Here is a 71,586-nt window from a genome sequence, read left to right as displayed (position 1 = left end):
ATAATTAGATTGCGACTTAGATGTGTAATGATGACGCGTTAGTTCAAGTAGTTTAATGGCCAAAGAGTCGAAAAAGTTTTCAACACTCTCGCTCAAGGTCATGAGCTTTGTGCTGTCAGTTGTCACCCATTGCATGAACTTTATATTTTCAAAATCTTCTAAAAGGTTCGTTAAATATTCATTTTCAAGTAGACCATTTTTCCCAGGACAGTCCTTGCACACCCTCATCATACAATTCCTGTTTTGAGTGTCACACACGGTGAGCGCCATGAAATCGATATCACATTTTAAAGGACAAGGAGACGGTAGAGCTGATATCATTAGCTTGACATTTTGGTGATATGTGCAGACACACACTGAATGTGTACCTGACGAACCTGCTAATACACACCAAGGTGGTCGTAGATAACAAAATGACGAAAATCCTAACGTCAAATCATGCTCTTCCTTGAATTTGTTATAGAGCTCTCTCAGGTTCAGCAGTACAAGCCTCTTTTGATGATGTTCTTTTTGACCTGTCTCGTGGTTTCTAACTGACACAAACTCCTTTCGTCCAGGTGTCATACGACTGTTATCGTCATTTTCGTAAAATTCAACGACCTTTGATTTAACGTCTTCGGTCAATATTAATCCCTTCGATTGTTTCTCTGGTAGCGAAAGAATTCCTTGACTAGATTTAAGATTCCTGCTTCGTTTGACCATGTATTCTGGTGCTCCAAATTCCTCCATTGTGCGTTGTATTCCAAATGGTGACAAGGTCAGGATCTGAAGCTTTTCGCCGTATGATGTCTTGGAGTTATTGAATTTCTCTCTCAGTTCGTTCAAAATATTCTCATATAATCGATGTTCTTCGAGCTTTCTAAAAACATCGTCCGTAACCATATTATCGTCTGTTTCATCAAGAGAAATTTCCATTGACTCTTCTAATTTGCGTTTCAATGAATTGTTCACAGCGTTTAACTTAGTCCTGCTTAGAATTGTTTTTTGGCGAGATGACAAACCTTCTGTACAAAAGTTAAAAAATATATGTATTTATATATGTATACATATATAAATTCTTTCAAATTGAATATATTTCTTACTTCTTTTAACAGGAGATTCTCCCAAGTTTATTAGAGTTTCGTTAACTGCCACTAAAGCTATAGCTTTGTCGTCTTGCGTCGCATCTCCCGATGAACAAGGTTGACTAAATGAAAAAGAATCGCTTTCTTGTGATTCTTGTGCAGTGTGAACTTCTGAAACGTCCAACTGTATTTGGAGTTCATCCTTTACTTTTTTTCCAGCAGACATAAAACACTGGATGCACAACTTATTTCCGGCAATAACTTCAATTCCTCGTAACTTTAATTTTTAGAACAAATCCAATGAAATAGTTTTTAGTCCACTCTTTCTTTCAGCGTCGTGAGTCCCAAAAGGATTCATACACTTCTTTTGACTCGTTGAATACCTTTTCATAAAAAGTTCTTCATGGTGACGACATATGTTTCTTATTTTGGACATAGGTATAGCTGTTCGGCTGCTAAGAACTAATTTGTCATCCTCGGACAGATGGTTGTTGATACCAACTGTTTTCGAAAGTGTTTGCAAATGACATTTACTACTGTCTCTCCAAAACGAACAATTTCGATCCATTTCAGGGCTTTGTTCGAGAATATACAGTTAAATAAATTCTATTTCGCTACTCAATTATCGCTGTTAATATATTTAACCACTCAATTATAACTATTATATATTAAAAAGATATTAAAACATTTTTACGTTATTAAAAACGTAATCGATATGACTAAGAGCAATATTGGGTTTTCTTGAGATATCTAGCACATTTCCATTTTAGGGTGCAGTAAGATACGCTACAATAATATTGAACGCCAGACTATACTAAGGACAAGCAATTTAGTGATGTCTTCTGTCTACAGATAACATGCAAAACTAAAAATAATATGTAAATAACTCAACTCAATTTAAGAATTAGTGTATTTGATATTCTAAACTCAAAATTACCAAAATAATAATATTTTTAATTTATTTAGTAGGTCAACTAGTTTCGTGTATAAAATAGCATTTTCATTAATTTGAGGGGTAAATTTCAAAAATTAATATCTCGAAAACTACAAATATTACTTTGAGATTTTGAGTGATTATTATGTATTCGATAGTGGGAATTTTAAAAATGCTAAAATCGTTGACCTACGACTGAGGTGTCTGGGCAAGGTCAAAGGTCAAATTATTTAAAGGCCCAGATTTTAATGACATTTACGTCAAATGACAACTCTGATTAAATATTCATATTAGGGTGCGCATTGTCTTTAAAATGAGGTATTAGATGTGATTTTGCGATAATTATGTCTTAAGATATAGTAGAAAACATTTAGGGGGTCAAGGCGTACTTTTGAAAAAACGCGTATGCTGTATCTCGTAAACGGCTGAACCGATCGTTATGAAACTGTCAAAATCGTTTTCCTAGGCCCAAAAAACCCTGTATACAAAATTTGGGCAAAATCGAAAGGGGTCGGGTGTTCTGTGGCAGGCGTTTTGTCATGGAATGAATGCACAGGTTAGACTATCGCTGTAAATAATATTGAATTTAAAAAATAGGCAAATAACACATTTATTCTTTTAACATAATAACATATCTATTTAAACTTATAGCTTTTTACGCGATGTTTTTTTACTTTTACATTCTGGGCAAAACCATTTTTTAACACTAGGGGCTTTTTTAATGCCCAAACATTTGAAATGAAACCATTGATATTTGCAATTTTCATTATCACATGCAACCATCTTCCCTTCTTCTGCAGTAGCAATAACGTTTAACTATATCATTAGATTCATTACTGGATTCGGCATTCAGAATATTTATGGATACATCAGCAATTTTGTCATGGAGACGGTGGTTGGTAAAATATTGACTGACTAGCTCGGGTAAAATGCAGGAATAAAACAATTTTGTGGCTTTAACCAAAAATTCTTGACAAAATTCAATATTTGGAAATATTCGTTCAATTTTGATACCTTGCGGGGTTCATATCACGAAATCTGAGTATTGAGATTTACAGACGAACATTTGCAATTGAATTTGATTATAGTATGCATGATTCTCATCAAGGTTAAATACATTACTGGCTTCGGAAAATTTCAACGGTGAATATTTACACGTCAATATACCATCAGGGGATGCCCCAATAAATGGGTGGTTTTTTGGATCAATTACAAATCCCGATTTTCTCAATGTTAAATCTTCTTGGTTTTTCTTACTTATTTCCATAAACAGGGCAGCGGCCTCATCTTCATGTTTTATCCCCCAATCTGTAGCTTTAGAGAAAAACGTAATTTCTGGGTGGCAAATAGATTTTAGCAAGCTAACAGATGGTTTTGAAGGATCCGTATGGAGTATGGCATACTGACTTTGCATTAGATGAACTAATTCTTCCAACCTTTTGAGCGTACCAAACCTTACTAGATGCCTGGTCTCTCGTTAGAAATTCTACTTTTTCCGATTGTTCTTTCGAGATTTTAACTTGATCTTTTAAAAGGTCGCAATGCTCCATAATTTTAGGCAGGGGCAAATCAGCTGCTTCGCTTTGTCGAAGGCTTGTTAAAGGTGGAGGTAGTTCCGGAGGTAGTTCCAGTGACTTAGGAACAAAGTCTTTGTTGTAGGGACTAACAAGTGATAAGATCACTGGTTTAGAGTAGAGGTCGGGGACGGTTAATCATTATCCATGTTTAAATTGATTTTTTTTCGGGAAAAAAATGTAAACAAAGAAATTTACCGGTTAATATTCCGAAAAATGATTAAAAAACATGTATTATTCGTAAAATTTGAGCTTTTATCGAAAAAAACGTCGTTTTGCCGATTAATTTTACAAATTTATCAAAAAATTAATCGGTTAATACAGAAATATAAATTACTTGATCAAAACGTTTTACGAATAATTTTGAGAGCTTTATCTATTGAATAAAAGTTAACCACCCCCGACCTCTAGTTTAGAGTTTGACGAAGCTAGACAGTTTAAATACTCATTAAATTCTTCATCTGTAACTTTAGGAGTGACCTTTACCTTTTTTTGTACTCGGACTGGCGTTGCATCAGGATCAATAAGCAAACGTTCTAAAGTTTTCTTTCGCTGCCTAGCTGATGAAAAGTTAATTGTCCGAGCCCTTTTGAATGGCACTTGTTTAATATGAGGAACAAGCCATTGGTTTAACTTTTCTGTTGATGACTGGCTTTTCAAAATTGTTACCCCTGTATCGATTAAAATAAAATAGCACCAACATGGGAGCATGACTCTCCGAGGCCAGCCATGCATGAACAATGTGCAGTCACAACCTCACCACTTTCTTTTGCAACAATCCAATTATATAAATAATCGTCATTAGCCTTTTGGGAATGTTTTACCTAGAATATGAATATGCAATAAGTAATTGAAATTAAAACTGTAAGTTAGTCTGTAACTGTTCATACACACCTTTCCCAAAATCAACTTTAAATCTGTATTCAAATTCTTGACTAGAACATTACAGATATTTCCACTTGTAAGAAATGTATGTGACTCCATACTCTTGTGGTTTTTCTTTTCTTGTAATGTTACGGAGTTCGTAGTGTGCAAAAGGTACATGGAAATATCTGGAAATTGTACCTGTGGCCATTCTGAAGGGTCACATTTAAAATCTGATAAATTTTGTTCATATGGGTCGAATCCGATATACTTAAGATATTTTTTTGGTAGATAGGTTTATCACTATCAAGAAGGGAATCAAAATACCCTTTGAAAAAATTTTAGAAGCTATTAAACTCATTTTAAATTAATCATAACGTTAAGCCTTGGTAACTCTATGTGAAAAGCAATGCTATTGGTAAAAGACGTCTGTTAGAGCTTACCCCAGCAAGTGCCCGGTAGTCCTGCACTGGGGTGGGCATAGGGGATGAATAATGGGTAAAAATGTGCTTACCCCCTTTGGCGAAAAGTATGTATATGTTCCTTTCTGGCTATAGAATTGAATGTCAACTAATTAAAAACCACGAAAAAAGTCTAATTTTAATGTTATAAAGAAATTATAATTTTAATGTTATAAAGAAATTATAATTTTAATGTTATTTAAAATTCTTACCTTTTTAATTTTTAAATCCGTTTAAATATTCGTTTTCTTGTAATATACTCCACATGACAAATTTGTGGCTAGCGCGATATCACGTCATATTAGGCTTACTAAAAGCACTGACTTAAGTTACATGAGTATCTATTTTAAAAAAGTCGAATTATTGTTTTTAAAATGTCTAATTTTAGGTTAAATCATATATCTACTTTATATACTTTATTTTGGAAAATAAATTATCAAATTATCGCAAGCGAAAGTTTAATATCCACGTATTTTAAAGCGAACTATTTTTACCGCGGCGGAGTACATCGATACACCTAATGTTCCTGAAAAGTTTCGAGGGGGAAAGCATCACCAAAGCCAAGAATTTTTTACCCCTCAAATAAGATGTCGCAGGTCGAGGCGATAGTATTAGACTTTATCTCAATATTTACTTTTGCTAATACTAAGTACAGATGAAATGAACGCTCACAAGGCTCTGTAATCTCCAGTCAACACCATCGAAATAACTGCGGAAAATCACATCAATAAAATTGCTATTTCGTGAATCAGAAACACAAAAACGTCCGATATAAGTTATTTTGTTATAAAAGGCTTTATAAATTTAAAAACACACATTATTTTAAAATAATGCCATACGTAAAGCACAATATTTCATATTACTGGATGATAAACCATTAAAACATTTATTTTTGTTTTCAGTCACGCATTTGTTAAGATTTATTTTAAACCATGAACAAGTATCCCATACTATATATAAGATAGCCTGACAAGGTGAACGTAACCACTACGACGTTCAGTAGATACGCTACTGGTATCGTCCAGGTAGCGCATATGACGCAGGTATACAATTTTGAGAAGATACAGGCGCTCATAAAGTGCTTTTTACTCCTATTGGGGGGTTAGGTTAGGTAAGGTGGGGTTATTTGGGATAGGTTGGATTATGTTAGGTTAGGATTTGCTTTTCTAAAGGAATCTTGGTCCGTCGTATTCCGTGGTCTCAATGGGATTTTCTTTTGCAAAACAATCCACCGAATGGGATTTTCTTTAAAACAGTCAAACGAATGGGATTTTCTTTAAAACAGTCAAACGAATGGGATTTTCTTTAGAACAGTCAAACGAATGGGATTTTCTTTAAAACAGTCAAACGAATGGGATTTTCTTTAAAACAGTCAAACGAATGGGATTTTCTTTAAAACAGTCAAACGAATGGGATTTTCTTTAAAAATGTCGACCGAATGGGATTCGACTTATTGGAATCGACCCAATAGTACAGAAGAGTCCTTTTCAACACTTCGCGTTAAATATATTGATATTTAGAGTTAGGTCTAAATTAGTTTAAGCTATGATAAGTTACATTAGATTTAGGTTTAGAATAGTTCTTTAGTACTTTAGTTCTTTTATTGCTTAACAAGAGGTCTAAGACCCATCACGTTAAGACAGTGGACAATTCAAATTATACATACACAGAGGAGATATTATATACAGATTGTATTGTACAGGAAAACAATACAATGTGAGGGAAATAAAACAAAATAAAGGAGTTATGTATTCCATTATTACAAGTAAATAAATTAAATATAAAGTCCTAGGAACACAGTTAGCTCCTTGCGAAACTGTTTGGGGTTGGGAATGGACTTTAGGAAGTCCGGGAGAGAGTGGCAGTCACGGATCAAAGAGGGGAGGAAGGAGTGCCTGCGGACGGTGAGTCGGAAGCCAGGAAGAATGAGGGCCGCGGATTTCATTCCGCGCGGAGCTCGACGCCAAGACGAGATGGCGGACGTAAGCGGGGCCAGGGCTCCGTTGGAGCGGTGAATAATACTGTTTACTATTACGAGGCACTTGACGCGGCGACGGTCCGAGAGGGAATCCCATTTAAAGTTTTTCAAGACTCGCGTCATGCTTGTACTCCAAGAGAAACCGATGTTGGCAACAAAACGGAGGGCTTAACGTTGGATGGTTTCAATGGTATGCATACCGCTGGCGGTGTTGGGGGACCAGACTGGGGAACAATACTCCAAAATGGGGTGGACATATGTTTTAATAGCGAGGGTGTTTCTCTGGAAGGAGCAATGCGAGAGGTGTCGGCGCACAAAACCTAGGGCACGGGCGGCTTTGGAAGTGACGGTCGAGATATGGGGATTCCAATCAAGGGTACAGGATAGCGTTACCCCGAGGTATTTTTGGGAGGTGACGGACTTACGTTCGACATCCCCCAAGGTGTAGTGGGGAGAGTAATGTGGCTGCCCTGAGCGGTGAGCATTTGGAGGCATTTTGAGGTAGCCTGTTAGAGTCACTCCAAGACCAGTGCCGTCTTTCCCATTGGGCCCGTTGGGCCAGGGCCCAGGGCCCCGAGTTCGAGAAGGGCCCCCTCAGGCTCAAAACAAAACCATTCAACAATAAAATTTCATATTTGAAATAATGGCTAAGAGAAAAAAAAAGTTCATCTTGGCTCCACTTTTTATTTTAGTTCACTGAGACATTTTCGAGGGGTAAGACAGTCTCAGATAATCTGTACACCGAGTTCGTGCATTTAGCACTGTTAAAGGTACATATTTTCAAGAGTTCGCGAGTTCCATTTAGCACTGTCAAAGGTACGGCAGTCTACACCGAGTTCGCGGAGTGTCTTACCCCTCGGACATTTTATTGCAATCGGCGGGCATATTTAGTCGGAGCTGATTTCTTCCTTCGATAAATTGTTTTCTCTTACCAGGGCCGGCGTTAGGGCGCGTGGGGCCCCTTTCCCAACATAAAATATTTGCCGAGGAAATGTTCTAAACAAATAGGGTTCGCTCGCTCGGTGAACAAATTCATAAAATTGTTATACACCAAATCACAGGAATCTGTCCGAGAATCTTAATTTTTTTCGGAATCAAAGAATAATTTATATTTGCAGAAGTTAATTTTCTTTTGATACTTGTATTTATATTTGCAGAAGTTAATTTTCTTTTGATACTTGTATTTATATTTGCAGAAGTTAATTTTCTTTTGATACTTGTGAAAGTGTTTTAATTTTGAAAGGGTCTGGGCTCGTTCATCAAAAGTTGAAAATGGCTAACAGCAACGATTTCCCGTGCGTTGTTACCTGAAACTTACAAAGACTAAGTAATTCTAGGACCGGTGTCAGTTTTTAGCAACATAATGATTTAGGTTGTCATTGGCGAAACAGAATATCATTAAAAATGTTGCATTGGGTGATAAGAAATATAATACTTTGTTACTTATGCCTTAAGGTATTTAGAAACCCAGAGCATAAGCCAATGGAAAAGGCGTAAGAAAATTATATCAGCAATGCTAGTAGCACGTTCAAAAAGTTGGAGGGGGGATAATCACTGAGGAATTGTTTTAATATCATCCTACGATTGATGGGGCCAAAAGGTTTAAGCTATTGCATAACGTTATCTTTCCCCATTTTATGCTGTTGTGTTAATTACCATTATTTAACAACTTTTCCCATTTTATGCTGTAGTGTTATTTACCATTATTTAAAGGGAATATAACCTCAGGTTTTTTGGTGTGGAACACCAACACTTCTTTCATTTCCCGCTCCCTCCTATGGCTTCAGATATTTTTGGGCGCGGGTTAGTGATTTTCCGCCCAAATTGTTAACATACAACTTTTCCCATTTTATATCACGTTATTTACCATCTGTTAAATACCACGCTTTCATAATCGATGAAAATTTACTCCTCAAGTTAAAACGTTGTAATTTGGTATATGATAAAAAGTTCCCTTTAGTTAAAATTTTCAAAGCTGACGGTATTTGTTCGAATACTTCCGGTCATTTTCGAAATCAAATTTGACAAATGATTTCTAAAAACACAGAACGGTTTGATAAATGATTCAAATGAACGAGCTTTCCGTAAGTTATATAAGACAAATTTGAAGTAATTACTCTACTGCAGTGTGTTCCCCAAAACGAAGAACGACAGTTCAAGTAATACTCTGGTGCGGACGGGCCGCAGTTCATTTTTGGGTTTATCCTAGTCTCCGAAAATTAATCGAAAATAACGGCGGGAAAAACTGAGACCCAAGAAGGGTAACGGGACATATCTCATTGAAGGGCGGGGGGCGGCAATTACTCCCTCCCTGTGGCCGTACATGATACCAAAAATAAATGATAAATTTCTCTTCGCCCTGTCCTACCTTGCTATCTCGTACGCCACCATAGGGGGCCCCCAAAATCAAAAGTGCCAGGGCCTCACAATATGTAAAGACGGCCCTGTCCAAGACAGAATACGATTGAGATCCTCTTGTAGGGTAATAACATCGGAGGGTTCTAGAGAGCGCGAAGATATACAGTCGGGAGATAACATGGTCCCCAATGTCGTTTATGAAAATGACGAATAAAAGGGGGCCAAGGACTGAGCCCTGTGGAACACCAGAGGCCGCAGGAAGCCAGTCGGACGCAGCCCCTGGAATTACAACACGGAAACGTCGGTTTTTAAGGTAGGCAGCCAGCCAAAGCAAGGTCTGGCCCCTAATGCCTTAGGAGTGGAGCTTGGCTTTTAAGAGTCAAATGCTTTACGGAAATCGAGGAAGATAATGTCAACACGTCCAGCGCGTTCCAGCCCGTCGAACCAATCTTCAACGCAGCAAAGTAGTTGGGTTTCCGTTCTAAAGCCGCTGCGAAAACCATGTTGGTAAGGTTGCAGAACATCATGGGCTTTAAAGGGGGAGGTTATATCCGAAGCCACTATATGTTCATCAGCCTTGAGCACCAGGGAAAGTAGTGCAATCGGGCGGTATTCAGACGGATTTGATTTTTCACCGCCCTTAGGAACGGGAGTCACATTAGCTGTACTCCAATCAACCGGAATACTCCAAGAATCATACGAAAGTTGGAAAAGCTGCGTTAGGGGAGCAGCCAGGGCCACGGCACAGTTCTTCAAGACAGCAGCGGGAATTCCGTCAGGGCCCGCAGCCTTAAAAGACCTGCCTTCTGCAGCAGACGTTGTACGCCTTGCTCCGTGAAGATGATCGGAGGCATTACAGGACATCGGGGCGGCAGAAGGGAGACCGTTTCAAATGTGTGAACAGGGAAAGTGCATTGAAAGGTTTCGGCCAGCAGGTTGGCTTTAGACTCTGCTCAGGTGATAGCACCCTCCGGGCCATTAAGATCAGGGATACCAGAGTGCTTGGCTTTTTGGGAAACAAGCTGGTAAAACTGTCGCCTGTTGTTAGTGAGATCTGATGCCACTCGGTCCATGTGATGGGTACATGCAGCACGAAGAGCAAATTTGACAATGGAGCGGTGATGGGAGAATTTCTGATGGTTACAAGCGGAAGGGTATTTGCGAGACCTATTATAGCGAGCGACGCTTCGTAATGCGTATGAGTCGGCGGAGAGACTGACCTACCCAAGGCAGGTTATGCCGTGAGGATAGTTTCTTCAAAGGAACGTGAGAGAGTACAGCAGAGTGAAGGGCCGCCTTGATAATGGCCCAAGCGTCATGAACCGAGGCGGCTTGAGTTACAGTCACTTGTGATAAGGTCGCCGAAATGGCAGGGTAGTCGGCCTTGTTGAAATTGGGGATGCTACGTGGTGTAGTATTGTGTAGGTCTGGATTTCTTTAGGTACAAGTTTAGGTGATATTAGGTTAGATACGTTTCCTATATTATATATGTTTAGGATAAAAGTTAGGTTTATGTTTAGGATTAAGATACGGTTTTTTTAGTTTAGGTTAGATCAGAGATAATAAAGATTAGATTAGGTTATGTTAAGAGGAATTTGGTTTTGTTTGATTAAATTTAAGGTTAGGTAGGTTTTAGTTAGGTTAGGTTAAGCTTAAATTCGATGCAGTTCAGGTTAAGTTTGAAATTGTTCCATTTCCAAGAAACTAATGGTAGGAAATAAACGATTTTTAATAATTCGATTAGTTTTTTAAACCTTGGTAATACTCCTTTAATTTCATCGATAATCGTTAACCCTGTTTGATAAAAGAACATAATCAACTCACTACAAATATTTATACAACAAAAAACTACTTTCTTAAACCGAACAATATATATGGTTCACTTTTATTGGTAAACAACGATACATTTGTGTAAAATATGGAACAACCATTAAATGAATTTGTATTCGTAACAAGTTGCCTCAAGACGAATTAGACTTTTGAGATCACAATACCAAATCCATAGCGAAATTGGTCGGGGTTTTTTAGTTACTAACCAGTTGAATCGGTTTGAATAACAAAAATAAACTAAGATAAAATCGATTGGAGGCCGGTCGTATGGATGACTGCTTTTCAACAAAAGTAGACCTACTCTGAATATTATATAGCGCCAATATGATAGAACCGCTAAACCAATTTTTACGAAAAATACGTCCCATTTTTGCAAAAAGGGGACATACTAATTTTCGCAAGCAAACTCTTTTTGCAAACTTCGCGCAAGTTTTGATATTTTCAGAAATAGCCAATAGTTTGCAAATCAATTACTAATTTGCGCAAGGTTTTTGCAAACTTTTCATTGATATTGATATTTTCAATTCTAATTACCACAGATATCATAGTTTGCAAAAATATACTATTTATCTGTGGTACTTAGAATTGAAAATATCAATATCGACGAAAAGTTTTCAAAAACCTTGCGCAAAATAGTATATTTTTGCAAACTATGATATCTGAGGTATATATAATTGAAAATACCAATAATAGGGAAAGTTTGCAAAAACCTTGCGCAAAATAGTATATTTTTGCAAACTATTATATCTGAGGTAAATAGAATTGAAATTATCAATATCTGATAAAATTTTGCAAAACTCTTGCTCAAATTAGTATCTGATTTGCAAACTATTGGATATTTCAGAAAATATCAAAACTTGCGTAAAGTTTGCAAAAAGAGTTTGCATGCGAAAATTAGTATCGGCACTTTTTTGTGAGAAGTATTAGTTTTGGTAACGCGTATAAACAAAGCGTATATAATTCATCGCAGCTCAATTTACTAATTTTAAAATTATTAAACTTTTCTATTTAACACGTTACAGCTTTTTAATAAATTGGGCTAGCCGCTAGTGAGAACAAATTAACGATATTACGTCGATCGAATAGAGTTCTTTGCTCCAATGAGATTCGAACCAAGTTTATAATATGGACTAAAAGTGTATTTATGTTTATAAATACCAACACAAATAAATAGAAACTAGCATAGCAGTATCAAAAGTCAAAATTTCAGCCAGAGATTCCAACAGTAGACCGGTTTCGCCCGTTTGGGGCTCATCAGTACTGTGTAGGAACTCTGGCTATCCTCGGAAATCTGCCGATATCAGTAAAACTAATAAACAATTGCACTCTGATTGTTTATTAGCATAGCAGTACCTAATTTTATATTTTTTTACAATTATCTCTGAAGAAATTTTGTTGTATTAAAATAAGATTTACATTTTAGATGTTATTTTAAATAGCGTATTTTTAAAAGCCAGTAAAAACGTCTTACGGTAAGTTGAATTAAGCCAAGACTAGTTAATATCATTTACGGGAAAATGTCAAACCAAATCATTCTATTTTTATATATTATATTATATTATATTATATTATATTATATTATATTATATTATATTATATTATATTATATTATATTATATTATATTATATTATATTATATTATATTATATTATATTATATTATATTATATTATATTATATTATATTATATTATTTTATTTAATTTTACGATAATAAAATAATATTTTCTTAACACATGAAATTCGAATATTGAATTCATAATTTTCTTCACTTTTATATAAATTTAAAAATTAAAATTTTTATCATTTTAACATTTTATCGTGCAAAAGACATTGACAAAATAATTGATTATATGACACTAATCATGTGTCGATGAAAGCTGTTGCATTTTCACGCGTTTGCAGAACTGCACTGCATATTTAATTATGTTTATGATTTATCAAATCAATTGTCCGAAACTGATATCAACTATGGAGAGCACCAAACTAATGTTTTTTTATTAAAAGTCTTTTCAGTTTTATTTCTAATTATAATTATCCCAATTTAATAAAAATAACCAATTGTAAAAAGAAATTAACTCGCCAACTGAAATTCCATAAAATGGCGCCAAGATGACAAAGGATCTGGGAGAAAGCAGATCAGACTTCCAATCGTCATGAAACAAGCGCTCGTTAACGTAAGTTGATGGATGCTCAAGCAACGAAACAGAAGAGGAATTTCAATTCCTATAGAGTGTTGTCGTCTGATACGATTTTGAAAACTTGTAACGTCACAGCTGTAGTATTAATAGGGGCCGCCATGACAGTTACCGTTTTTTTATCAATAGGCAAATTACAATGGTGACGTCGCAGGGTTTCAGACCACAGCACTCTATAATTAAAATTTCGATATAAACTACCACCAAGAACTCCAGCTACCGGTATATCGTATCAGAATTAAGTAAAAGAATCCTATATATACAAATTTGCCTTTATATTGATTATATTTTATAATTGTTTGAGAGACGTTCCCTTTGCTAAGCAAGGTAAATTGAAATCAAAGGTTAGATTTCAGGCGGATATGCGTAAAATGTCAAATGGTGAGCCTCTAGTGTCTCAAAATCAAAACGAAGCCCAACAGAAAATCACCTTATGTTAGCACTATCTCTAATTTTTTTAATCAATTTGTTTTTTAATTTTTTATACATATACCGAATTTTTCAAATATCATATTATTAGAGTTTAATTCCATACTTCGACCAGTTAAGTTCTAGTACAATTTAAAAGTAATAATTAAAGGTAATAATATTTTGAGTGCTAGAAGTGAGATATACCTCGCAAAATACCGTTTTGCAAGACCAGGGTGATGAATGCACTGGTCCCTACTTCGAAATGCATAAACGGGCAATGTTATCATTTGTTTTAAAGCGTTTATTACCAAAACGTTTTGTCAAATTATTTATACATTTTACTTTTTGGAAAAATAGATAAAATTTAAAAACAAATTCGAGGCGAAGGAATGTCGAAACGTTGCGAAGACGGAACATTTGGAGTTGGGACGATAGAAAGATTTCAAATGTCAGGCTCGAAAACTGTCTTAGAGTTTCATTACAAAGATTTTAATTTTGGACGTGGTGAGACATTTTAAACAGAGATGCTACACTTTGATTTAAGTTTCTCAAATATTACGTTATCGAAATATACTAATAACTATACACCAAAAGAAGTTATATCAATTCATGTAGTAAAAATTTCGGAAATCTATTTTATTTTCGCTATCGTGCCCGGACAAAGCACTTTAGTATAAGCAAGATTTCACGTCTATACTAGTAGTTCTCGTTCGCTTGGCCAATAATAAACCCACGTCCATTCAAATTTGAAGGTAACGAAATGGAGAAAATCTACCCAACAGAGAGTTCACCGTTTATATAGTGATAATTGATCATATTCACCTGTGACATTAGTGGCGATTATCGCAATGAAAAAGAGCCAAGATGCCACTTCAGAATTCATGCAGGTGCCCTAGTGAGCGAACGCCGGGTAGATGACTCCCAAGCAAATGCTCATTTATTCCGTAAGCAACGTAACCAGAAATCCACAACCCAAGGATAATAATCCACGACCATCCTTCGTCAGGACCAGGATTTTCCCATATTTGAGACCGAACTCGGCGCGCACTACTCGTCATTCTTACTTTTCCAAAGTTTACTTAAGCTCCTCACTTTCCTTCCCACAAAACAGAATGTTCACTGGAGCAAGCCTATCTTTCTTCGAACCTACCATCCGACGAGAGCTCAATGATTTCCCTCTTCTTTCCCCTCTTGTTTGGCTAATTGAAGGGGTGTCGCGACGTCACTAGTGTGACGCTACTCGTGAGGACGCAGGTTCTGGCGTTATTTGAGGTAAGAAAGTTTGCAATGCCGTCTATTTTGCATTTTTTATTTAGTTCTTTCCATCGCCATCTTTTTACAAACTAAAGAGTAATAGCCATGAAACAATGACATCTACTTGTATTATCATTATCTTTTGAATGACACCTTTTATAATTATAAAAAATAATAATAATATTTACAAACAACCACTCTGTTACCCGGGAAAAACGGAAGTAGAGCTTCGTGATGCTACAGTTAAGTGATATAATTTCTTTACATCATTTACTTTATGGAATTAAATTCTAGGGAAGCAACGGATAACCGGAACCGGAACCGGAACCGAGAAGAACCGAGTAAATTCTAGGAACCGGAACCGATTATATAAAAATTTGATAACCGTATCCGGAACCGGAACCGATATTTGTAAAAAAAATGATAACCGCAACCGGAACCGGAAACAAATTTTCCATTGTTTTAAACGGTTTTTAAACGGTTCTATAACTTTATTTACCAACATTAAGCGCACTTTGAAATTTAGTAATTAAACTTCCTAATTTACTATTAGTTTTTCATATAAGCTAATATTTATCCTATCTCAGATAACTCTATGTGGGTTTCTACGTAACTGTCAACTGACACACCCTGAAAATGGGCTCGTCCTCCAAATGTTTGCTTTCAAAACTGACATCATCCAGAAATCCGCGATAGTTTTAGTTTTATTTTTTTCAGTCGGAAAACTCGACACAATTTCACAAATGTAGCAAAGGCCACCAAAAATATTTGTCGTCTACTGCTACTAGTGTTCCTTCCGAGCAATTTTTTAGTGGGGCAATGGGCAAGCATAATTTTTTATCCCCTTCGGAACCGACATAAAGGAGGAACAGCGGAAAAGCCAGTGGCGTAAATATCGCCCCGGCAGAATCCAAAATGCGGGGGGGGGGGCTTCCATCGAGGGGCCCCCAAATTGCCTATGGGACTGTGTACAGTCCAACCGCACGAGGCCTCGTCTAGTTTTTTCTCTTGTCAGCTTAAGTTAATGTTTTACTAGCTTCAAATATTTCTTTATGTTTCAACAGAAGCGCCCAAAACTTTATAAATACAAAGACAATAACCATCGCATAAATATCCAAACAACGTACATAATGAAAGTAACATACTGAAGTTTGAAAAGTTCGAGGAGAGTTCGAGGGAGTTCGAGGGAGTTCGAGGGAGTTCGAGGGAGTTCGAGGGAGTTCGAGGGAGTTCGAGGGAGTTCGAGGAGAGTTCGAGGAGAGTTGGAGTGAGTTCTCGAGAGTTCTCGAGAGTTCTCGAGAGTTCGGGAGAGTTCTCGAGAGTTCTCGAAAGTTCGGGAGGGTTCGAGGAGAGTTCGAGGGAGTTCCGAGGGAGTTCGAGGGAGTTCGAGGGAGTTCGAGGGGAGTTCGAGGGAGTTCGAGGTAGTTCGAGGAGAGTTCGAGTGAGTTCGAGGAGAGTTTGAGGAGAGTTCGAGGAGAGTTCGAGGAGCGTTCGAGGAGAGTTCGAATAGAGTTCGGGAGAGTTCTCGTGAGTTCGGGAGAGTTCTCGAGAGTTCGGGAGAGTTCTCGAGAGTTCGCGAGAGTTCTCGAGAGTTCGGGAGAGTTCTCTAGAGTTCGGGAGAGTTTGAGGGAGTTTGAGGGAGTTTGAGGGAGTTCGAGGGAGTTCGAGGAGAGTTCGAGGGAGTTCGAGGAGAGTTCGAGGGAATTCGAGGGAGTTCGAGGAGAGTTCGAGGGAGTTCGAGGGAGTTCGAGGGAGTTTGAGTGAGTTTGAGGAGAGTTTGAGGAGAGTTTGAGGAGAGTTCGAGGAGAGTTCAAGGAGAGTTCGAGGAGAGTTCGAGGAGAGTTCGAGGGAGTTCGAGGGAGTTCGAGGGAGTTCGAGGGAGTTCGAGGGAGTTCGAGGAGAGTTCGAGGAGAGTTCGAGTGAGTTCGAGGGAGTTCGAGAGTTCTGGAGAGTTCTCGAGAGTTCGGGAGCGTTCTCGAGAGTTCGGGAGAGTTTGAGGGAGTTTGAGGGAGTTTGAGGGAGTTCGAGGTAGTTCGAGGAGAGTTCGAGGGAGTTCGAGGGAGTTCGCAGAGAGTTCGAGGGAGTTCGAGGGAGTTCGAGGGAGTTTGAGTGAGTTCAAGGAGCGTTCGAGGAGAGTTCGAGGAGAGTTCGAGGAGAGTTCGAGGAGAGTTCGAGGAGAGTTCGAGGAGAGTTCGAGGGAGTTCGGGAGAGTTCGAGTGAGTTCGAGGAGAGTTCGAGTGAGTTCGAAGAGAGTTCGAGGGAGTTCGAGGAGAGTTCTTGAGAGTTCGCGGGAGTTCTCGAGAGTTCGGGAGAGTTCGGGAGAGTTCGGGAGAGTTCGGGAGAGTTCGGGAGAGTTCTCGAGAGTTCGGGAGAGTTGTCGAGAGTTCGGGAGAGTTCTCGAGAGTTCGGGAGAGTTCTCGAGAGTTCGGGAGAGTTCTCGTGAGTTCGGGAGAGTTCTCGAGAGTTCGGGAGAGTTCTCGAGAGTTCGGGAGAGTTCTCGAGAGTTCGCGAGAGTTCTCGAGAGTTCGGGAGAGTTCTCGAGAGTTCGGGAGAGTTTGAGGGAGTTTGAGGGAGTTTGAGGGAGTTCGAGGGAGTTCGAGGAGAGTTCGAGGGAGTTCGAGGAGAGTTCGAGGGAGTTCGAGGGAGTTCGAGGAGAGTTCGAGGGAGTTCGAGGGAGTTCGAGGGAGTTTGAGTGAGTTTGAGGAGAGTTTGAGGAGAGTTTGAGGAGAGTTTGAGGAGAGTTCGAGGAGAGTTCGAGGAGAGTTCGAGGAGAGTTCGAGGGAGTTTGAGGAGAGTTCGAGGAGAGTTCAAGGAGCGTTCGAGGAGAGTTCGAGGAGAGTTCGAGGGAGTTCGAGGAGAGTTCGAGGGAGTTCGAGGGAGTTTGAGGGAGTTCGAGGGAGTTCGAGGGAGTTCGAGGGAGTTCGAGGGAGTTCGAGGAGAGTTCGAGGAGAGTTCGAGTGAGTTCGAGGGAGTTCGAGAGTTCTGGAGAGTTCTCGAGAGTTCGGGAGAGTTCTCGAGAGTTCGGGAGAGTTTGAGGGAGTTTGAGGGAGTTTGAGGGAGTTCGAGGGAGTTCGAGGTGAGTTCGAGGGAGTTCGAGGGAGTTCGAGGGAGTTTGAGTGAGTTCAAGGAGCGTTCGAGGAGAGTTCGAGGAGAGTTCGAGGAGAGTTCGAGGAGAGTTCGAGGAGAGTACGAGGGAGTTCGGGAGAGTTCGAAGAGAGTTCGAGGGAGTTCTTGAGAGTTCTTGAGAGTTCGCGGGAGTTCTCGAGAGTTCGGGAGAGTTCGGGAGAGTTCGGGAGAGTTCGGGAGAGTTCGGGAGAGTTCGGGAGAGTTCGGGAGAGTTCGGGAGAGTTCGGGAGAGTTCTCGAGAGTTCGGGAGAGTTCGGGAGAGTTCTCGAGAGTTCGGGAGTGTTCTCGAGTGTTAGGGAGAGTTCTCGAGAGTTCGGGAGAGTTCTCGAGAGTTCGGGAGAGTTCGAGGAGCGTTCGAGGACAGTTCGAGGAGAGTTCGAGGAGAGTTCGAGGGAGTTCGAGGGAGTTTGAGGAGAGTTCGAGGGAGTTTGAGGAGAGTTCGAGTGAGTTCGAGGAGAGTTCGAGGAGAGTTCGAGGAGAGTTCGAGGGAGTTCGAGGGAGTTCGAGGGAGTTCGAGGGAGTTCGAGGGAGTTCGAGGGAGTTCGAGGGAGTTCGAGGGAGTTCGAGGAGAGTTCGAGGAGAGTTCGAGTGAGTTCGAGGGAGTTCGAGAGTTCTGGAGAGTTCTCGAGAGTTCGGGAGAGTTCTCGAGAGTTCGGGAGAGTTTGAGGGAGTTTGAGGGAGTTTGAGGGAGTTCGAGGGAGTTCGAGGAGAGTTCGAGGGAGTTCGAGGGAGTTCGAGGTGAGTTAGAGGGAGTTCGAGGGAGTTCGAGGGAGTTTGAGTGAGTTCAAGGAGCGTTCGAGGAGAGTTCGAGGAGAGTTCGAGGAGAGTTCGAGGAGAGTTCGAGGAGAGTACGAGGGAGTTCGGGAGAGTTCGAGTGAGTTCGAGGAGAGTTCGAGTGAGTTCGAAGAGAGTTCGAGGGAGTTCTTGAGAGTTCTTGAGAGTTCGCGGGAGTTCTCGAGAGTTCGGGAGAGTTCGGGAGAGTTCGGGAGAGTTCGGGAGAGTTCGGGAGAGTTCGGGAGAGTTCGGGAGAGTTCTCGAGAGTTCGGGAGAGTTCGGGAGAGTTCTCGAGAGTTCGGGAGTGTTCTCGAGTGTTAGGGAGAGTTCTCGAGAGTTCGGGAGAGTTCTCGAGAGTTCGGGAGAGTTCGAGGAGCGTTCGAGGACAGTTCGAGGAGAGTTCGAGGAGAGTTCGAGGGAGTTCGAGGGAGTTTGAGGAGAGTTCGAGGGAGTTTGAGGAGAGTTCGAGTGAGTTCGAGGAGAGTTCGAGGAGAGTTCGAGGAGAGTTCGAGGAGAGTTCGAGTGAGTTCGAGGGAGTTCGAGAGTTCTGGAGAGTTCTCGAGAGTTCGGGAGAGTTCTCGAGAGTTCGGGAGAGTTTGAGGGAGTTTGAGGGAGTTTGAGGGAGTTTGAGGGAGTTCGAGGGAGTTCCAGGAGAGTTCGAGGGAGTTCGAGGGAGTTCGAGGAGAGTTCGAGGGAGTTCGAGGGAGTTCGAGGGAGTTTGAGTGAGTTCAAGGAGCGTTCGAGGAGAGTTCGAGGAGAGTTCGAGGAGAGTTCGAGGAGAGTTCGAGGGAGTTCGGGAGAGTTCGAGTGAGTTCGAGGAGAGTTCGAGTGAGTTCGAAGAGAGTTCGAGGGAGTTCTTGAGAGTTCTTGAGAGTTCGCGGGAGTTCTCGAGAGTTCGGGAGAGTTCTCGAGTGTTAGGGAGAGTTCTCGAGAGTTCGGGAGAGTTCTCGAGAGTTAGGGAGAGTTCTCGAGAGTTCGGGAGAGTTCGAGGAGCGTTCGAGGACAGTTCGAGGAGAGTTCGAGGAGAGTTCGAGGGAGTTCGAGGGAGTTTGAGGAGAGTTCGAGGGAGTTTGAGGAGAGTTCGAGTGAGTTCGAGGAGAGTTCGAGGAGAGTTCGAGGAGAGTTCGAGGAGAGTTCGAGTGAGTTCGAGGGAGTTCGAGAGTTCTGGAGATTTCTCGAGAGTTCGGGAGAGTTCTCGAGAGTTCGGGAGAGTTTAAGGGAGTTTGAGGGAGTTTGAGGGAGTTCGAGGTAGTTCGAGGAGTGTTCGAGGGAGTTCGAGGGAGTTCGCAGTGAGTTCGAGGGAGTTCGAGGGAGTTCAAGGGAGTTTGAGTGAGTTCAAGGAGCGTTCGAGGAGAGTTCGAGGAGAGTTCGAGGAGAGTTCGAGGAGAGTTCGAAGAGAGTTCGAGGGAGTTCGAGGAGAGTTCTTGAGAGTTCGCGGGAGTTCTCGAGAGTTCGGGAGAGTTCGGGAGAGTTCGGGAGAGTTCGGGAGAGTTCTCGAGAGTTCGGGAGAGTTGTCGAGAGTTCGGGAGAGTTCTCGAGAGTTCGGGAGAGTTCTCGAGAGTTCGGGAGAGTTCGAGGAGAGTTCGAGTGAGTTCGAGGGAGTTCGAGAGTTCTGGAGAGTTCTCGAGAGTTCGGGAGAGTTCTCGAGAGTTCGGGAGAGTTTGAGGGAGTTTGAGGGAGTTTGAGGGAGTTCGAGGGAGTTCGAGGAGAGTTCGAGGGAGTTCGAGGGAGTTCGAGGAGAGTTCGAGGGAGTTCGAGGGAGTTCGAGGGAGTTTGAGTGAGTTCAAGGAGCGTTCGAGGAGAGTTCGAGGAGAGTTCGAGGAGAGTTCGAGGAGAGTTCGAGGAGAGTTCGAGGAGAGTTCGAGGGAGTTCGGGAGAGTTCGAGTGAGTTCGAGGAGAGTTCGAGTGAGTTCGAAGAGAGTTCGAGGGAGTTCTTGAGAGTTCTTGAGAGTTCGCGGGAGTTCTCGAGAGTTCGGGAGAGTTCGGGAGAGTTCGGGAGAGTTCGGGAGAGTTCGGGAGAGTTCTCGAGAGTTCGGGAGAGTCTGGGAGAGTTCTCGAGAGTTCGGGAGAGTTCTCGAGTGTTAGGGAGAGTTCTCGAGAGTTCGGGAGAGTTCTCGAGAGTTCGGGAGAGTTCGAGGAGCGTTCGAGGACAGTTCGAGGAGAGTTCTCGAGAGTTCGGGAGAGTTCTCGAGAGTTCGGGAGAGTTTAAGGGAGTTTGAGGGAGTTTGAGGGAGTTCGAGGTAGTTCGAGGAGTGTTCGAGGGAGTTCGAGGGAGTTCGCAGTGAGTTCGAGGGAGTTCGAGGGAGTTCGAGGGAGTTTGAGTGAGTTCAAGGAGCGTTCGAGGAGAGTTCGAGGAGAGTTCGAGGAGAGTTCGAGGAGAGTTCGAAGAGAGTTCGAGGGAGTTCGAGGAGAGTTCTTGAGAGTTCGCGGGAGTTCTCGAGAGTTCGGGAGAGTTCTCGAGAGTTCGGGAGAGTTGTCGAGAGTTCGGGAGAGTTCTCGAGAGTTCGGGAGAGTTCTCGAGAGTTCGGGAGAGTTCGAGGAGAGTTCGAGTGAGTTCGAGGGAGTTCGAGAGTTCTGGAGAGTTCTCGAGAGTTCGGGAGAGTTCTCGAGAGTTCGGGAGAGTTTGAGGGAGTTTGAGGGAGTTTGAGGGAGTTCGAGGGAGTTCGAGGAGAGTTCGAGGGAGTTCGAGGGAGTTCGAGGAGAGTTCGAGGGAGTTCGAGGGAGTTCGAGGGAGTTTGAGTGAGTTCAAGGAGCGTTCGAGGAGAGTTCGAGGAGAGTTCGAGGAGAGTTCGAGGAGAGTTCGAGGAGAGTTCGAGGAGAGTTCGAGGAAGTTCGGGAGAGTTCGAGTGAGTTCGAGGAGAGTTCGAGTGAGTTCGAAGAGAGTTCGAGGGAGTTCTTGAGAGTTCTTGAGAGTTCGCGGGAGTTCTCGAGAGTTCGGGAGAGTTCGGGAGAGTTCGGGAGAGTTCGGGAGAGTTCTCGAGAGTTCGGGAGAGTTCGGGAGAGTTCTCGAGAGTTCGGGAGAGTTCTCGAGTGTTAGGGAGAGTTCTCGAGAGTTCGGGAGAGTTCTCGAGAGTTCGGGAGAGTTCGAGGAGCGTTCGAGGACAGTTCGAGGAGAGTTCGAGGAGAGTTCGAGGGAGTTCGAGGGAGTTTGAGGAGAGTTCGAGGGAGTTTGAGGAGAGTTCGAGTGAGTTCGAGGAGAGTTCGAGGAGAGTTCTCGAGAGTTCGGGAGAGTTCGAGGAGCGTTCGAGGACAGTTCGAGGAGAGTTCGAGGAGAGTTCGAGGGAGTTCGAGGGAGTTTGAGGAGAGTTCGAGGGAGTTTGAGGAGAGTTCGAGTGAGTTCGAGGAGAGTTCGAGGAGAGTTCGAGGAGAGTTCGAGGAGAGTTCGAGTGAGTTCGAGGGAGTTCGAGAGTTCTGGAGAGTTCTCGAGAGTTCGGGAGAGTTCTCGAGAGTTCGGGAGAGTTTGAGGGAGTTCGAGAGTTCTGGAGAGTTCTCGAGAGTTCGGGAGAGTTCTCGAGAGTTCGGGAGAGTTTGAGGGAGTTTGAGGGAGTTTGAGGGAGTTCGAGGGAGTTCGAGGAGAGTTCGAGGGAGTTCGAGGGAGTTCGAGGAGAGTTCGAGGGAGTTCGAGGGAGTTCGAGGGAGTTTGAGTGAGTTCAAGGAGCGTTCGAGGAGAGTTCGAGGAGAGTTCGAGGAGAGTTCGAGGAGAGTTCGAGGGAGTTCGGGAGAGTTCGAGTGAGTTCGAGGAGAGTTCGAGTGAGTTCGAAGAGAGTTCGAGGGAGTTCTTGAGAGTTCTTGAGAGTTCGCGGGAGTTCTCGAGAGTTCGGGAGAGTTCTCGAGTGTTAGGGAGAGTTCTCGAGAGTTCGGGAGAGTTCTCGAGAGTTAGGGAGAGTTCTCGAGAGTTCGGGAGAGTTCGAGGAGCGTTCGAGGACAGTTCGAGGAGAGTTCGAGGAGAGTTCGAGGGAGTTCGAGGGAGTTTGAGGAGAGTTCGAGGGAGTTCGAGGGAGTTCGAGGGAGTTTGAGTGAGTTTGAGGAGAGTTTGAGGAGAGTTTGAGGAGAGTTTGAGGAGAGTTCGAGGAGAGTTCGAGGAGAGTTCGAGGAGAGTTCGAGGGAGTTTGAGGAGAGTTCGAGGAGAGTTCAAGGAGCGTTCGAGGAGAGTTCGAGGAGAGATCGAGGGAGTTCGAGGAGAGTTCGAGGGAGTTCGAGGGAGTTCGAGGGAGTTCGAGGGAGTTTGAGGGAGTTCGAGGGAGTTCGAGGGAGTTCGAGGGAGTTCGAGGAGAGTTCGAGGAGAGTTCGAGTGAGTTCGAGGGAGTTCGAGAGTTCTGGAGAGTTCTCGAGAGTTCGGGAGAGTTCTCGAGAGTTCGGGAGAGTTTGAGGGAGTTTGAGGGAGTTTGAGGGAGTTCGGGAGAGTTTGAGGGAGTTTGAGGGAGTTTGAGGGAGTTCGAGGGAGTTCGAGGAGAGTTCGAGGGAGTTCGAGGGAGTTCGAGGAGAGTTCGAGGGAGTTCGAGGGAGTTCGAGGGAGTTTGAGTGAGTTCAAGGAGCGTTCGAGGAGAGTTCGAGGAGAGTTCGAGGAGAGTTCGAGGAGAGTTCGAGGAGAGTTCGAGGAGAGTTCGAGGGAGTTCGGGAGAGTTCGAGTGAGTTCGAGGAGAGTTCGAGTGAGTTCGAAGAGAGTTCGAGGGAGTTCTTGAGAGTTCTTGAGAGTTCGCGGGAGTTCTCGAGAGTTCGGGAGAGTTCGGGAGAGTTCGGGAGAGTTCGGGAGAGTTCGGGAGAGTTCTCGAGAGTTCGGGAGAGTTCGGGAGAGTTCTCGAGAGTTCGGGAGAGTTCTCGAGTGTTAGGGAGAGTTCTCGAGAGTTCGGGAGAGTTCTCGAGAGTTCGGGAGAGTTCGAGGAGCGTTCGAGGACAGTTCGAGGAGAGTTCTCGAGAGTTCGGGAGAGTTCTCGAGAGTTCGGGAGAGTTTAAGGGAGTTTGAGGGAGTTTGAGGGAGTTCGAGGTAGTTCGAGGAGTGTTCGAGGGAGTTCGAGGGAGTTCGCAGTGAGTTCGAGGGAGTTCGAGGGAGTTCGAGGGAGTTTGAGTGAGTTCAAGGAGCGTTCGAGGAGAGTTCGAGGAGAGTTCGAGGAGAGTTCGAGGAGAGTTCGAAGAGAGTTCGAGGGAGTTCGAGGAGAGTTCTTGAGAGTTCGCGGGAGTTCTCGAGAGTTCGGGAGAGTTCGGGAGAGTTCGGGAGAGTTCTCGAGAGTTCGGGAGAGTTGTCGAGAGTTCGGGAGAGTTCTCGAGAGTTCGGGAGAGTTCTCGAGAGTTCGGGAGAGTTCGAGGAGAGTTCGAGTGAGTTCGAGGGAGTTCGAGAGTTCTGGAGAGTTCTCGAGAGTTCGGGAGAGTTCTCGAGAGTTCGGGAGAGTTTGAGGGAGTTTGAGGGAGTTTGAAGGAGTTCGAGGGAGTTCGAGGAGAGTTCGAGGGAGTTCGAGGGAGTTCGAGGAGAGTTCGAGGGAGTTCGAGGGAGTTCGAGGGAGTTTGAGTGAGGTCAAGGAGCGTTCGAGGAGAGTTCGAGGAGAGTTCGAGGAGAGTTCGAGGAGAGTTCGAGGAGAGTTCGAGGAGAGTTCGAGGGAGTTCGGGAGAGTTCGAGTGAGTTCGAGGAGAGTTCGAGTGAGTTCGAAGAGAGTTCGAGGGAGTTCTTGAGAGTTCTTGAGAGTTCGCGGGAGTTCTCGAGAGTTCGGGAGAGTTCGGGAGAGTTCGGGAGAGTTCGGGAGAGTTCGGGAGAGTTCTCGAGAGTTCGGGAGAGTTCGGGAGAGTTCTCGAGAGTTCGGGAGAGTTCTCGAGTGTTAGGGAGAGTTCTCGAGAGTTCGGGAGAGTTCTCGAGAGTTCGGGAGAGTTCGAGGAGCGTTCGAGGACAGTTCGAGGAGAGTTCGAGGAGAGTTCGAGGGAGTTCGAGGGAGTTTGAGGAGAGTTCGAGGGAGTTTGAGGAGAGTTCGAGTGAGTTCGAGGAGAGTTCGAGGAGAGTTCGAGGAGAGTTCGAGGAGAGTTCGAGTGAGTTCGAGGGAGTTCGAGAGTTCTGGAGAGTTCTCGAGAGTTCGGGAGAGTTCTCGAGAGTTCGGGAGAGTTTGAGGGAGTTTGAGGGAGTTTGAGGGAGTTCGAGGGAGTTCGAGGAGAGTTCGAGGGAGTTCGAGGGAGTTCGAGGAGAGTTCGAGGGAGTTCGAGGGAGTTCGAGGGAGTTTGAGTGAGTTCAAGGAGCGTTCGAGGAGAGTTCGAGGAGAGTTCGAGGAGAGTTCGAGGAGAGTTCGAGGGAGTTCGGGAGAGTTCGAGTGAGTTCGAGGAGAGTTCGAGTGAGTTCGAAGAGAGTTCGAGGGAGTTCTTGAGAGTTCTTGAGAGTTCGCGGGAGTTCTCGAGAGTTCGGGAGAGTTCTCGAGTGTTAGGGAGAGTTCTCGAGAGTTCGGGAGAGTTCTCGAGAGTTAGGGAGAGTTCTCGAGAGTTCGGGAGAGTTCGAGGAGCGTTCGAGGACAGTTCGAGGGAGTTCGAGGGAGTTTGAGGAGAGTTTGAGGGAGTTTGAATGAGTTTGCAGGAGTTCGAGGGAGTTCCAGGAGAGTTCGAGGGAGTTCGAGGGAGTTCGAGGAGAGTTCGAGGGAGTTCGAGGGAGTTCGAGGGAGTTTGAGTGAGTTCAAGGAGCGTTCGAGGAGAGTTCGAGGAGAGTTCGAGGAGAGTTCGAGGAGAGTTCGAGGGAGTTCGGGAGAGTTCGAGTGAGTTCGAGGAGAGTTCGAGTGAGTTCGAAGAGAGTTCGAGGGAGTTCTTGAGAGTTCTTGAGAGTTCGCGGGAGTTCTCGAGAGTTCGGGAGAGTTCTCGAGTGTTAGGGAGAGTTCTCGAGAGTTCGGGAGAGTTCTCGAGAGTTAGGGAGAGTTCTCGAGAGTTCGGGAGAGTTCGAGGAGCGTTCGAGGACAGTTCGAGGAGAGTTCGAGGAGAGTTCGAGGGAGTTCGAGGGAGTTTGAGGAGAGTTCGAGGGAGTTTGAGGAGAGTTCGAGTGAGTTCGAGGAGAGTTCGAGGAGAGTTCGAGGAGAGTTCGAGGAGAGTTCGAGTGAGTTCGAGGGAGTTCGAGAGTTCTGGAGAGTTCTCGAGAGTTCGGGAGAGTTCTCGAGAGTTCGGGAGAGTTTAAGGGAGTTTGAGGGAGTTTGAGGGAGTTCGAGGTAGTTCGAGGAGTGTTCGAGGGAGTTCGAGGGAGTTCGCAGTGAGTTCGAGGGAGTTCGAGGGAGTTCGAGGGAGTTTGAGTGAGTTCAAGGAGCGTTCGAGGAGAGTTCGAGGAGAGTTCGAGGAGAGTTCGAGGAGAGTTCGAAGAGAGTTCGAGGGAGTTCGAGGAGAGTTCTTGAGAGTTCGCGGGAGTTCTCGAGAGTTCGGGAGAGTTCGGGAGAGTTCGGGAGAGTTCTCGAGAGTTCGGGAGAGTTGTCGAGAGTTCGGGAGAGTTCTCGAGAGTTCGGGAGAGTTCTCGAGAGTTCGGGAGAGTTCGAGTAGAGTTCGAGTGAGTTCGAGGGAGTTCGAGAGTTCTGGAGAGTTCTCGAGAGTTCGGGAGAGTTCTCGAGAGTTCGGGAGAGTTTGAGGGAGTTTGAGGGAGTTTGAGGGAGTTCGAGGGAGTTCGAGGAGAGTTCGAGGGAGTTCGAGGGAGTTCGAGGAGAGTTCGAGGGAGTTCGAGGGAGTTCGAGGGAGTTTGAGTGAGTTCAAGGAGCGTTCGAGGAGAGTTCGAGGAGAGTTCGAGGAGAGTTCTTGAGAGTTCGAGGAGAGTTCGAGGAGAGTTCGAGGGAGTTCGGGAGAGTTCGAGTGAGTTCGAGGAGAGTTCGAGTGAGTTCGAAGAGAGTTCGAGGGAGTTCTTGAGAGTTCTTGAGAGTTCGCGGGAGTTCTCGAGAGTTCGGGAGAGTTCGGGAGAGTTCGGGAGAGTTCGGGAGAGTTCGGGAGAGTTCTCGAGAGTTCGGGAGAGTTCGGGAGAGTTCTCGAGAGTTCGGGAGTGTTCTCGAGTGTTAGGGAGAGTTCTCGAGAGTTCGGGAGAGTTCTCGAGAGTTCGGGAGAGTTCGAGGAGCGTTCGAGGACAGTTCGAGGAGAGTTCTCGAGAGTTCGGGAGAGTTCTCGAGAGTTCGGGAGAGTTTAAGGGAGTTTGAGGGAGTTTGAGGGAGTTCGAGGTAGTTCGAGGAGTGTTCGAGGGAGTTCGAGGGAGTTCGCAGTGAGTTCGAGGGAGTTCGAGGGAGTTCGAGGGAGTTTGAGTGAGTTCAAGGAGCTTTCGAGGAGAGTTCGAGGAGAGTTCGAGGAGAGTTCGAGGAGAGTTCGAAGAGAGTTCGAGGGAGTTCGAGGAGAGTTCTTGAGAGTTCGCGGGAGTTCTCGAGAGTTCGGGAGAGTTCGGGAGAGTTCGGGAGAGTTCTCGAGAGTTCGGGAGAGTTGTCGAGAGTTCGGGAGAGTTCTCGAGAGTTCGGGAGAGTTCTCGAGAGTTCGGGAGAGTTCGAGGAGAGTTCGAGTGAGTTCGAGGGAGTTCGAGAGTTCTGGAGAGTTCTCGAGAGTTCGGGAGAGTTCTCGAGAGTTCGGGAGAGTTTGAGGGAGTTTGAGGGAGTTTGAGGGAGTTCGAGGGAGTTCGAGGAGAGTTCGAGGGAGTTCGAGGGAGTTCGAGGAGAGTTCGAGGGAGTTCGAGGGAGTTTGAGTGAGTTCAAGGAGCGTTCGAGGAGAGTTCGAGGAGAGTTCGAGGAGAGTTCGAGGAGAGTTCGAGGAGAGTTCGAGGAGAGTTCGAGGGAGTTCGGGAGAGTTCGAGTGAGTTCGAGGAGAGTTCGAGTGAGTTCGAAGAGAGTTCGAGGGAGTTCTTGAGAGTTCTTGAGAGTTCGCGGGAGTTCTCGAGAGTTCGGGAGAGTTCGGGAGAGTTCGGGAGAGTTCGGGAGAGTTCGGGAGAGTTCTCGAGAGTTCGGGAGAGTTCGGGAGAGTTCTCGAGAGTTCGGGAGAGTTCTCGAGTGTTAGGGAGAGTTCTCGAGAGTTCGGGAGAGTTCTCGAGAGTTCGGGAGAGTTCGAGGAGCGTTCGAGGACAGTTCGAGGAGAGTTCGAGGAGAGTTCGAGGGAGTTCGAGGGAGTTTGAGGAGAGTTCGAGGGAGTTTGAGGAGAGTTCGAGTGAGTTCGAGGAGAGTTCGAGGAGAGTTCGAGGAGAGTTCGGGGAGAGTTCGAGTGAGTTCGAGGGAGTTCGAGAGTTCTGGAGAGTTCTCGAGAGTTCGGGAGAGTTCTCGAGAGTTCGGGAGAGTTTGAGGGAGTTTGAGGGAGTTTGAGGGAGTTCGAGGGAGTTCGAGGAGAGTTCGAGGGAGTTCAAGGGAGTTCGAGGAGAGTTCGAGGGAGTTCGAGGGAGTTCGAGGGAGTTTGAGTGAGTTCAAGGAGCGTTCGAGGAGAGTTCGAGGAGAGTTCGAGGAGAGTTCGAGGAGAGTTCGAGGGAGTTCGGGAGAGTTCGAGTGAGTTCGAGGAGAGTTCGAGTGAGTTCGAAGAGAGTTCGAGGGAGTTCTTGAGAGTTCTTGAGAGTTCGCGGGAGTTCTCGAGAGTTCGGGAGAGTTCTCGAGTGTTAGGGAGAGTTCTCGAGAGTTCGGGAGAGTTCTCGAGAGTTAGGGAGAGTTCTCGAGAGTTCGGGAGAGTTCGAGGAGCGTTCGAGGACAGTTCGAGGAGAGTTCGAGGAGAGTTCGAGGGAGTTCGAGGGAGTTTGAGGAGAGTTCGAGGGAGTTTGAGGAGAGTTCGAGTGAGTTCGAGGAGAGTTCGAGGAGAGTTCGAGGAGAGTTCGAGGAGAGTTCGAGTGAGTTCGAGGGAGTTCGAGAGTTCTGGAGAGTTCTCGAGAGTTCGGGAGAGTTCTCGAGAGTTCGGGAGAGTTTGAGGGAGTTTGAGGGAGTTTGAGGGAGTTCGAGGTAGTTCGAGGAGTGTTCGAGGGAGTTCGAGGGAGTTCGCAGAGAGTTCGAGGGAGTTCGAGGGAGTTCGATGGAGTTTGAGTGAGTTCAAGGAGCGTTCGAGGAGAGTTCGAGGAGAGTTCGAGGAGAGTTCGAGGAGAGTTCGAGGGAGTTCGGGAGAGTTCGAGTGAGTTCGAGGAGAGTTCGAGTGAGTTCGAAGAGAGTTCGGGAGAGTTCGGGAGAGTTCTCGAGAGTTCGGGAGAGTTCTCGAGTGTTAGGGAGAGTTCTCGAGAGTTCGGGAGAGTTCTCGAGAGTTAGGGAGAGTTCTCGAGAGTTCGGGAGAGTTCGAGGAGCGTTCGAGGACAGTTCGAGGAGAGTTCGAGGAGAGTTCGAGGGAGTTCGAGGGAGTTTGAGGAGAGTTCGAGGGAGTTTGAGGAGAGTTCGAGTGAGTTCGAGGAGAGTTCGAGGAGAGTTCGAGGAGAGTTCGAGGAGAGTTCGAGTGAGTTCGAGGGAGTTCGAGAGTTCTGGAGAGTTCTCGAGAGTTCGGGAGAGTTCTCGAGAGTTCGGGAGAGTTTGAGGGAGTTTGAGGGAGTTTGAGGGAGTTCGAGGTAGTTCGAGGAGAGTTCGAGGGAGTTCGAGGGAGTTCGCAGAGAGTTCGAGGGAGTTCGAGGGAGTTCGAGGGAGTTTGAGTGAGTTCAAGGAGCGTTCGAGGAGAGTTCGAGGAGAGTTCGAGGAGAGTTCGAGGAGAGTTCGAGGAGAGTTCGAGGAGAGTTCGAGGGAGTTCGGGAGAGTTCGAGTGAGTTCGAGGAGAGTTCGAGTGAGTTCGAAGAGAGTTCGAGGGAGTTCGAGGAGAGTTCTTGAGAGTTCGCGGGAGTTCTCGAGAGTTCGGGAGAGTTCGGGAGAGTTCGGGAGAGTTCGGGAGAGTTCTCGAGAGTTCGGGAGAGTTGTCGAGAGTTCGGGAGAGTTCTCGAGAGTTCGGGAGAGTTTACGAGAGTTCGGGAGAGTTCTCGAGAGTTCGGGAGAGTTCTCGAGAGTTCGGGAGAGTTCTCGAGAGTTCGGGAGAGTTCTCGAGAGTTCGGGAGAGTTCTCGAGAGTTCGGGAGAGTTCTCGAGAGTTCGGGAGAGTTCTCGAGAGTTCGCGAGAGTTCTCGAGAGTTCGGGAGAGTTCTCGAGAGTTCGCGAGAGTTCTCGAGAGTTCGGGAGAGTTCTCGAGAGTTCGGGAGAGTTTGAGGGAGTTTGAGGGAGTTTGAGGGAGTTCGAGGAGAGTTCGAGGGAGTTCGAGGGAGTTCGAAGAGAGTTCGAGGGAGTTCGAGGGAGTTCGAGGGAGTTTGAGTGAGTTTGAGGAGAGTTTGAGGAGAGTTTGAGGAGAGTTTGAGGAGAGTTCGAGGAGAGTTCGAGGAGAGTTCGAAACGTTGGGACGATAGAAAGATTTCAAATGTCAGGCTCGAAAACTGTCTTAGAGTTTCATTACAAAGATTTTAATTTTGGACGTGGTGAGACATTTTAAACAGAGATGCTACACTTTGATTTAAGTTTCTCAAATATTACGTTATCGAAATATACTAATAACTATACACCAAAAGAAGTTATATCAATTCATGTAGTAAAAATTTCGGAAATCTATTTTATTTTTGCTATTGTGCCCGGACAAAGCACTTTAGTATAAGCAAGATTTCACGTCTATACTAGTAGTTCTCGTTCGCTTGGCCAATAATAAACCCACGTCCATTCAAATTTGAAGGTAACGAAATGGAGAAAATCTACCCAACAAAGAGTTCACCGTTTATATAGTGATAATTGATCATATTCACCTGTGACATTAGTGGCGATTATCGCAATGAAAAAGAGCCAAGATGCCACTTCAGAACTCATGCAGGTGCCCTAGTGAGCGAACGCCGGGTAGATGACTCCCAAGCAAATGCTCATTTATTCCGTAAGCAACGTAACCAGAAATCCACAACCCAAGGATAATAATCCACGACCATCCTTCGTCAGGACCAGGATTTTCCCATATTTGAGACCGAACTCGGCGCGCACTACTCGTCATTCTTACTTTTCCAAAGTTTACTTAAGCTCCTCACTTTCCTTCCCACAAAACAGAATGTTCACTGGAGCAAGCCTATCTTTCTTCGAACCTACCATCCGACGAGAGCTCAGTGATTTCCCTCTTCTTTCCCCTCTTGTTTGGCTAATTGAAGGGGTGTCGCGACGTCACTAGTGTGACGCTACTCGTGAGGACGTAGGTTCTGGCGTTATTTGAGGTAAGAAAGTTTGCAATGCCGTCTATTTTGCATTTTTTATTTAGTTCTTTCCATCGCCATCTTTTTACAAACTAAAGAGTAATAGCCATGAAACAATGACATCTACTTGTATTATCATTATCTTTTGAATGACACCTTTTATAATTATAAAAAATAATAATAATATTTACAAACAACCACTCTGTTACCCGGGAAAAACGGAAGTAGAGCTTCGTGATGCTACAGTTAAGTGATATAATTTCTTTACATCATTTACTTTATGGAATTAAATTCTAGGGAAGCAACGGATAACCGGAACCGGAACCGGAACCGAGAAGAACCGAGTAAATTCTAGGAACCGGAACCGAAACCGGAACCGATAATATAAAAATTTTATAACCGTATCCGGAACCGGAACCGATATTTGTAAAAAAAATGATAACCGCAACCGGAACCGGAACCAAGTTTTCCATTGATTTAAACGGTTTTTAAACGGTTCTATAACTTTATTTACCAACATTAAGCGCACTTTGAAATTTAGTAATTAAACTTCCTAATTTACTATTAGTTTTTCATATAAGCTCATATTTATCCTATCTCAGATAACTCTATGTGGGTTTCTACGTAACTGTCAACTGACACACCCTGAAAATGGGCTCGTCCTCCAAATGTTTGCTTTCAAAACTGACATCATCCAGAAATCCGCGATAGTTTTAGTTTTATTTTCTTCAGTCGGAAAACTCGACACAATTTCACAAATGTAGCAAAGGCCACAAAAAATATTTGTCGTCTACTGCTACTAGTGTTCCTTCCGAGCAATTTTTTAGTGGGGCAATGGGCAAGCATAATTTTTGATCCCCTTCGGAACCGACATAAAGGAGGAACAGCGGAAAAGCCAGTGGCGTAAATATCGCCCCGGCAGACTCCAAAATGCGGGGGGGGGCTTCCATCGAGGGGCTCCCAAATTGCCTATGGGACTGTGTACAGTCCAACCGCAAGAGGCCTCGTCTAGTTTTTTCTCTTGTCAGCTCAAGTTAATGTTTTACTAGCTTCAAATATTTCTTTATGTTTCAACAGAAGCGCCCAAAACTTTATAAATACAACCACAATAACCATCGCATAAATATCCAAACAACGTACATAATGAAAGTAACATAATGAAGTTTAAAAAGTATCGAGACACGTGTTTTATAGCAGATCGTTAAACCTTGTAAATTCATAACTAAGTTGTGTTTCTGAATTTAAAGTTTTTAAGGTAAGGCTAATTGGTTTGCATAATATAATCACTGGCCTGGGTAGTTTTTGTCTAGAAAATCTAAAATTTCAACTTATGCATTTGCTTAAATTTCGCTTATTGAACGAAATAATATGGACTCCATTTAGAACGATATACTCAACTGAAATCAAAATGAGTCATATAAATCCCGTCTTTATATTTTTCAATGAAATGAGGCAGGGGCGTAGGAACCAGGGGGGCAATGCCCCTCCCTAGAATTTTGCTGGGAGGGGCAACTAATGTTATTGCCCCTTCAACTTTTTGGTCAGTTGAAATCTTCAAAAACTCAAATTCTCAATTTAAAAGCATAAAAAGCTTATAGGAGCTCAACTGTGTCTTTTCCCAACAATTTACATAGTAGTCAAACAGTAACACATGCATTCGGTGAAGCTACACTCCTTTAAAAATTAAAAACCATTCTCATTTTATTATTGTGGATTTGTGTATCTTAAATTCATAAACAACTCTAAAGACTAAAATACACTTCGTATGATAACTGTTGTTATTGTTAATGCCTTAATGACATTCGCGTCCGATTACTCACTCTACATCGGGGGCTAAGCTCCTAGACCCCTCGTTTCGTTTCTCTTTGCCCCCTTTAACTTCTAAAACGATCCTACGCCCCTGAAATGAAAGTACATTATCCCCCCCTCCCCCCTCCATCTTGAAACGATGAAACCATGGGAATTTTCAAACAGAAGATTTCATTTTTACCCTACTTTATTGAATAAACAAATACATGAGTTCCCTACGAGATAATAGTAGCAATGATTTTTTTTATTATTTTACATTAAGTCATCTAGATCGTGATTCTGGTCGGACTTGGGCGTCTGAACTTCAGACTTCCAAGTTCTACCAGAACCTTTGTTTTTGGTGCTCCAGACGCTGATTGCCGTGATTTATCTTAATAGTTTCACTTAGGGCTTAGAGCCATTTTTAAGCGCTTTATATATTTAACATGCAAGTACGCGTTAAATCTAATTGTAGAAGGCGATATACATGTTAGCCCTAACTCTAGATGGCGATAAACGCGACTCGGCCTTAATGATTATAAGGGACAACAAAAACAGTTTCGCGGGAGGACCCCGAACCCATAGCTACGTCACTGAGAAAGCTACTATTTTTAAAATATAATTTATCAAAAACAATTTTTATATTCTAAATAAATAAATGTGGTGGATTTTATTTCTCTTTAACTTCATTTTAATTGCTAGTGTATTTAACTTTAATTAATACTAAACACACTGGAACCGTATAGGAACCGTTTCGGAACCGGAACCGATCGGTTCTAAATTTTGAGAACCGGAACCGAAACCGGAACCGATAAATTAAAATTTTAAGAACCGGAACCGTAACCGTAACCGTAACCGATAAAGCAAAAATTTAGGAACCGGAACCAGATCCGGAGCCGAGATAGTCCAAAAAAGTGGAACCGTTGCATCCCTATTAAATTCTACTGTAGCGAGAAATGTAGCCTAAAGAAGTCGCGAACGAGTGATTGATTGTTCAGTATTATCAGTAGGTACCAGGTGGCTGGAGCCCTGTCCCAACAGTTAAATCATGGACCAAGAATCTAAGGGGATCCACCGTTCAGGCTTTAAAAAGCACGCGTTAATACTGAAAATAGGAAAATTACGGTTAATTTTAGTTTAACGTGGCGTCGCTTAAGTCGATTTCCGGTAAAGTTTCGTAGAGAATTAAGCCTAAATATATACTTTATTCACATTTTAAGTGCAAAGTGCAAATATGGTGGCAAGCATAGTAATTACCAACCAAATCGCAACAAAACGTCGTTACAAATAGAGTTTACATAACAAAAGTTTTTTTATTTTGGAAAACGAAGTTTAAAGACAGGTATAGCCCTAGTTCGGTACCAGAGCCCAGAAAACTCGGAATAGCTGGGTTGGAAAATATTTTCTGCAGAGCAGAACAATCCCAAGGGAGACAATTCAAAAGAATAAAAAGGAAAACATAAATATTAAACAAAAACTATAAAATTAGCATGTTACAATTCGAGGGAGTTCGAGGGAGTTCGAGGGAGTTCGAGGGAGTTCGAGGGAGTTCGAGGGAGTTCGAGGGAGTTCGAGGGAGTTCGAGGAGAGTTCGAGTGAGTTCGAGGAGAGTTCGAGGAGAGTTCGAGGGAGTTCGAGGAGAGTTCTTGAGAGTTCGCGGGAGTTCGAGGAGAGTTCGAGGAGCGTTCGAGGAGAGTTCGAGGAGAGTTCGAGGAGAGTTCGAGGGAGTTCGAGGGAGTTCGAGGGAGTTCGAGGGAGTTCGAGGGAGTTCGAGGGAGTTCGAGGGAGTTCGAGGAGAGTTCGAGGAGAGTTCGAGGAGAGTTCGAGGAGAGTTCGAGGAGAGTTCGAGGGAGTTCGAGGAGAGTTCGAGGAGCGTTCGAGGAGAGTTCGAGGAGAGTTCGAGGAGAGTTCGAGGGAGTTCGAGGGAGTTCGAGGGAGTTCGAGGGAGTTCGAGGGAGTTCGAGGGAGTTCGAGGGAGTTCGAGGAGAGTTCGAGGAGAGTTCGAGGAGAGTTCGAGGAGAGTTCGAGGGAGTTCGAGGGAGTTCGAGGGAGTTCGAGGGAGTTCGAGGGAGTTCGAGGAGAGTTCGAGGGAGTTCGAGGAAGTTCGAGGAGAGTTCGAGGGAGTTTGAGGAGAGTTCGAGGAGAGTTCGCGGGAGTTCGAGGAGAGTTCGAGGAGAGTTCGAAGAGCGTTCGAGGAGAGTTCGAGGAGAGTTCGAGGAGAGTTCGAGGAGAGTTCGAGGGAGTTCGAGGAGAGTTCGAGTGAGTTCGAGGAGAGTTCGAGGGAGTTCGAGGAGAGTTCTTGAGAGTTCGCGGGAGTTCGGGGAGAGTTCTTGAGAGTTCGAGGGAGTTCATAAGAGTTCCAATAGCAAATGTGCACCTGAGTTCTTGAGTGTCTTACCCCTCGAATTAATAGCAAATCAGGCTTAATTAATATAATTTGGGAACAACCCTTTCTCAGTTTAATCCTCGGTTCCTGAATTTTCATCCAATTTGGATCTTTAATTGACTTTATACAAAGTTCAGGATTTTATAATGCCGAGTACACCTTGAAGCATGGGTTAATGGACACGCTTGACTTATATGGGAGAGGGAGTCAACTTTATTGCCAGCCAAACCGACATTTCCTTTCACCAATTCTAATGGCAGGGGCACCACGACACGGCAGAATATTAGTACGCAATTTAAAATACTTAATATATTTGTTATGGTCATCTATGGTAACATTTCCTAACCCTCTTCAGATTTAATTAAAAAATGGAACAATCTAAAAACTGATGCAAGGAATAACAATACTAGTGGCGAGTAATATCCAAACAATCTTAAAAATCAATCACTTTAAAGACAACAGTTGTACGGAAAATTGCAGAAGTGTCTGGTGGTATTTACCTCTGATTCTGAATAGGGGCTTTTTGTAAAAAAGTCTCCAATATATCAGTAAAAACAATAGTAATAAATCAGGTAGATAATTATTAATTGTTAGTAAATCGTACATTAACCATTAACAATCCAATGAGAGAGATATGTTCGGAAGATTATTGAATCTTCTGGAGTAGGGCAATTGATTTAAAATAAATAATACGTTTAAGTTTTATGGAAATGAATTAACTAAGTTTAGTGCTCTTGCTTTACAAATATTCCATCACCATGTTAATTATTTGCCAAATGTATCAAGACGGAGAATGTTTTTTTAAATCGGGAAATTATGCAAAAGACAGTAGGATAAAATTATATTCCAACACTCCATCTTCACGTTGGCCCTTAAATATGAATGTTATTAGTACCAGTGAACTCTTAGTTTTTTACAACATTTTCCCATTAGTTTATTCGTAGCATTGGTGGTAACGGCGTTGAACTCTGGTAAAAGGGAAATTATATTCTGACCAAGGGTTACTTTGCAAGATTTTAAGATATTATCTATCTAGCTGAAATCAATGAGAGAAACAGACCCTGCGTACTCAAAAAAATTACAAGAATGTCACCAGAAAGATTTGATTGTTTCTACCAATCCAACGCTGAAGGAACCAGTTGTTAAGATGATCCACAACACATCGAGGTTAATGGTGTGGTGCACCGTCATGGTGGTACCATAGTTGTCTGTAAATTTCCACCGGTATGGCGTCTAAAGCGTCTGTTACTTCGTTCTGAAAGAGTACCAAGAAATTTGGTCCATTAAGACGATTGGAAAGGAAAAATGAGCCGATAACTCTACCTCCACTAGATGGCGCTACGATATGGGTGTGAGGCCTCTCAAAAAACTTGCATACCTCCATTATCGTAGCTCTAGAATCCATACCTCTACTTGGAATGCTTATCCTGCCGTATCGCGTATGATAAGATTACTCTGACGGCTTTGGCCCCGCCTACGAGAAAAAAATGCCCTCTGCGCGCGCTCCCCTCTCACGTAGTTGTTTGTTAAGTTAACATAGTGACGTCAAAAAAAAAATCCTGAGGTTCCGTGGAAGGGTCACAGGTGTTCCGAGAATTCGCAGAGTGACCATCTTTGTTTGTGTCAAGAGTCTTTTAAGATAAGTAAAAAATGAGTTGGGGTTCCGCCAATATTAAGTGGATAATTTAGGGTTCCATAGCAAAAATAAATTGAGAACAGCTGTACTAAACAATGGGACTAAAATTGGCCTTAAACTGTAAGACCATCTCTTTACCTTATTATGGGTGCAACAGCGTTATATTACTAATAATGAAAAATAATTTACATTCCTTTCAAAGACCCTTTGCTCCCCGAAGGTAAAATTGCCTCTGCAACCATATAGAAAAGAATTCGTAAGCTTACGGACTAAAATTATCAATAGGAAGATAAACGAATCATTATAATCTTCACTACAGACCTCATAAATTAAAACAGTATAACTATGAGGTGATATGCAGTATTATCAAAAGTAAATAGGGGGAGAAAGTCTATCACTGCCTTCAGATTTTACCTTCCACCATGCTTGACACCCTTTTTAAAGAGCTAGTGATCACGTGATATTTCTAACCAATAAGGATAGCGCATTACGCGCGAAGTAGTGCATTTGTGGTATTCCGGTCCGCGCTCAAGATGAAAATTTTGAATTTTATTCCCTGGCAACCATGTCACCCCCTCGCGATTTCAAATAGTCTCTCTGTCAAATGCTGACCATTATTTCATTCGATAACGGTTGATTCTAATTAAAAATTACTATATCAATTGTAAAATAAACAAAAAAATCTCGTAGCTATAGCTATTATTTCAATTAAACTTGCAAATTGTTAGGCCTTAGCATCGTAGATTTACCAATTAGTCCCGATCTCTGCTCTTAGATGGCGCCACGCTCTCCACGATTTAAGTGAGCGTTATTCTAGTTACGGTTTATTTCTTTTCAAAAGGCGTGTTATTATTTTTAAAATGTCGCATTTTAGTTTCTATCATATATCTACTTTATTTAGGAACTAAATTAACCAAATTATTTAATATTCACGTATTTTATAGAGAACTATTTTTCATCGTGGCGGAGTACAACCGATAGCTTTGTGTCCTTGTAAAGAGGCGAGGGGGAAGTCATTTCCGAAGCCCAAAAATTTTACCCCTCAAATAACACGTCGTGCGGTTGGACCCAAGTGCGAGACTTTCTCCCCCTATTTACTTTTGGTATTATATTGATATCGGGACACAAATATCTAATTCGGTAGCAAGGAATCTTTTCTTTAATTTAAAAAAAAAAATATTTTTATTATAAAATTATTTATGACTTCTTTCTCACGAAGCGTCATAGACCTAAGGGATTATAGTCCTATCTAGAGATCCCCTCCGTTGTGCCAAGATGTCCCATCTTCGGCGCTGTAAATATTTTTTCAAGTTTAACCATATCTTTCTCTATATCCAAAAATACCTGCCAAGGGTGCAAGGGTCATAAATCTTTAAATAGAGCTTTTGTCGTTTTCCGTTGAATTAAGTTTCGCGGAAGGGGTTTATTTTTTGAAGGTCAAATTATTTTTGTTGTCATGACTTCGCGACCCCAACCCTTCTCATTAGATGGAGAGGAGAGGAGAGCCCCTAGTGGTTAAAATCATTTTTGCTGGTCGTTTTGCTAACCGCCGAAAGCAGCCGAAATTTATTCGACAACTATGCAATTTGCGTTATTTACGAACTAGGGTAGGCTTAAGACTAAACAGTACTTAACAACAAGATAGCAACGAGATGTTATATAATAGTTCCCCGACAATCCTAACCGGCATGCAAATCAAAATTCCCTACCATCATTACAATAAACTTTACAATCCTAGTATACAAATTTAACAAACTAAGTACAACCTAACTAGTATCTATTGGCCAAGCCAGCCACGTTATTAACGAACGTGTACTGAGACGTCACCTTTGGAAACAGAATACGAAGAGTTGAGAAAAGATGACCACAGAGTAGGACTAGAAGCTTGGAGATGGCTCCGACAACGAGACGACTGTATTTTATTCAAATAAATTTGCATATCGCTAGAGATAGAGATTCCTAATTTGAGACGATTAATTTAACGTCCTTCCTTTTCTCACCTTTAATTTCATTAAATTTCCTATAATACCCTGTATTTTAAGCCAAAAGTTTGAAGAAATTAAAATAGTATATTCTTTTTTTGAAAAAGTGAAATTTTTAATCAATAATGTAATAATAAAGATGGTTGGTTCTTACTTTTTATTAATTATTGTTTTCGGTTATGAACTTAATTTAGAAGGTTATTCCACCTTTAAACAATTTTGACAGCCGTTTTCCCTTATCGTACAATTGATTTTCTTTTATTTTTTATCTCAATTTTATTCCAATTTTTTCCCTTTATTCTCTCAACTTTCTTCCTACATTTTCCTTTTCCCCCACTTTTCTTCCTACATTTTCCTTTTCCCCCACTTTTCTTCCTACATTTTCCTTTTCCCCCACTTTTCTTCCTATATTTACTTATATTTCACTGATAAATTTCCTATAATTCCTATAAAGGATTTTAAAATATTCTGTGGTCATCCTGCAACAAAAATTTATTGAAATGCTCAAATTGGTTAGTGTGGGAGACTTAATGATTTTAGCGTTAAAAACCAAAATAGAGGAACTTCTTGTTGCTCCCTAAATTTTGTAGGAAGCCAAGGAGCAGCTAAAGAATATCCAGATATAATTGATTACAGAGAATCAGAAGAATACAAGGTAAAAAGCTTCCTATTACGCGAAAAACCAAAATAGTGTAGTTACTAATACAATGTTCATGATTTAACCTGGTTTGTGCTTCTATTATGGTTTTTACCCCCGCTCGTAAAAACGTCAGCATGCCCCTGATTTATTCTTTTATAGCCAACTTAAAATATTTTTTCTAGGTGTATCCTTTTATATTATATTGAAGTTTCGCAATTTTATGTTATTCGAAAAATATTAGAAAAGGTATAACTTATCACTTAGGCAACGATAACGATCCCACTTTCCACGGCTCGGTGGCGCAACGGTAGCGCGTCTGACTCCAGATCAGAAGGCTGCGTGTTCGAATCACGTCCGGGTCACCAAATTTTTTTTATCGGGTTTTCTTAATATGAAGATGCCGAATATTATTACTGCTCTATTAAGAAGGTCCGGTCGTGTTTCAAACAATCAATATTTTGGCAAACAGTTTTGAAATATTTTCATATGGAGAAAATTTTATTTTCACGGAATGAAATTTAACTTAATGGGAACAATATTATTACATGCTTTAGAAGCATTTTTTTGTGGGCCTGCTTTATAGATGAAATTATTTCCGTAATTTATTTATAGAATCAACCGTTATCAAAAGTAAATGAAACTCATCGTTTTTTAAATGTATGCATCTTCTGTGGCACTATTTGTTCTTTTCGACTATTTGTTCTTAGCGTTGGGTACACCCAAGGTTCCTAGAAAAAAGCTACGCTTACAATTAGGTTGGCGCATAAAGCCCCTTTTCAAACGAGAAAATATAAAAACTCGCGACGGAGAGAAAAGGGGAAAGACATCGACTTATTCCCCGAAAGAAACGTCACTGGATGTCAGACAACAAGTCGTCCCTGTTCCTTTTTACAAGAATTTGAATCTTTGACTGCGCACGTGCGAGTCAGCCACACTGAGGCTAAAACCTGTTGGCAGGGGGGATTCCTTTACAATGGTGCTCTTGATACTTCTAGCACTGGTCACTTGACAGCGGAATTTCAGAAATGTAAAGTTCTTTGTCACCGATATACATCTGCCTCTATTGTTAGCCCCAAGAAAGTTTTTCGAAAAAGGAACAGTTTCAGTCTTCGTTTCTTCTTCCTTCGTATTGGGCGCGTAAAGTTTAAAATTTAGCCGTTATGGCTTGATTTACAGGAGCCGAGCAATTAGTATTGTTGTAATTAAGTCAAAATAATTTCAAAATAACATTCTACACTTAAAAAGTTTATCAAAAATACATCAATTTAACTTGGTAAATGAATTATTAATTAATTAATTAATTAACTTGAAAAAGGCCAAAGTATCGTTCAGGGGTTACTAAATTTTATGGGCTGATAGATATTTAGCCTTGTTAAGAAAAATCTCCAAATTATTAAGTCACGATTAAATATAATTGAATTAAAATCTGTAGATTTGTCCTATTGAAATTTCTTAACCGAAACTTTCAAAGTTAATATAATGATCATTTGAATAATTTTACTGGTATCTGTCTGAACTTTTTTTTTCTATTTGGCTCTATTTTTAAATTAATGTGCTTCATCACTCGAATTGTTCAACTTATATTCAATTAAAAATAATCTTATAACTTAGCAAAGGTTACGAATTATCAATAATCGCAGGTTATTACTAAAAATAATTACAATTAATTATGTATATCAAGTCAATATTGCTTAAGAAGTCAAGTTATTTTGAAACTAATTATATAACTATTGCAAAGCGTTGCTAAAACCTGGTGCTGATTAGATGTGTTTATTTTACTTTACTATCGTAGCATTTGTAAAGCTTGGTATCTAACGTACACATGGTCTTGGCAACATAAAATGTTTTTATTTTTAATTTAAATGGTCAAAACTAATTAAAATAGGTCTCAGAATTTTTAAGACAAAGCTAAAGATTTTATGTATGCTATGTATAATCTATTATTGAGCGAAGCGAGCGTAGCTCCCTTAGCAACGACTGCTATGGGGAAAAAATACTGGTCCTGTGATCATGGACTCTATTATATCTAAAGGGACGGGTTATCCAGCTATTTTATTCGTCAATAGAAGAGTCCGTTTGCGGCCAATTTCTCGCGTCCAAAACTTGTTGGCTGTACATAAAACTTAGTAATTTCAAGGTTGTTTCGTCCAAATTTAAAAATGGCTCGCATTGGAAAGGTGTCGAGTTTTCCAAATGCAAAAAAGAAGATTAATGAGCCGCACGAAGACCATTTTTATACAGAAAGGCTACTTTTTAGTTTTACTTTTGTAGAATCTTGTTTTTCCAATTAGATATGTATTAAAATATTTTTAGAAATAGTACGTTTTTATGTTTTATTTTAAGCCTTTGCCAAATATTTATGTATTTATAGGAAATGCGTTCCAGATTACAGTTCCAATAATATATCAGAAGAAAATTTCCTTGGAGAGGTGAATCATCAACCAGAATTTATTTATGTAATTGAAGAACAATACATTGACCTTGATATTTCATCTAAACTTGAAATATCCAGTTTTGAAAAAAAGGAAGCTGTTCTAGCCCCAGTATTTGATCAACCGAAGGGTATACAAATGAAAAGAAAACCTAAACCATCTGGAGTTCTTCTAAGTAGGTTGAGCACCTGTATTTAATTCTGGGTTAGTTTCAATATAAATTTAATTATATCTGTTCCATTTCTATAGCTCTGACAGACGACAAATTTAAAGAAATGATAAATGAAAGTTTGACAAAATTCTCCGAATTACTGGAAACTCCAAATGCTGATTTGGTTTTAGTTTTCAAGGAATTAATTGAAGTTGGGAAAAAAAGCAAGCCAAATTTTGGAACCAAGGCTATAATTTAATTTACAATGAATTTAGTGATGTTAAATCATCTAAAAACTTCTGGTCACAAGCTCAGAGAGTACAGTCCAATGATTATCTACTACACGAATCTATTACATACATATCATCAATAGCCCCACCAGTAAACTTTTGTCTTATTTACTAAGAACATATTGGGCAATTACCTAATGATGCAATTTTACTTTTAGATATTTTCTTGCTTTTCACCTTTTTTAAAACGGTCATGCGGAGCAGAATTTTTGAGGTTAATTCTAGTCTTATTGCAAATACACATGACGAAAAATGAAATGGAAAGTACGAAATCTATTGAAAATCATCAAGATGAACATCAACCTGTTGTGGGAAGCCTAGAAAATGACTTAAAGACCCAACAAATTCTATATTACGTTGCTGGAGCAACCGTTAGATCTGTTTTTAGTAACTCAAAAAGTTATAAATTTCGGAATTACGTAGCTCTAAACGGATCATATGACACTGTTAAAGATTACTTAACCAAAGAATTTTCTAATTTACAAATTACAGCGTGGGTTACCAAAACTAACCGAGGGGGTTTACTTTATGTTAACAAAAATACCTATAAATTATTCCAGGTAATGGATAATGCTGTTGATAAATTTTATGATGGTAGACAAGGCCTTAGTTTATTAGATTTTAATTAAGATAGAAAAAAGCGAGCTTGCGATACCCTGCTTGAAAATGAATTAATACAGCAGGAATGGAAAAACATTTTTAGCGATTTGGTGGTATCAAAAGGCGATATCATTATTCAAAAATTATTAAGCAAATTAATAGAAAGTTTTCTTAAGGTGCGAGGCAAAGGGTTAATGTTATACTTAAGAGCAAAACATTTTAGTAAAATTAACAAACGACAGAAGTCAGAGCCAGCTTTGCGAAAAGGTTTGATTGGAAATGAGAAAACGTAGTTTTTAGTTTCGTTAAAGTAGGGGTTTAAAGTACAAATATTTTTTTGCCAATAACTTTTACCAAAAGTATATTAAGTAGGGGTTTAAAGTTTTTACAATTGATACATACTATTACTTTAGTTTCTATATTTTTGTTTATGTGGAAATTTTGACAGATAACTAGGAGTTTCTAATTAAAAGCACTTGTGATAATAAGGAGTCCCTAATTAAAAGCACTTGTGATAATAAGGAGTTCCTAGTTAAAAGTACTTGTGATAATAAGGAGTCCCTAATTAAAAGCACTTGTTTCAAATGAGTTCCTACATAAAACATTGGCATTGAAAAAAGTACATTAATTGAAAGTAAATAAATATTTATTTTGAATGAAAGTTGCATATTTTTTTAACTGCTGACTAAAGTGTTACCCTCTTTAGGGGGAAATATTTCATTTTCTAATTCGATGAAACGGTCTACATTTTGCGCATAATGTAGTACATCTGGGTTTGTATTTCCTCCACAGGCACCTCTATGTTTTCCAAACTCCTGTTCTAATACATCCTGGGACAAATTATATGTCATTACGAACTTGGCATTCTTTGATAATAGAAAACGCACTATATCTGGTACAGATTGGGCTAAAAAACATTTAATGAGTATTATATATTTTCAAAAGTAGCACAATTTCTGGTAAAAGTTACCTGTTATAACTAGACCTTCTATTGTCTCCCGGCTTATAATCATTTTTTTTCTCCCTTGTGCGGTGAATTCACCTGGTCTATTTGCCACTTCTTTTTCCCAATCCTTGAAATATTGGATAAATTCATTTTCCAGCCACTGTAATAAGAGCAAATGTTTTTTTATTTTAAAGGTTTTAGGAATAAACTATTGAATAATGACTATTTACTTCTAAACGATGGTCAGACGGATCCTTGTATGGCTCCAAATCTTGGTTTCTTTTTAACAGGCCTGTTTTAAGATTTTTCGTATTCATTAGATCAAAGAAACGGTTCATACACCTTTTTGGTTTTAATTACGCGCATGCGCTTACGGCCCAATGTTTCTTAGAAGCAGACGACGCCATCTCTCCGTATGTTAACCATGGATAACGAATGTTTAGTGAAACTTATAATAAAACGTTGAAAGTGTTATAACAAATTTAGGAATTAAATTTAAATGAAAAAAAGTGATTATATTACTGAATTTAAGAAAAAAAGAGCGAACACGAGAAAATATGACATGTAAGTGGTAACAGGTACGGTTTGCCGGACTTAGATCATGATGAAAATCTAGGCCTTGACGAAAACGTGGATGTTGCTCGGCCTTCTATTTCTACAGAAGTTGGAAAGCAGTAGCACATTAAACTATTTAGTATTTTGTTAAAATTTGAGGAAGCTCTACAATTTTTGTGTGGTGAGTTGATAGTGATATCGATTAATTTATTCCTGCTTTAATTCGTGACTAATTTTTCAATCTAAATAAATAAATTAATGGGCAGTTTCTTCGAGGGGTCGGACATTTTCCAAAATCCCGTACACTTAGTCTAAAATCGCAAAATCTTTTAACTCTCTATGGTAAATTAACATTGAAATCCCAAAATCACTTCAAAAAGTAATGATAAAATCGCCAAAATCTCTGCGAAATCCCGTACAAAATAATGGCAAGTGTCCGACCCCTCGAGTTTCTTTACATCAAATCAAGATGTTACCCATCTATGAGATCCGTCAGTTACCTTGTGGTTATGGTACTTGACCCAGAGGCGTACTGTGGGTAAATGGTGACCGGTTCTAGACAAAACAAATTATAATTAGCTTTTATATCCTAAAGATAGGAGTGTTTTTGGCGCACGGTTCAAAATGTACTCCTGAACCCAGGCTGGTACGCCTCGGACTTGACAATTTTTATAGAACTATTTGTGGTCGGGCTTGCGATTTGGTTATTGGGTATAATTGTGTCTTATATTTTCTGTAACTTATTAGCAAGTTCTAAAATTTTTCTAATGGTTTATATATTTTTTGTATATTATAACATCAGAGTCATGCAGGTTCGCTACTCTTTTACATGGAAAGGTACACCGGAGTGGAACAATAACTGATATGGTTTACTCTAACCACTTCATTAGGATTACTAAGGATTTAAGTTTTAAGAGATTGAAAATTCTAAACTCCTGTATCTTTATTTTTATAGGAAATTTAAAAATAATTTCAATGTGGTATAAAATTATACAGCTAACTAAAACAAAGTTCCTTTCTAAGCTCTTTTAGGTTTTTTTATACATTAATATTTGACTCAGATTAGAATTGTGAGATTTCTAACATTGATTTTGTGAAATGGAAATGTAAAATATATTCTATTTTTCTATGGTATATTGCTGACCTGCGTGTGAATATTAAACAACTCCTGTTGTAAGTTAGAAACCAACAAATCTAGAAATTTAAAAAACATTTTTAAAGAAAATTAGTTAATTACTTCGTAATATTTAAAAATGTTTAACTACATTGGTACTAATTTTAAATTTTAATTACTGATTTAATTTTTGGAATGATTCTGACTAATATAACGCTCAGATTGGGCTCAACTGCAAATTGTAGACTCGGAATAAATTTAAGACTCGAATTGGACTTTCAGTCTCATCATGACAGTGATAAATTGATCCACAATAGAGTAATATCGCTCTGTAGCTTTGGGCTATGGCCGCCATTTTGAGGGCAATTTTTTATCTATAGGAAAAAGCATGGGTGATGTTTCCTCTTTCAGTGCTCTAATGCTCTCGTAAAGTTCGGTTCTCAAATTCAGGTTGAATCATCTGTAGTCTGTCTGGGTTCCTTTATAACAAAACTTTAATCGAAAAGCCTCGGGTAATAGGTTAACTTCCGTAGGCACATTTCCATTCATTTCTGGATAAAATTTTCATGCAAATTATCTATTGGTGATATGGTTGTCTTTTTAATACTATCTTGTGGTGGTGTACGGTGGGACGAGTTTTCAACTTCTTTAGTTCTATGGTTATATCTCTACAAGTGACATGTAATTATTATTAAAATTTTGTGATATACCAAATCTTTGCTGCTGAACCAAATCATTCATAAAAACTTTATACTCTTCCTAGAAAGAAGGCATAATCGAATTATCTCTAGAAATTTAAGTTACTAAAAACTTAAAAAGGCTTAAGTTAAGGAACCAATTTCATTTAATATTTCGTAACTATCCAATTTCATATTTATTTATTCATATCTAGCTGACTTTCTTCCCCACTAATTCACGTTTTGATTGGAGTATTATTATACTAGATGGTGAATTTAGCGTTGGAATCCAGTCCTTGGGCTCCGAAAATGTCTGCTACAAACCCTCAAACTCAGCGTTGGGCTCCAATTTTTTCTGTGTTTTTTTCTTGCCTAAAGGTGAATTATCTTCTTTGGAAAGCGATTAAATATAATTAATTGAGCTCCATAAATACTTTTACAACCAAAGATACTGCATCAAACCATATTTAATTTAATAACTTGTGTTTCGAAGTTACCCCTGAATTTTTCCCATACAAAATAGCTGGCGCGATTTCAAATATGGCGTCTAAAAGAAACAAGAATATGTTTGGCGCATGCTCACGTCCCTTCCCCTTTTCCGCCCCATTTTCTGGCCAAAAAGGAGTATTAGACGGATAAATTGAACTGTTTCAGAATATTTTGCACCGTATTCATGCTCTATGGCATCAGCACACGTTTTTGATAGGATTTGCGCAGCTAATCGGACTCTCATTTTTGAATAGCTGTCTAAAAAAACATGGTCCTTCTTTAACTTGGGAAGAAGCTTAAATTTTAATCTTGCACAATCTTCTTCAAAAAGTTTGATAATTGTCGTCCATAAAATAGATATAATAGAGTCCATGCTGTGATTGTCCGAAGCCGTCAAAATAACCTATGCGAAGCGCGCGTAAAAGGCGAGAGAGTATAAACCGCCCGAAGCCTGGCGCCCGGTGAACACCCGGTGAACCTGGAAGCGCGTGCAAAAGGGGACCGCGTGTATAAAGGGAGAGAGAGAAGCCAGATAGCGCGCGTATAGAGGGAACCTGGCAGCGCAGCGCGCGTAAAAGGCGAGAGAGTAGAAACCGTCCGAAGCCTGGGTCTAATAGTATCGCTAGATAGCATGTGTGTAAGGCGACTTTCGATAGAGAACCTGTCAATGCCCGTAAAGTATGTGTAAGAGGGGAGGGGATTGAAATGCTTTTTTATGCATTGCGGGAGAGAGGGAGATGAGAAAAATTAAAGGCGGTTTTTTATGCATTTTTTATTTAATTCTGTTCAAAATGAAATTCATGGTTTCTACAACTTCAATTTCAATGACTCTACTGCCTAATTTTACAACTATTTCCCCAGGCATTAAAGAAACTGGAATGAAATTGGCCATTTCGTTGAATTAATCGTCGCTGTCGAACGCTGGGTCATCCAAAAGGTGTCTCCTTTGGAAATAATGAATTATTTGTAGATCGTTACATTTGTAAATAAGTTATTTAATTATTTATTTTAGTTAGTTCTTCATATATTTTAATTAGGTATTTAATTAGTTCTTTATATATTTTAATTAGGTATTTAAGTAGTTCTTTATATATTTTAATTAGGTATTTAATTAGTTTTTAGGTAATTAACTACTAATTTTAAATTGTTTATTTACATTATTTAAATTTAAATTTAATTATAATACGTACTTTGCTGGTGGAGCGGCTGCTTTTTTGTTAGGGGTTGTTTGTGGCGATTGAGTAGCGAAGGTAGGATTTGTTTTGGCAGCAACGTTTTGGGGTGAGGCACGATTTGTTTTTGCTCCAACGGTTTTAACAGGCGTTATTCCTACGGTTTTAACAGGCGTTACTCATTAAACGTTGGATGGCATAATCTTCGATCCAGGTTTCAATTTTGAGCGCCTTTTGAAGGTTAATAGTAAACCCGGGCTACCAACCAAAAAAAAAGAACTAGAGAGATTAGAGCTTTTGTAACTTTGGCGATGTATAAAATATGTTTGCTCAATTTATAACTATTTCTTGTATGCTCTTATTTCACGTCTCGCTCGCTCCGCTCAAGTCTGTGTCAAAATACCCTTTGGGGTTTTGTGACGTCCTAGTAATTAAAAAATTAAACTTTGAAAATTTTCCCAAATAACGGTCTAATATTTACGACTGCTACGTGACTACGGAGGTGACAGACAAATACCGGTAAACCGAAAAAGTCCCCCGAAATAGAAAGCGACAGCCAGTGACATCACTCGCGTCTGCGCAAGAGAAGGAAGGGAAGAACGAGCGTTTTCACCAGAGGAGCAACTTTTTTTTTCGAATGCGCCCCCGTTGGGGTACACCATAGCCCGGCGGTAAGTCGGATTGGATTTAAGCCACTTTAATGGCCTATAGAATTAAAATGTTGTCTAATTAGTAGAGCTCGGTGGAACAGATAAAACTCAAACTGCACAGTGACACTGAAGCTCGTACCTTTTCCGTTTCATGGCAGCTAGGAGCAACAAACATAGCACCCCACACAAGGAGAACACAACCCGTCAAAAGTAGTGGATTTTCTTGTGTACAGTTTTCTATGGCTAGATGCTTTAGCGCCTGCTGCCGTCGGAAGGGGATAGTTCGGAAATTATCTTCCCCTTTTCCGTATAACGATCAGCGTAAAGATTTGTCCAATAAAATTTGTACACAACATTGAGTTAGCGGTTTTAAAGGCTAGCTGCGTTCTCCTTGTGTTTGTTGCCCCTGGGTGTTACTGACTTGCCTAGCTACGTGACAGACACGAGTAACACTCTTCGGACGTTTTCTAATTTATCGTGTAAGGGTCCACAATGGTGACTTTATCACCTTAAACATCAAATCCCTCTACATAGCTATTTCACACAATGATGATCTAATCGCTCTCGACCGTCTTTAAGATCGTAACCCGCCCACTGATACTTTGGTACGTTCTTATTAACACACCACGCATTTTCGTTCAATGGAAAGCTCTACGAGAAAATCAGTGGCGTCGCTATGGTAACGAAATTGGGGTCCCTTAATTAGGCGTAAAACGTTTCTTCTTTAATTACTTTTACGAAAATCCTGATTTTGACGGTTGATTAAATTAATTAATTTATTAAATGGATGACGCCGCTGAGTTTGCTTCTTGAAAAAGCCAGGAACTTAATTATTTTCTTGAAGCATTCTGCAATATGTACCTGTCTTTAAAGTTGGTTGTGTAATTTCAATATCGCGCCATTGTGATAGATGGCGCTAGGAGGGTCATGAAGAGTTTAAGTAAGAGGAACAAAAAATATCATGATGTAGTATCGGGGAGACGAAGTGTGGATCCGCCATACATTGTATTATGTCACCCTTATTATTTATGAAAGAGTTGAGTTAAAGGAGTTTCCCCTTTCCATAAAAACATGTCCAGGTTAACGGTACGAGTTAGTGTAGGGAGCTGTTGACTCGCGTGTTATGAAGGGCTTGCCACCACCCTCGTACGCATTGTAAAAATAACTAAAAGAGGCCGAAACTTAATTTGGCCGAAAAAAAACAATATCGAATACCACAAATTAAATGAAAATATCTACCTTTCCTTATCTTTAAAAAAAACAGATAAGAGAATATCGGTCGTTTATTTTATTTATTAAATGCATCAGTATCGATATTGTCTGTGGTCGCTATACATCATTACAATGTGTACTGTACTCCCCTTATACCAAGTGCTACATCTTCGCGTCTTCCAAACGCGAATTACCTTTATAAACGTACTTTTCGTCGTCATGAAGAGTCAAGATTAGTAATCGCTGGTGAAAGGGCATGGAAGCAACGAATAACAAAGAAACTGGCTAATGATATTCGGATATACTTCGATTGTAAGTGGCAGCGGAATTGTCCAGTAAAAATGGAGCTTGTAATTTCAAAAAAATCCCAAGATGTTACGCAGTTAGCAAACAACGCATCTCATACTCACGAGTTAGTGTATAAGGGGCTTCCACAAAGTACAAGAGATGCTGTTCGAAAATTGGTGTCAGTCGGTGTGTCGCAGCCGAAGGCTATTTTAAATGCATTGCGAGAGCAGCGTGACATAGATCCACCGAAGAAGCAACTCTCTAACTTTCTCGCCTACTTACGCTTAAAACAGGGTAAGTGTAAATTTTCAAAACTTATTATTAAAAATGTTATTAAAGGGTATCAAGAGAGTCCACTGTTGGATACGAAATGTGGACAAACATTTGCTCAGTGTGAAGTTGTCGTTGCGAGCCTCTATTCGCGAAGACATCGTTAGTCTACAATTAGCTTGCTGTGAAAATGAATTTGTAGTCGCCTGTCAACTTTGGCGCAAGAAGTGGAAACCAACGACGAGACAAAAGAATTTGCAGAATATTTTGATGAACAATATATGAAACGTAACTTTGGTTGGTTTGAAGGATTTTCGGAAGGATACCCTAGTACAAACAATGCAAAAAATAATAGCATCAAGCGCGAATACACTTTGCGAGAACGGTTACCTATGGGATAATTTTATACCAAAGAGAAAGATTACATAAGCACATGGTCAATTTCCGTCAACGAAACCACAGTTAATTTTGTTCCTTTTTTTCACAGGCCTTCAATATCTTTAAAAATGGAGACAACGTCCTACAATTGGGCAAGGTCGGATGTGTATACAACGAGCTATTTCATTCAACCCAGACAAAGTTCCAAAAAAATTAGTGTTGCAACCGTCATCCAATATTTAAAACAGTCTAGGCTGTTTACCTGGAGAACTTTCGACAAATACGTTACTTGGAAATCTCAAATCTATAGAGTGACTATGGTGAGTAATGATTGAGAAACTGCGTAATGTAATTGCCGCTCATTTCAAAAGGACTTCTTGTGGAAGCACATACTAGGATTAGCCATCCGATTAAAAATTTACAGCGTTAGACCAGAAGCAAAGGTACCTCTTGGAGAAAAAAGAAAACGCAGGCGCCCAAAACTATGTACAAAGGCCGCGAATAATACGACTAAATGTAAATTGTAAAATTCAATAAACGAGGTGGACAAAACTAATATTTTGGACGGTATTTGAAATAGTTTCTGCCCTTTTTAGTAATTTTTTCAGCCATTTTTAGTTAAAAGTTCGGTCTAGTTAAATGCCATCCCTGTTAAAAGGCATTAAAAGTCGCTAGATAACTTGGACGTAGGCTGGGGCCTTTGGTATTAGACTAGCTGGTTATTATTAAAAGTACAACATTAATTCTAAGTGTTATTATTAGTGCTTAAGATAATAAAACACAGTTAACCATCAATGTGTCTGACGTCTCTAATACATTTCCGGATTTGACTATTTCTGTTGATGGACACGACGTTGCCACGCGCATTTATTGTTATGTATCTACGGGTAGTCACTCTTATCTTCTTGCTACGAGTGACACTCAGACTAAATTTAAACCTAACTCGCTGTTTTTCGTTTGTGACGTATCTTCTCCTCTGAATGTAATTTTAGAAACGCCTGAGAATGTACAACTATAGAGACTACGACGAGATAATCCTAACATCAGCCCTCTATCGTGTAATGAAGACCTTTAGAGAAGATGCCCTCACCATCAAAAACAATCTGAATAGACTAGCAAACTCGCGGTAGTCTTAACTTGCCCCAATAAATTTTGTAAGGTTGAAAATATAATTCGAAGAAATTTCAACCTCCTGCAGATTGATCAAGAAACGAAAGAAATATTTTAAAGATTCGACCAATTTCTGATACAATCGTAACCAGAACTTCAAATCGATTATATTTCCAAGCTCACTACCTCATTGCAAGACATGTGCGTACTTTAATTCCAACTTTAGTCACGACCCATGATATCAGAGCTTCCTACTCTTACATAACATCGAACCTCATTATTTGAAATGTTTTTTCCGATGTTTAAATTACTTTTCATTTTCATAGGATTTCCCTAACTGAAGAGTACCGGGCAATGTGGGCTTTCATTGGAACCTTACTCGCATCCAATCTTTTGCTTATAATTCTCGAGCTTTCGTCATTAGAAAAAATAAAATAAATCATCGTGAAAATCAAGAACAAACTAAAAATCGAACGACATTAATAAGAAATTAATTATTACAATGAAATGAATAATTTACGAGTTTTTACATTTCACTAAATTACTTTTATAATGCTGAACCTTAATTATTTCGATAAATTGATTGTTCTTTTTAATATTAAATTGATTAATTTAGATAGCATCATTTTCTTAAGTTTTCTAAATTAATTTGTTCAATTACATTATTTAACTATTTTTGGTTGCTTCGATTATGTGGTATTCATATTTGACAAAAAGCCAGACGCATCTGACTTTGAATTGTTTTTTTTTTTTGAGTGTGCCGAAAAGTTAGAAATTTAATAATTTTTCCAGCTCGAGGAGGATGCGGACGTCTTTTTAAAAATTAATAAACTACCACTACCCTTTGTGACCTAAACTTACTTAAGCCATTAAGTAACACGTTTAGGAAAATCACCCCATCCAACAACTTGAAAAATCGCTATATTTAACTAACTTATTGCGCACAAAGGTGTATCGAAGATTTTATTTCGTGTGGGGTTAAACTGTGCTCCTTTTTTGACCAAAAAGTCACTAACTTTTTGCACTCTCTAGAGGCTTAAAGAAATTTTACGTTTTGCGCTCTCTTGAGGCTAAAAGAAATGTTACTTTTTGCACTCTCTTGAGGCTTAAAAAAATGTTACGTTTTGCACTCTCTTGAGGCTTAAAATAATGTTACGTTTTGCACTCTCTTGAGGCTTAGAGAAATTTTACGTTTTGCAATCTCTTGAGGTTTAAAGAAATGTTACGTTTTGCACTTTCTTGAAGCTTAAAGATATGTTACATTTTGCACTCTCTTCAGGCTTAAGAAATTTTATGTTTTGCACTCTCTTCAGGCTTAAGAAATTTTATGTTTTGCACTCTCTTCAGGCTTAAGAAATTTTATGTTTTGCACTCTCTTGAGGCTTAAGAAATGTTACGTTTTGCACCGTGTCTTGATTCCCAAAATCCTTCTTAAATACGCTCTACCAATTTTTTTGTTATTAATAGTTTTCTATATTTTCACTGACTTTCATGCATTTAGCTGGCGCTCGCAAATCGACGAAGTGCTTTGTTATTATCTCGTTTTGGACAAAACAACAGTTGAATTAGCCTAGTCTAATGAGTTCCTCAAGGTTTTTTAATTTATTTTCTATAAAGTTACTTTTACTAACATTAGCAAATAAATGAGGATTTCCTACAGCAAAAAAATCTGTAACTTTTGTTCCAACAGACAAATGCTGGCTAATTACTTAAGCTAGACTTCCGGCTACGAGCCCACAAAACGTCTAATGACAAAATTACAACAACCGGATCTGAATAAACAATAAAGTTGTATAAAATTAGCATCACATTTTTGACTATCCAGTCCTACACGTAATTCTTTAAATTGAGCTCTGAAACGAGTATTAATCTTACTGTTATAAAGATGACCTCGTTTTTAAAAAAGTTGCAATTTAATTATGTTAAGAGTCTCAGCTGGGTACATTGAATTAAAATATGAAAAATTCGTTTGTCATTCTCAATTAAATAATTGAAATGGTTGCCACAGAAAGAATCCTATCAAGGTTAAATCTAGAAGAATCTGGTTCACGTTCACTCCGACTTCTTCGCATCAAATATAATTAAAAATATCTGTTCTATCTAGCAATTATAGTATTTTCGTTTTTGCATTTTTTCAAAATAGGCACATTAGTATTTAATGAACAGTTATTAAAAAACGTATCCCTTTCTAATAGCATTCATTTAATACCCGTAAAAGTAATTTAATACAATAAAGTCGTGTAGTTTTAATCACTCCCGGTTATAATTTAAATTACAGACTTCCTGACGGCAACGCGACAAATTAAATGCCTGGAGAAAAATTTTTGTTTAAAGATATTTAAGCGCTGATGTTATCCTTTCAACCAATCTGATTCATCGTGCCAATGTTATCGGAACCTAATTTTTTAATTTCCCCAATCTTATAAGATTCCCTAAACATTAGTATGCTTCGGAAGTACACTCTGTCTGTCAATAAAGTTACAACTTTTTTCCAACTTTTCATTGAATCCGTCACGCATTTCATTTCAATAATAAATAAAACGCCAAGAACTGGATTTTACCAGATTTTTATCTGTTGCTAAGTCTCTCACTTAACCTGCCTTCTGATTTCAACTTAAGAGCGATTCTTATATATATGTACGCATGTGCATACAATAATTAAAATGAACAACGCATTTTTGGTAAACCACAAAACCTTCAACTTCTTTCTTTCAAAAATTAACGATAAATAAAGCACCCTTAGGAGAGTGATCGACGAACTCAATGGGATAAATAAATTCCGAAATAAACATGAAAATGATACGAAACATTTTTAAACCCAAATTCTAATTAACTAAAAACTTCGAAAAGAACGTACCTAGAAGATTTCAGCCGCTTAGAATTTACCAAAGAAAATCTTGTGTATTGTAATCCTAGCTTCAACATGTTAATTGGGAAACTGATTTTTCACAGGAGGATTGGGATTGTTCTGAAAGCATTGCTTTGATTAAGTCCCCTTAGGTTGTATTAATGTACAGGATGATTGAAATAATATTCTTAATCGACAAAGGTTAGCGCACTAGTTATGTTAAGTACACGGTATTGAAATATTGTAAATGGTGGTTCATACATCACCCATTTTTATGAAATTTACCATTAGGTCGTAACAGTGCTCTTATTTAATTACTGTACCGGGTGATTTAAATTTCGTTCGTAATTAAGGAACCGAGTTATTAATAAAGTGTTGCCATGAATTTTTGTTTGTAGTAAAATTAATCGTTGGTTGTTAATGCTTAGTGCGTTAGTTATGTTAAACTACAGAGTGATTGAGATATTGTTTTTTGGCGTTAGTACGAGCGATATCCCTTGCTTCATGCACGTTGTCATCGGCCAACGGAACAATATCCGTGACGGGTAAAACGTGGTCCATTGGGGTAAAAGGGTCACGGCCATAAACGAGTGAAAAAGGGCTGGCACGGGTCGATTCATGTAAGGCGGTGTTGTACGCGAACGTCACGCCAGGGATGGCATCGTCCCAGTTGCGATGGTCTTAATCTACATGGACAACATGTTAGCCAACGTCTTGTAGTTGTTGATGCGCTCCGTGAGCCCGTTGATTTGTGGGTGATAGGCCGTAGTACGGAGGTGGTGGGTGCCAACTTGCTTCCAAATGTCTTGCGTCATGTGGGCTATGAATTGAACGCCTCGATCTGTGAGCAACTCTTTTGGGGCGCCATGGCGGAATACAATTTGGTCAATAAAAAAAGAGGCGGCTTCAGCTGCAGTAGCGTTGGGAACCGATTTAATTTCAGCCCATTTCATCGGGTAGTCCAGATAATCGCCGGAAAGTTTTAAAAAACCCCATATGACCAGCGGAAGGTTAATCGTGGGTAGCCTTTAGAACATCCGACCGCAGTGAGTAGGGAATGGCCAGTAACGGGCTTATTTTTGCCCTGCGATAGAGTATACCGGTCTCCAAGATGTACTTCATGGCTTTGCGACGCACGGTAACTGATGTTTGCGTGGAAGGGTCCTGAAGATGTGCGATGATTGGTCCGTTAACTTGATCGTCCCTTTGTAGAGAGGGTACGTCGTGTATGTCGACTAACGAATTGATCGGGTCAGTATCTGTAGGTTCCACGGCCTCTATTTGAGGGTGAGCAATGAGACGACTAAGGCATTGTGTCAGAATTTAGAGCCCGGTGTACCTAGTAACAGAGACCATACCACCGGAGGCCTATCATCATAGTGCCCTACGCCAGCGTCCCCCTAGCGCGGACAAGTGACAAATCCAGCATGGGTAGCAGAACCCTACTACTGATGGTCTCACCTTTGACGCAAGCCACTCAACCCAGCAGAAGGTGCAGCAATGGGTGGACCAATCCCCACTTCGCACACAGCAGTGGGATTTAGAATGGATGCTATAGCAACTCCAGCCGACACCCTACCTATGAAGGTAAGGAGCCAAACCCTTTGGAGAGAGCTCCTAAAGGGGAACGACGAGCACACAGCAGCCCGCATAACCCGGCACAGCTGGCACCGGAGATCCCGGTCCGCCGTGCCCTCATACGGAGGCTCGCCGCCCCACAGCAGGCTACCCAATCTGCCGAGGCGACCAGTTTGCCTGGACCCTCTCCGTTAGCCAGAACCGAAGTTCAGTATCCAGCCCAAACCTGACCGAAGTCGGAGGTGGAGATAGGACCATTTGATCAGAGCTAACATCTCCCAGTGCGCCACCGCCCTTATGGGTTACAAGAGCCGGACCCCGACTCCCCGGTAAAGCCACCAGTTATAAGACTAAGGCAATCAGCATTCGAGTGACGACTACCGCTCCGGGGTATGATCTCTACATCTTTATCTTGTACTTGTAGAGACCATCAAGCTATCCGACCATGGGGGTCTTTAAGCGTGCGCAGCCAGCAAAGGGCATGGTGATCAGTGATAATGAGCACATTTCGTCCGTATATGTAAGTGCGAAATTGTTTCAGCGCCCATATTAGTGCCAAACATTTTTTCTCCGTTGTACTGGATCGACTGGCGTAAGCGCTGACTTGCTCGATACCGTCTTTGCGCTGAGATAGGATAGTGTCTATGCCTTTGTCCGAGGCATCTGGGTGGATCTCCGTCGGAAGCTGTGGATCGAAGTGACATAGAATCGGCAGCTGTGTGAGCTTCGTCCGCAATGTGTTGAACGATTTGGCTTGCGCTGGGCCCTATTTGAAAACCGTCTTAGGGCTTGTCAGTTCTGTTAACGGACGAGCAAGAGTAGAAAAGCCTTTGACAAAACGGCGATAGTAGGAACACAGTCCTAGGAACGACTTTAGGTCTTTACGATTTGATGGCGATGGGAATTCATCAACTGCGCGGGTTTTCGCAGGATCTGGAGCGATGCCTTGTGCAGAGATAATATGCCCGAGGTATTTCATATAGCTGCTAGTGAAGTGACATATCTCAGCGTTCAATGATAAGCCGGCTTCACTGAGACGACCCAGAACTTGATGAAGGCGTTTTATGTGGCCATCGAACGTCTCGAAGAAGACCACAATATCGTCGAGATAGACCAAACAGGTATTCCACTTCAGACCCGCAAGGACGATATCCATGGTACGTTGAAAAGTTGCGGCGGCGTTTGCGAGGCCCATAGGCATGACATTAAACTCGAAAAGACCGTCAGGGGTACAGAAAGCTGTCTTCTCTTTATCAGATTCGACAAGCGGAATTTGCCAATAACTCTGGGCTAGGTCCATTGTGCTGAAATACTGGGCACCATGAAGTCGGTCGAGTGCGTCATTGACTCGTGGTAACGGATAGACATCTCATTTCGTGAGATCATTGAGGCGTCGAAAGTCAATGAAAAACCGAAGCGTGCAGTCTTTCTTTGCGACCAAACGGACCATGCTAGAAGACGGGTGAATAATCTTGTCCTGCATCATTTTACGGACCTCTTCACATACGATGTCACGTTCGACGAAGGCTGTACGTCGTGGCTAAGTTATTATAGTACACGTATTAAGTGATGATAGAAAATTGGATCTAATTTAAATTTAATGTGTAAGACATACTAAATACATCGGGGTGATTGTGTTCTCAAATATCCGTGACATCTTAAATTTTCATTTTTAAACAAAATTACGTAAAACTATTGTTTGAATATTTTTAACGATGTTTTATTCAATTTTCTTATAGGATTCCTGGTTTTGCAACTAGGGTAGCGATTTGCTCTATATAAAGGTTCCATTATAAAAGTCATGCATTTCACCCTTTAGAATGTATTCTAAATGGTGAATAAATTGCACCTTCTCCAAAAGAGGCTGCCATATAGGATTTTTTTTAAAGTGCTGTTTTATTTATGTAATAACCTAGCTGATTATTATTATTATTTTAATTTTTAAAATAAAAAAACTTTTGTATTGAAATCGGAGAGCCCTTAACATCGACCAATATCTACTGGGAAACGTATTTGCATATTTGACGCCGGCGTTCAGCATTCATGATCATGCTAATCTTCAAAATTAAATATTGATGGTCAATAAATTGAAGTATTCAGGTACTTTTTTGTAACAAAGCATTAATTTTATTTTTAATGTGATGTGTAATGTATACTACCCACCATATTTTTGAATTACTGAAAAATAAGCCAGTAAACACAGTGTATTCTTTCATTGTATAGAAGTATAGTAAAACCGGAAAGAGATACGAACCAATGAACACTAAAAGAAACGAAGAAAATGTTTCCACGGATGTCAATGGCGATTGGCGACCTCAATCGATTGAGATAGCTTTTCCTCCAAATTAGTATTAGTGGCACGTAGAAGTGTTATTAATATTATGCTTATCTTTTCCACCACACCCTAACCAAATTTTATTTATAGCTTGGAGTTTTAGCACGGACGTTTTCCAAGAATTGAGTATTGTTGTTTTTACTTTTCCACATTATATATTTACATTTAGAGTCATTTACTTACATGCATCTGATAAAGAACTTAAATAAGTTCTACTAAATGTTTTAGACACAACAGTAATTAGGTCAAGCAAAAACCTTCTAGAAGATTAAACTACCAGGCTAGTTTGACAAAACGTCTTCAAAGCACCTGGAAAGCCAGGATGCTGCCTCGCGAAACACCGGATGCTTCATCTTAGAAATTTGCATTTGAAAACGGTTAAAATGTATCTTTTTAATCTTTTTATCCTCAGACCTCTAGTTATAGAGGGATTGAGGCTGTTATTTTCACCCTTGACGTTATCGGTGGTGGTGGTGATTAATACACTGCGGCGCTCTATAGGGTTTTCGCGAAAAGTCGATTACTCAGCAATGGCTATCGATAAACATTTTATTGATACAGGATGAAAAATTGGTGAATAAGTAGATAAGTCCATAATGAAAAGGGATAATAAAGCTAAACCCTAAACAAATTTGAAGAATTTTAAAAACTTACTAATAGCTCGTACCGATAGGTCTTCGAGCGGATGAAAACGCGAAACTCGGACCAAATAGATCTTCGAGTGAATAATAAAATAGCCAGAAAATCCAACGGTAGACCGGTTTCACTCGAAGATCTATTTGGTCCGAGTTTCGCGTTTTCATCCGCTCGAAGACCTATCGGTACGAGCTATTAGTAAGTTTTTAAAATTCTTCAAATTTGTTTAGGGTTTAGCTTTATTATCCCTTTTCATTATGGACTTATCTACTTATTCACCAATTTTTCATCCTGTACAATGCAGTCCATAGGTGGGTCCTTTTAACTTAACATTTTATTGATACGTCGTTCGATTGGTATTAGTTCCTCTAGCTAACTATATCAGTGCCGAACCTTTGCTGTTGATCAACTGAGGTGACAAATATGAACGATATCTCCATGAATGGGTTATGAAAAACTCTCTCAGGCGCAATACCCGTTTGGGCTCTTGGGGGCCCTTGATTTCGCAGCGGCCACTGAGGCCACAATTACGATAATAAAGGGCAGGGGCTGTTATTATGGCCTTTGCCATCTTTTTTAAATATTTTTACTGTTTTAAATTTAAATTGTGTGGTGTTCTTCGTTTGATATGGCATAGAAAGAAATAGTGTTGTAAGTCGGAAAATTTTCCGCGGAAAATGACCGAGGCCTTTTTTTCCGGAAAATTTTCCGTATTTTTCCGAAAAAAATAAAAAAAGTTTTCATTCCGTGATTAGTCTAATATATTGTTTGCAAATTGAAATAAAGCGGTATTTTCGCCTAATTTTTTCGAATCTGAAAGTAAAACTAAACCTCTAGACTAGTTTAAACTGATTAACAATGTAACGCTATTAATGTTTTGTAGTATGGTTACTGATATTAGACATTTCATATCGTTAAAAAGTTAAAAACATTAAAAACCCTTAAAAGGTAATTTATGTTTAAAATTTTTATTTTTCCGATTTGCGGAAAATTTTCCGCAATTCGGAAAATTTTCCGGAAACTTTTCTGGAAAATTTTCCGCATTTTATTTTTCCGGAAAATTAACAACACTAGAAAGAAATGTAAAGGACAAATATCATTGGTACTTCAGTTTTCGTCAACATATACACAATGAATAGCCTAGTGATTACAATTGCCACCTGATCAGGTCGTTATTTTTCAGATATAACAAATAGGTAGTTTTCCAGATCAAATTAATCATTTATTTAATCATTAAGATTTCAATTAAATTTCGCTTTAGTATGAAATTTCACTATTTGAGGGTCCACGCAATGTTAGCAGTGAAGAAATGAAGTGCAGCTTTGCGAGGGAACGATTTTCTTTTGGTTGTTTTAATTACGAGCTGCCAGATAGAATACAATGGTTTCCCTTTTACCACTTTAGCTAAGAATTTATCAAGGACTAATTGTCATTAAAGGTACACAGAATCGCTTGAAAAATTCAGCCCGAATTTCAGGACATACCTTTTTGCCTCTCAAAACACTTGATTGCGTAGCCCCACCATAAAAATTCAAACGATTCGGTGGTCCTATAGGAAGTGTTCGTCATAACTACCATTAGTTGGCATAGACGTTGTAGGTAGGTATTTCTTCGAGCTTGGGAATTTACGTTAAATTACGCGAGTAAACCATTTTATATTCTTCTACAAATTAAGTAATTTACTATTGGTTATACTCTTCATTTTTCAGGAGCTACAATAGGTGTTAATTTTGCGTGTTACCAATACATACATTGTACTTCCACCGCCTCAATCGCTTATGCCTCTAATTTTATGCTGGACAAAATAAAAAAAATTAATCTTGTCAGGAGGTGCATACCCTATTTCTACGAATGATTTCGAAAAGCCGGTTTGATCGAGAACAATCAAATGGTCTATTAACCGTTATCCACCTGGTGTTCATACCGATTGTATCATACGTTATTATTCCTGCCCGAATCTAAAGCAACCTGACAATAACAATGGGTAACGCACCTTTCAACGAGGAAGGCAACATGCGCAATTATTAATGCATTATAAAATCATTTTCAACGGGAGCTATAGAAACTGTATGCCCTCAGCGATGAAAAAACCTTGACAGCCCTAGTTCACATCTCATTTTATTAAAGCCTTAATGAGCGCTGAAATTTCCATCAAACGGTATCGAGAATAGGGGCAAAAGTTTAATTGGGGATAATAGAGACATACTAGATCCAGGTTCACGTTACCATGATTGGAAATCGATAAAGATTGACAATTTTTGTTAATAATTTTAAATGCAAGATGAAATGGGATGCGACTGATTTTAATCGCTTAGGAAACAGACGAAACGTACATGTAAGTCGCATCCAGATTAGTGGTTCGGTTGACCGACTTCGTTCGAACACCTGGTGTTTGTCGTAGACGGACTCGTGGAGAGTTGCAGACTCGCTATGTCATGTTAACTAAAGCGATCGAAGCTAAATCTATTGCAAAATCCAACTAGATAAGCGTTGGAAATGGCATAATAGACAATTAAAATTAAGATAAATATAAACACACGTTTATGCCAACCAGAAAACAAAGACTCGTGTCGAGATGTGCGAGTTGGTTTTAAAGTAGGAATGAAGTCACCACATGGACAATTCGCAATAAGTTTTATAAAGCATTTCTTACGCGGTAATGACAGAAAATTGTAGAATCCATGAAGACGTGGTGGAATATTAAATATTGTTTTTTATTAAAATTTTATATATAAATGTGTATAAAATAAAATTACCACTGGTAAGTTTATTTTTAAATTATATTTGTTTGAATTTTATTTAGTAATTAGCGATAATGTACGAACTGCACTTCGTCGATCCCAGAAGCGTCTATAATCCTTTTATAAAACACCCTTCGACAGAGCGAAATGATACACTTCATTAAAATGCAAGAAGGACGCTGTTAAAAACATCTGTTCGAAAACCTCGCACTCACCGTTGTTGAAATTCCTTTACAGATTGCGCAATTAATTACATCATCCCCGGGACCGATATATTTTCCCTTTTAATCCGCGTAAATAAAATTCGGAATTTGTCAATTCCTGTTTAAAATTTGAGTTTTAAAAGACCTTCGCCTCACTAAAAGCTCAATCATAGTTTTTGGTCTCACTCGCGAACGGTAGTTGCGTGTCATTGAAAAGGAGTGCCATTAAATGATAATTAGCCGCTGCGATAACGCTTCGAACAAGAAAATAAAGCAACACGAGTACTTCCTTCAGTCCGCGACCCCCGAGGCTGAATCCGCACAGTTATCCAAAGCTCTTTCCCGCGAACTAGTCGAACTGTTCGAGCGACAGCCGATGACCTATATTTTCCGTAAAATTCGCTTTTTCTCTGTCAGCGTGGTCTCCAAGCACTCTCCCGGTGCGATTCGCTTTCAAAGGTGCTCCATATTTAACCATTATTAAAGATTTAAAAAGAAAACCCACAAATATTGAGACATATTCGAAGATACTTCCATAGATTTTTATATTCATGAGGGATAAATTTGATTTCTAAGGAATATGTTAGGCTTTAAACGCTCTCACTTAAAATTTAATTAAGGCCCTCGGGAAACTTTGCGGAAAGAGTAGGCAGTTCGCGTTAGTCGCCTTCGAAAAGCGACTCGCTGTCGAGCGCCGATGTGGATTAATTTCTTAATTGCGGTTAGTTAGCTGTCGCGCTCCGCGTAGGAATGAAGTGCCGGTCGAGTTTCAAATCCGTCTGGAACAACCCGGGGCCCGATAAAGGATGGAGTTGGGTGATCGCTTTCGGATTATGGATTACCGGATTCCCCGCTTACGGAATATTCGGAACTCTGGGTGTCATTTATCCGGCTGTCAAGGATACCTTGCAGATCAGCCAAGAAGAAGCCGCTTGGCCTTTCTTCCTCTCTTCAGTCACCGCTAATTTAGTCGGTCAGTACCATCCTTTTTCGTAACTTAATAAGCTGGACGGTGTCCACGGGATTAAAAGTTTGTTGGAATTCAAATATCCGTAATCTGACTTACAAGAGACGACTCGAGGTGTAACGCACCGATTTTTTTAAAAACTCCGGGGTTTGGTAGACCTTCATGTTAGTTGAAAAACCCTAAAGGTAAATGTCTCCATAGGCAACCGTTTTGTCATGGAAACCAAAAAGGTTTTTGACAACACAAAATGAAAATTTTCCCATTGAAAATAACATGGGAATCTGACCAATTTAAAATTTTTGAAAATGCTAAAAATAGAAAATATAAATAAAAAAATAATGAAAAAGTTCGAAATTTATTAAATTTTTACAGGGGGTACCCTTAAAATTTGAGTTTAAATTTAAATTTTGTGAGTTCCGTCTGCAATTTACCGACCAAATTGCGTCTGTTGATCAGTTTAAATAATTACTATATAAAACAACGGAATTTATTTTATTATATTTCTAAAACCAATCAAAACCACTGACTATAGTAACGGGTTCTCTACACCATCTTCAGGGTAACAATAAAAAGGGGAAGAGGCAATGGTTGGTTTTCATCCAGAAGTCAACTATAGAGTAATGGCAGTGCTACGTCACACGACATCCCCCATGCTTTTTCCTATTCATAAAAAATTCGCGCCCACAATGGCTGCCATGGCCAAAGCTATGGAGTGTTACTACTTTATTCCAAACGCCGGTCCACGGTTACGATTGAGATAACTGTTTTGTAATCGTGATAATTTCACCTGCTTAAAGGTGTAAAGGATTATTTAAACTGGTTAGTTCTATGACTTAAAAATTTATCACATCGTTGATATATTTCACATTGTATTTATGAATTGGTATAAAGACGATTTACAACTTATATTAGAAAAAAATATTACCGATATTAAAGAATAATAAGGTAAAATATTAAAACGGTTATCCTTAAATTTTTTCGACCTAATAGGTGTAAGGTTAGAGTTACCTTCAATAGAATTCTTAATTTTAGCTGTCAACTAATCTTTGAACTATTGAAAAACACGCCATCAACTTTACACACAGGAAACGGAAGTTAGTTAAGCGCGTTTTGATATCGCGCGGAATTCTGGGCGCGATTCTGACTTTGACAGAAAGAGTATCGCTCTGTAGCTTTGAGCTACTGCCGCCATTTTTAGTGCAGTTTTTTAGCTATAGGAAAAAGAATGGATTTTGAGGCGTGATGCGGTACCCCAGTGATTAGGTGGGAAATTCGCAACTATATCTGCGGTAATCCCGTGTTTAATTTTAACGGTCTGTCGGTAACATTTAGTAACGCTTATACAATACCACCCTACCGGCTTAAGTACTTTCTGAAGTGCTGAAGCTGATTAAAGGGCAACAAAAGTGACGTGGAAAAAGCTACTGTTATATCTAAGATTTGACATTTGCAATTGTCGCCATATCTTAAATAAAAGTGTTATTATAAGGTGGTTTCTTTTCACCTGTTCTCGAACAAAAAGTGTACTCTTTTTACGCTAAAACCCTTTTTTCACCTGTACCGGGGATGATAATTATTCCGCCCGAAAAACTATTCGCTTGTTCCGGAGTATTAGGGCTACTCTTTTCAATCCTTCTGAAAAGGAGGTGTAATGGAGTTAATCGGATTTTGTCGTCTGCTAGCCAGAATTTATCTGCTAAAAAAGCCACAGGCAGCCATTTTGGAAAAACGCTTTTACTCCGACTCGAACCATTCGCCACCACAGAGTCGGAGTAAAATTACGTCATTGCCTTACTTTTCTTAACCTACTGTGAAAAGAAACCACCTCTTGATGTCGCTACTGCGCATAAGAACGTTCCAGAATGTAAGTGTCGGCGTTGACGCAGTCCAAGGTTAGTAAATTTTAGGCTGTGGTTACTAAGGGCTAAGGTTGGTAACTTCGTTGCTAACGAACATCGTGACGTCACTGAGATGAGATCGTATTGAAAATCAATGGGATCTCATCTGGGTGACGTCAGAAACAGACGAATTTTGGAGGCAATCCAAAAATTCTTTCAAACCGTTTCTCGATCGAGACCCCGTTGGACGCAGTCAGCGCACGGCGGGTCTTTGGCAGCATCACAGACACGTTGATAAATAAGATTAACAATGTAAATAGTTTACAGTTTTAAATAAGAAGCGTCTCTTCATTTAAATGCTAAGCCCACGAACCTGCTCAAACTACACAGTGACACTGAAGCTCGTACCTTTGCCGTTTCATGGCCGCTGTAGGAGCACCAAACACAGCACCTCACACAAGGAGAACGCAACCCCCCTCAAAAGTAGTGGATTTTCTGGTGTACAGTTTTCATTGGCTAGACGCTTTAGTGCCTGCTGCGGTCGGAAGTGGAAAATTCGGAAATTGTCTACCGCCACCTCCGCCCGTAAAACGGGCAGCGTAAAGGCTCGTTGAATGAAATTCGTACACAACACTGCGTTAGCGTGTTTAAAGGTTAGCTGCGTTCTCCTTGTGTTTGTTGCTCGTAGATGACAGCACCACAGATGGATTTTCCTTGAACTAGATCATGTTCCCTTTTCCAGGTCAGTTTGAGCAGATTCTGCAACTTAGTTTTCCTCACACCACTTTTGTTGCCCATTTGATAATAAGTAACATTAATTTTAAACTTTGTTTAAAAAGACCTACACAAGGTATATCCCTATCCTCAACTTACAACTTTCCCCGAGCCGATGTTAGTAAAACATTTCGCTTAAAATTCTATAAATAAATCGAAATACCACTAACATTTGGATATTTTAATAGGTATTATTCTTCCCGTCGTTACGAGAATAATGACGATACGTCAACTGCTAACTTGCAGCTTGGCCCTGTTCGTATTTGGCGGCGTGGTTTGCTTCATCTCTCCAAAATCGATTTTAATTCTTTGCGTCTTTTATGGAATTCCGTATGGTAAGTCATCTGGGTTTCGCTTACCCAATTATTCCTTCCAAAATCGTTTACTGAAAACCTGGTTATTAATTCGCTTTAGTCCACAATTTTGTTTCTTGAATAAACAGTACTTTACGCTTTGAATTCTAGTAGATAAAATTACTAACGTCGTATCAACAACGGAATTTTTCCAACTTCATTCGATATAAACGGTTAAGAAAACAATGGCTTAATGCATTAGCGGCAATTGATAAATCTTCGTGAAAATCAAGGAGAGCTCTCCTTTTTTCGCACATCGTAACACTTGCAGAACCGGTCAATCAAATTAATACTGAGAATATTTGCCCGGTTTATTTACGAATTAGTTGAAAAGACTATTGCTTTTAAGAAGTGTTGTGGGAAGCTATTTCTATAAGCTAATAGACCAATTTTTAATTCCGATTTATATCTATTGTATACCACAGTTTTGAATCATTCTTTTTAATCTAAATTTTTGAGGCGGCTATTATCAGGTTTTGATGGGGCCTTTGGGAAAATAATTTTAGGAAGGTCCTATAATTCCTATAAAATCCTATATTTTCAAAAATGTCCTATAACATTCTATATTTATAGCAAAATCCCATAAGTCTTATAAAATCAGAATGAGTTAAAATGAAAAAATATAAGAGAAAATGAATTAAAATGCCTGTAATTGGCTAGATATCCTAAACTTTTTGTAAATAAAATTATATTTAAAAACTCTTTGATTAAAATTGATCAAAAAGTTTAGTTAAATTTCTAGATTTTTCTATAGGATAAACTCCTATACAGTCCTTCTAGTATATACTTTTGTTATTGTTATTATGGTTAGCTACTAGTTTATTTTAGTGATAAAATGGTTAAAAAGTTTCTATCAAAGATCTATTTCACTAAATATAGAGTTGGTTTTTAATGGCATAAAGTTAGTAAATGAAATGGCATATATATCCTATAAAATCCTATAATTTAGAAAAAATAGTCCTATGAAGTCCTATATTTCTAGAAATATAATCCAATTTTTCCTATAAAAATTGTTGATTTGGGAGGCAAATATTGAGTTTTGGAGCTAGCGTATACTTTATAGTCCGTTTTTTCAGAGAGAATATAGCACTCTCTGGTTTTCCAAAAGAAAAATGTTACACTAATATTCTTTATATTATTTTATCCCTTGCAGGTATATTCCACGGATTTTTCATGCACTCATCTTTCGTCGTAGTCGCGCAATACTTCAATAAATATCGAGCCTCGGCATTGGCCATTTTGCTGACTGCTCCGGCAATAGCCATGTTCACACTGCCTTTGTTGATTCAGTATTTGCTCACCATCCACGAATACAGGGGAGCCCTTCTTCTGGTGGCTGGATTCGCGGCTCAAAGTTTCCCCGCGATATTTCTGCTACGACCAAGAACGGAGTCTCAGTTTAAATTGAAAAGTCCGCGTCTCGTTGACAAAAGCAAAAATATCGTCATTCGAAAAATGGACAAATCAGTGATGCGCAACGTGGTCCAGCAAAACGAATCGGAGGACTCCGACAGGCCAATGCTCGAAGATTCCCAAGTGAAAGCTCCGTTTCGAAGCAGCTTGACGGAAGACGTTTCCTACAAAGTTTCGGAAGACGCCGCCTCGTTGAAACTAAGAGCGGCTGAAGAATCTCGCGGTGACGTCCAAATCTCGAGTTTGAAAGAAGACGTCTTAAAAACCTTGAAACGGCCAGAATGCGTCTTCGTGGTTTTGCCAGACGCGGCGATCATGACGAGTTACATATTTGTGTACATATTAATGGTGGCTCACGCCACTCAGTGCGGTATTTCGCAAACCGCCATACAGCTTGCCTATCTGTCGTTTGGAGTGTCAGCGCTCATTCTGAGGATAGCCTTCGCTCTAATGATAGACAGAAATTTCGTGAGGAAGGACATTCTGATTCACTTCAGTTTCTTCGCGGCTTTAGGCAACGCATTATTTTACACTTTTTGGAATACTCCCGAAACGTTCATTTTCAGCGCGGTATTATTTTCATTAAGTATTTCGAGTTATCAAAGTCTACGGCTGTCTCATATGACGAAACATTTCCATCAAAAGGACATTCCGATTCTTCTCTGTTTTTCAAGTATTTTTAGCAGCAGCATTTCTTTGATCACGCCCAAACTTATTGGTGAGTTTAAAAGTTCATATGAGGTAATACTTTTCAAAAAATTACGTGGTTGAAGTGTCTCAAAGGAATTTTGATCTTAGGGCTGGAACAGCCGTCAAAACGTTTATTAATCCAATTTGATATCCACATACATTCGGCCCGAGAGCTGACGCTTAAAAACACTAAATTCTCAGAAACTTTAAGCAAAACGCCGTCAACATTCAAACATAGCAATGATTGCTTGGAAAGTTATTTGGACGAAATGTCTGAAACTTTCGTTACGTTTCTTATCCTACATAAATTATTATTAACAGTTTCAAAATTAAAAATTTTGCTCGTACCGTTACAAATAATTTTAAACGATATTATTGCGTGTAATAAATTTTGAGTAGTGTTAACTACTTATCAGTCGATTTGATTCTGGATTACTATAGAGAAAAAGTCAAACTAATCCATGCAATGTCGAATTATTTGAGATTAAAAAGTAAAGCAAGAAACTAATTAATGTGAAATAACAAACGCAGTGGATTTGAGGGCATAAATTTCCTTCAATACAAAATCCAGTACTTTCACTAACTTTTTTCTGCAAGTTTTTTCAAAATGTTCTAAAATTTCCCTTTCACCAAAGGCTTATAATATATATCATACTAGAGTATCGATCTAGGCCTTCAAAATGAAACATGTACCTTTGCAGGCTCGATGATTATTCCGTTGGACTTGAATTTCCCGTCCAATAGCGGATGTGAAAATCGCATTACAAATCAAAATTTTTCAAGTGTATAACTTCGCTTAAAGATGTAAAATGTAGAAATAACACTGCTTAGGGATATTTACCCTTTAATAATCAATATTTTCCGGATGTAAGAATAATAGACAATCAAGATATGACTGTCTTTTTTCTCAAAAGTCGTTTAAAAAGTCAACGAAAGCCTGCGTAGGTACATGCTTCAAGCGAATTCATTTAGCTATTTTACTAATGTTATTAATAAGTAATTTTACTTCGGTTGGCAAAAATTTATAAAATGTATTTATTTTACAATACATTTTATTTCTTTTCAGGTTTGTCGTATTCTCTAACGGGAGACTACCGACCATTGTGGGTTTTTTCGTCGATTCTTTTGGTTATGTCCATCATCATTCTCATTATTGACAGTCTTTGCCAGAAATCGATTGGCCGGAAAATTCGAGTTCCGGAAATAGACGTTTCCATTTGAAAATTTTCTGAGTGGTTTTTAAATAAATATAAATTTTTTTATTTATAAATTATTATTTTTTTTTCTGCATAAATGATTTCAATAATATTCGAGCTTTTTCAATCGCGTAACTCATGTGGATCTCAGCTAAACATCATCGGCCAACCCGTAGTTACACATCGAGAAATCGAAGAATGCTAATTTAACGCGTTATGGTAACGTATGATGTACAATCGGATAATATTAATTGGGTCACGGGTGTCTGACAAGGTTTTCGGTGAAACATGGGACCTGTTGAAAAAATGATATTGCTTCTATTTATTGACGAATAATAATTATGGTAGACTTTTAATGCCTTTAAATCCAGTGGCTGGGCTGCAATGCTTAGGAGGTTTGTGGCAATCCCTTCCAGCTACCCTTAATATTACCGTTAACCTCTACAAGTTTTTATAGAAAACTAAATTTTTTAATAAATAATAAGGGTGACATAATATAATGTATCTCTGCTGGATCCAAGCTTCGTCTCGCCGATACTACATCACCAAAATTTTTTATTCCTCTTATCTAAACTCTTCATGACGGTCCTAGCGGCATCTATCACAATTGTGCGAAATTGAAATTACACAACCAACCCCAAAGAGAGGTGCATATTGCTGAATGCTTCGAGAAAATAATTAAGTTCCTGGCATTTTCAAGAAGCAAACTCAGCGGCGTCGTCCATTTAATAAATTAATTAATTTATTCCACCGTTAAGATTCGGAATAGTGTATAAGTAATTAAAGAAGAAACGTTCTTCTGCCCAACCGACAAACAATTTCGCCTAATTAAGGGGCCCCTTTTTCGTGATTTTCCCCAAATTGATATTCCAAGTACGATTGGTCATATCGCATACAATTTTTACCTTAAGGATCAGACAGGTAGCGAATGCCTAATCTATAGGACCAAATGCTGGGCCCTACCTGCACAAGAGGTGGGGGAGCACAATACGCGGGCTCCGGGCAAAAAAGGCTCAATAGTAAGCTTTTTAGGGGCTCGCAGAATTGCACACGAATTCGTATTTTGACTCTGTCTATTAAAAAGTATTTTTGTCTAACATTGTTCGGTTTCAATACTTTTGGCGATCGTAGATTTAGAAGATCTCCAAATTTAACATCAATTTTGGTGGAATTCAATAAACTAATCGATTAATTTTTTCAAGTTTTTGTAGTAAGCCCCCTGGATTTCGAAGAGCTCCGACAAATTTTCGAGGCTAAAGACCAAAATATTTAAATCTGCCACTTTAACTGAAGCAAAAGAGAAATGTTTCTATGACTGTGTAAGGGAAGCTAAAGTATAATAAGTGTCCAAAGGCCAAATCTATGACCAAAGGATAAGACAATTGCACATTCTGGATTTTAAATGACGACGGAGGTGAAAGTTAGAACTTTCAACGGACAATACATAGAGTAACCCACTCACATAGAGCGGAAGGCTATGAGCGAAACATGTTAACAATTTTCGTACGCAACGTCTTGTTTTCGAGGCGTGAAATAAACAAGGTGGCCTAAAGGTCATATACAATATCAGGATAAAAACGTAAGTTTGTACTCTAAGAAATGTTAAAACAACACCGTCGCTCTTCGGACTATTTATTCACGCTTCGAAAACCAGTTAGGATTAATGTTTCAGGCGCTTCCATCGAGCCTTCCACGCAATGCGAGTGGGTTACTCTATGGGACAAAACTTCAAAACCACTTCAGATACGTGACGATAGTATCCTGTAAATGAGATTATGAGATATGATATGCTAACATAGCGTACGATTAAAACGTTGTTAATATCGCTGTAGTTTTTCCAGTCAAAATTCTTCTGGAGTTTTGGCCTTTTTAAAAAGATTTTTATCATGGCTAGATCATTCGAAATCATGAAAAATAGATATAATAAAGGTGAAATTTCTGGAACGTATCAGCGAGCGTCTAAACGATGTTGAAGCATCTAATCTTATCATATTCATAAGCGAAGAAACACCAACTAACAATTGTAAGAAGAATAAATCACTGAACGCGGGTAACGTGCACGTTGGATAAGTGAATGTCTCATTTGTAAAATTGATATACTCTTCACGGTTTGACAAAGAAAGAACTCCAACGCAGAAAAATATTATTTGGTTAGAAATTGGTCTTTTATAATGTCAATTAAGTCAATAAACATTTAAAGCAGGGCCCGGGTTGGTTTCAACATCTTCCAAACAAGTTAAGTTGTTATCTTTTCCCTCGCTGTTAAGTTTTGTACTGCTTGATTAATGATTCGATGGTTGACTAAATAATCATTTATTAACTGTCTTGTTA

The 71,586-nt window shown here is 40.1% G+C and overlaps 1 protein-coding gene and 1 non-coding gene across 4 annotated transcripts; both read left to right on the top strand.

Moving 5' to 3' along the window:
- The first annotated feature begins 39,639 nt into the window (after window positions 1-39,639).
- On the top strand, window positions 39,640-39,711 carry TRNAW-CCA (transfer RNA tryptophan (anticodon CCA)). The gene has a single exon. It is a non-coding gene; the product is annotated as a tRNA-Trp (tRNA).
- Window positions 39,712-62,153: 22,442 nt separating this feature from the next.
- On the top strand, window positions 62,154-69,321 carry LOC149963067 (uncharacterized). 3 transcript variants are annotated; one of them, XM_090170448.1, is made up of 4 exons: window positions 62,154-62,464; window positions 65,792-65,938; window positions 67,110-68,087; window positions 69,126-69,321. In XM_090170448.1, exons 1-4 carry the CDS (start codon window positions 62,254-62,256, stop codon window positions 69,278-69,280), a joined length of 1,491 nt encoding a protein of 496 aa, XP_090026574.1. In that variant the 5' UTR covers window positions 62,154-62,253; the 3' UTR covers window positions 69,281-69,321. The 3 variants fall into 3 exon arrangements, with proteins under 3 accessions (XP_090026574.1, XP_090026575.1, XP_090026573.1); XM_090170449.1 differs by having other exon boundaries at window positions 62,349-62,483; XM_090170447.1 differs by having other exon boundaries at window positions 62,349-62,997.
- Window positions 69,322-71,586: the final 2,265 nt, after the last annotated feature.

The sequence above is a fragment of the Leiobunum rupestre genome, chromosome 1, assembly GCF_980474605.1.
Source record: "Leiobunum rupestre chromosome 1, qqLeiRupe1.1.hap1, whole genome shotgun sequence".
Classification (NCBI taxonomy): Eukaryota; Metazoa; Arthropoda; class Arachnida; order Opiliones; family Sclerosomatidae; genus Leiobunum; species Leiobunum rupestre.
This window is presented reverse-complemented; position numbering and strand designations above follow the sequence as displayed.

Bases quoted from the DNA above. Each gene is read 5' to 3' on its own strand.
- LOC149963067 (XM_090170447.1), top strand. From the start codon at position 62,775: ATGAAGTGCCGGTCGAGTTTCAAATCCGTCTGGAACAACCCGGGGCCC. The intron at 65,939-67,109 runs GTAAGTCATCTG...TATCCCTTGCAG, and splicing joins CTTTTATGGAATTCCGTATG to GTATATTCCACGGATTTTTC. The intron at 68,088-69,125 runs GTGAGTTTAAAA...ATTTCTTTTCAG, and splicing joins GATCACGCCCAAACTTATTG to GTTTGTCGTATTCTCTAACG.